This window comes from Poromitra crassiceps (assembly GCF_964638095.1).
Source record: "Poromitra crassiceps genome assembly, chromosome: 29".
Taxonomy (NCBI): domain Eukaryota; kingdom Metazoa; phylum Chordata; class Actinopteri; order Beryciformes; family Melamphaidae; genus Poromitra; species Poromitra crassiceps.
In genome coordinates, this window is record NC_139641.1 from 13,838,472 (window position 1) to 13,906,689 (window position 68,218).

The window sequence follows — 68,218 nt, forward strand, 5'->3', positions numbered from 1 at the left end:
AAAAAAAAAAAAAAAAGATTAAATAGATTAACGGCGATAATTTTTTTTATCGCGCGTTAAGAGTCTTGCGTTAACGCAGCCGTTAATGGCGTTAACTATCCCATCTCTAATATATATATATATATATATATATATATATATATATATATATATATATATATATTTTTTTTTTTTTTTTTATAATTTTGACATTTGTGAATCGATGCAGAATCGTGAACGTCCGCATCGCGATGCATCTTATAATCGATTCTTTTTGACACCCCTAGTATATGTATGCCTTTTTTTCCGTTTTTTGTTTTTTCCTGTCGGAATCTGTTCAATTTTGTTCTTTGTGTTAAAAAAAACGGTAAAATAAAATATATAAAAAAAAAGTCCACGCACAAATTGCGAGGCATAAAAGCGTTTAGTTTAGCGCGGGGCCCTGGCACATTCCCAGGCCCGCCATGTGAAAGATGTGTGCAAACATAATCCGGTGCACCCTCATTCAAAAGACATGTAACACGACTCCCCTTCCTTTTTTAACAGGCTCTGCTGAACAACACACAAGAAAAGAGGCTGCTGCTGCACACAGCGATCCATCTGTAACCCAAGTCGTTCTCTAAAATGACATAATAAACCACAGGACTTGGTGTGGCATATATTGAATGCGATTTGATCCGCTGGCGGTGTACGACCCCTGAGCTAGAAGGGGAAACGGGGGCGGGGTGGCGGGTGGGTGTAGGGTGGCAGAGGAGAGGAGAGGAGGAGGCAAGGGGGGCACGGTGGCTCAGTGGTAAGCGCTGTCGCCTCAAAGCTAGAAGGTCCTGGGTTCGATTCCCACCTGGGACGCTGTGTGCGCTGAAGGAATGCGTGCCCGGCGTCCGCATGTCCTCGAGTGCCCACCGCCCGGGTGGGGGTCGTCAAAAGGGCCTTTCTGTGTGGAGTTTGCATGTTCTCCCCATGCCCCCTGGGGGTTTCCTTCATATAGGAACCCCTTCACCAAAACATGCAATATCCTGGTTGCTAATGTGGTGCCTCCTCTGGTCGTTAGAGGCGCCTGTTTGGAGGGAGGGGAACTGGTTGGAATCTGGTTGGAACCTCCCACGTGCTATGTCCTACCGGTGAAGCTTCCCCTGTCAGGTGAAAAGAAGCGGCTGGCTAACTGCCCATGTCTCGGAGGAAGCATGGAGCCAGTTTCGGCTCTCCCCAGATCGGCAGAGGGTGGAGCAGCAACCAGGGTAAATACGTTAAATTAGCACTGATGGGGGATAAAAATGGGATAAAAAAAACATTAAAAAAAGGAGATGAGGAGGCAGCTAACGGGGCGGGGTGGGTGTAGGGTGGCAGAGGAGAGGAGAGGAGGAGGCAGCTAATTGCAATATAGAGAGAAAAAACAGGAATGTAGGGCTTTGTAGCCTGGTATGCCACTGGAAAGCAGAGAGGAGGTGAGAAAACGCCTGCAGCTGCATCAGGTACAATAGCGCGTTGAACACTGAGCCACCAGAGAATCAGGAACGATTGGGCCAGAGTAGTAATTATACCTGAATGAACGGGACAAATACAACTGGGGGGCTCTAATCAGTACAATCCACTCCTCTATCGTTATGAGGTACGCTACCGGTTATACATTTGGACACACCTGTGGAATGTACTGTGATTTGTCTTTATGATTTATATATGACTTATTTATATAGGATTGATGGTTTGTTTATGATTGATATTTTCAAGGCATTTTATGCTTCAATGCTTGAAATAGGTTTCTTCAACAAATATCAGTAGAGAAGTTGTTGCCTGTGATCCCCCCCCCCCCCCCCCCCCCCCCATCCAAAGCCTTTGCCTTTCTATCAAGGCAAAAGGTGGCTACTTTAAAGAAGCTAAAATAAAAGCTAGTTTTGATTTCTTTAACACTCTTTTTAGTCACTGCCTAATTCCACGAGTGTTATTTCATGGTTTTTATGTTGTTATTCTAATCTCAAATGTGGAAAAATGTCTGTCCAAACTTTTGACTGGAAGAGTTCTTTTTTTAAACCACAATACATGTACACAGAGACAACTGAGGCCATTTACACCTGGCGCTAACATGCGTTTTCTGTGATCAGATTGCAATCAGATTGTGTTTTATCACTTGAAAATGCCAGGTGTAAACACCCGCCCAAAACGCATTGAAGAAGGATTGCAATCTGATCGGCCAAACCACCTCCGGAGGTGGTCGGGGATGCATTGTGTACACATTGAACACAAGTGTAAACGCAATGTGTCCTCTCAATCTGGATACAGCAACTTTATGCGGATTGAGAGGACAACCGTTTCTGCAATCTGATTGCAATCAGATTGCAGAAAACGCATGTTAACGCCAGGTGTAAATGGAATCAGGCTGAAGTGATCAAATAAAATCTGATTGCAATCTGATGGCAGAAAACGCATGTTAACGCCAGGTGTAAATGGCCTCAGTTGTTTCCACCTGAAACTGTGCCGGAGTGGGAAATTCCCACTTCCTACTTACTTCTCCCACTGTAATGTCTCATCTTCCTCGCCAGTTCGTCTGACGACGTCTGCTCTGACACTTTCACCTCAGGCACTGCAGGGGACAAAGAGAGGAAGATCAGCACAAGCAGGCGGAGTCATCAACACAAAATATGACAGATCGACGCCACGATAAGCTAGCAGTCAAGTCCAAATTCAATAAAACTGGAACTCATATCTAATTTAATGCCTGTCTAACTGGGACTGTAAAATCATGTAAATTCCCTGCACATTAACGCCTATTTAACTTAGCCTGTACATTTCATGTACATTCAATGTAAACTCTTATCTAACTCTGACTGTAAATCTCATGTAAATCCAACGTAAATTCATATTTATCATCCACAGAACACTTCACACCACTGTCATGTACATATTGTATATATTGACTCGATTTGATTGCACTTGCAACTTTGTGATTGTCTTTAGTTATCTTCCTACTTCTTATCCCTGTATATTGATGTGACCGCTACGCTGCATACAGACGCTAAGACAAATTCCTCGTATGTAACTTGCATACTGTGGCAATAAAAGTGATTCTGATTCTAATTTGTTCAACGCATGTTTGTAGAATACTCTGTATATCTGGTTCCACCTGCCCCAGACAGTGGTTATCCTCACGACAATGCCTCTAAAATGCCTTGTGTATTGTGCCTTGTTATTGTGTGTGTGTGTGTGTGTGTGTGTGTGTGTGTGTGTGTGTGTGTGTGTGTGTGTGTGTGTGTGTGTGTGTGTGTGTCTTGTGTATTGGGGATTAAAACAGCGAAACAAACAAAACAGCTTCGGTGGCGTTCCAACAGACACCATGATGAGTCACTGGTCACATGACTGGGGTTATTTGGTATGTAGCAAGGAGGGGGGTGAAGTGTGTTGTCACTGGATATCTCGTATTGCATTATGAAAGTTACAGCCTAAATACCGCCCTAATTATTCACGTTGATCCATTTAACACATTCACTGCCAGCCGTTTTTTTTTTACTGTAGGTAGGTTCTGCCAGAGGGTTTTTTTGAGGATTCTGGCTCATCTTTCAAGACCCGAGGATTCTTTTCTGCTAAGATTTTGTGAACACACAATATCTCAAAAGAACTAATAGAATGTGTGCTTTCTCTGTCTAAAAGAGTTAGTTTGTAGAGTTAGTAGTTATGTAAGCATTAGCAGTTGAATACAGCATGGTTTCAGCGTCTGAAAAATTATTCTGAGATAAACGGCTTTTTGTGAAATTCGATAGAACAGTCACTTTAACCATTCATTTTTGGCATCAGTAAGACGTCAGACATCTAAACAATAGTTTTGAACAGTAATTTCCTCCATAACAGCAGGAAACCCCCCTCTGCTTCCAACTCCTCCCTCCGTGGGCGTTCTCCTCCGCCCTCCTTGGCTCTGCAGCGGGTCTGTGACAAACGAGTTGCTGCTGCCTGGCTGCTGCCTGGCAGTCTGGATGGGGCTCGCTGGATGGGTTTCGCTCGTTTCTTGGCGGTCCGGTTGAGAGCTCTGATGAAGCTCTTGCGATTCTGGGCTTATTTATGGTGCGTGTTTCAAAGTGTGCATCCAGTCTATTCTTGGAACCCCCCACCGTTGCCACCGCTGTGCGTCAGCGCGAAAGTGAAAGCGTTTTCGCCATCCATTTTACAGTATGAGAACGGCTTCCTCGCGCTTTTCCCTCCAGTTTTGGCTCGCCTCTTTCTACTGTGGAGAGACATGTCGCCACTCAGTGGGTCGGTAAAATAGATTATACACATTCAATACCTCCAATATTGGTATAGGAGACGTAAAAGGGTTAGATCAACGTCCCACCGTCAAAAAAAAAAAAAACTATTTTTTTTTTAACGTAAAAACACGTCATTGGCAGTCAACCGTTGGATTTTGTTTGACGTAAAAACACGTCATTGGCAGTGAACGTGTTAATAAACGGGTCTGATAGGGCAGGCAGAAAAATATTTGTCCCCCACTGTCTAAAAAGAAATTGGGGCATTTGTAACATTTTGGGGACAGTGTGCACAACAGCACTGTTTGTGTGAATGTATTCAACACAAGTTAATATCAAAGCATTGGGTTATGGGGGTAATATTGGAATGTATTATTAGGAATAAGTATTGATAGGGATATGTGGGTGGATTTATGATATTGTGTGTGTATGGGTAAGTTTGTATACGTATGTGTATATACATACGTATGTATGTATGTGTATACATGAGCGTGTGTGGAGGAGCGTGGGAGTTAGGATATGCATATATAGGGATGTATGAATTTGTTTATGAATGATTTGGGGGCAGGACTCGATAAGCCTAGGCTTCTTCCTGCCCCTTTTCAAACAGTTCGCCCCTTTTTTATGTTTTGAGTTTACGTATTTTCCTTTTGCTGAAGTCTATTTAGACTGTTATGTTTACTGGTTTTTTCACTTGATGTATTGTTTTAACTGTTTGAAATAAATCGTTTCAATCACGATCAATCAATTCTTCTTCATCTTCTGACCACCAGCTTGCAGGTGGCTAAATGGAAATTAAATGAATTGAATGAAAATCACGACATGACATGTCGGCGCGACATGATTAAAATCTTACTGTCACAGACACTGGGGGACAACTGTCGCCAAAAGACTCATCCGGAAGGAATGGAAGTCCTCCTCTTCACCTTCTTTTCAAGTATGGCTGATGGACATGGTTTCTGTTATACAGACGGAGAGACTCAGGTTCTTGAGAACCAACTCGCTTAGAAGGTTCTCAACTATTTGGGAGCCGTTTCTGGGCTACTTTGACGAGGTTAGAAATGATTAGTGAGCAGTGACTAAGGTTAGGGGTGATGGACAGCTTGCCCGGTCGGTTTCATGTGGACCTCTTTGGTGGGGTCCTATGTGTAATAATATCCCTCACAAGCACATAAGCACCTTTTGTGGCTGGTAGCACCACGTTACTGATGCCAAATGTCATTGATGTATGTATTTTATTTTTATTTTTATTTTCCTGTGTCTGAGCCTGTTTGTCTTGTTCGTTTATTGTAGTGTTGTCACGGTTTTCGGTACTTCGGTACCTGTTTTTGCATGGTACCGAGGGTATCGATTTTTCTTTCTTTTTTTTTTTCTTCAATAAACAATACTTGAGGGCTACATGCCACTGGTGTTGCACTGTCTGCACTCACTGCCATACAGAGTTGAATGTAAGAAGTAAGCAGAAGCACATTGTTTTGTTTTAAAGTTGAAGGCTACATGCCATTTGTTCATTGGAAATGGTTGCATACTTTAATAAAGGAGAATTTGTTGAAGAAATATCTGTCTGTTTTTTTTACCGTGGTACCGAAATTGGTACCGAGTACCGTGGAAATTCACTAGTACCGGTACCGACTACTGAATTATTGGTACCGTGACATCACTAGTTTATTGTTCTATTTAAAAAATTGAAAATAAAATATATACGGTATATATAAAAAAAAAAAAAATCTTACTGTCACTGCTCATGAAGGTGTTGGTCATGGTCTCGTTGCCGCTGTCCGGCAGCGTGCCGTCGCTCCGCCCGTTGGGCCGTAGCTGCTGCACGGCGGCCTGGTGGCTCTTGTTGCGCTTGCCCTTGCGCGTGCTGATGCGGATGACGCCGTGCACCAGCTTGCACTCGGCCTCCTGCTCCTCCAGGTTGTAGTCCTGCGCGATGCTGTAGATCAGCTCGCTGATCTCGTTGGTCTTGCGCGAGAACGAGGAGTCGGAGGTGCACTTGGCCAGCTGGTCGATCTGGTGCAGGGCGTAGAGCTCCAGCAGCTTCTTGGTGATCAGCGAGTCGATGTCGGTGCCCGTGTCGCTCAGGTCGTCCAGGTCGGGGTCGTCGCGCGAGTACAGGCTGGTGTTGCTGATCGGCCGCTGGCTGTTGTCGCCCTTGCCGGTGGTGCGCGTCCGCTTGGGGACAGAGTACGGATACTTTACCGTCTGGCCGGCGATGCGCACGTCCTGGTAGCGGAAGCTCTCGCTGGTGGGCAGCTTGGAGGGCTTGTTGGCGCCGGACTTGCCGGACTCCAACGCGACGCCGCAGGTGGGGTTGGACAGGGCCACGCCGTTGGGCAGGCGCGTGGTCTCGCTGCCTGCTTTGGACGGGTGGTCCGTGGAGCTCTCGTTGACGGGCAGGCAGGGCTCCCGGCTGCCGTAGAAGCCGCAGGTGAGCACGCAGCAGATCAGCGCCTTGCAGCCGCTCCAGCCCATGGAGGCGCAGGAGCCACAGGCGTGCCTGCTGCCGGCCGCGTTGTCCGCCGAGCCGGGGATGAAGCCGATCGTCTCTGAGCCGCGCGCGGTGCCGCCCGTGCCCGTGCCGGTGCCGTTGCGCGGCGGGCGGCCCTTGTTGCGGTCGTGCTTGTTATTGCCCTCAGAGTAACGGGAGTGCTGCTGCTCGTGCACGTGGGTCTCGTGCGTGTTGTGCTCCCCCCCGCCGTGGGCATCCTTGTAGTAGAACTCCTGGCTGGCGGTGCTCTCCCTGGAGATAGTCCGGCTCTGTCGGTAGCCCTCTGCCCTGGAGCCGGAGGAGGCGTGCGCCGTCTTGTGGTGGTTGCGGGACGCCTGGGGAGCCCCTGTGCTGTTGTGGCCAGGCATGGCTCCTCAGTGTGGACACCTGGTGTGTGGAAGAGGGACAATTTGGAAAACCAGGTGTTAAAACCTCCACTCCTGTAGCCACATAGGAACCAGTGATTCCCAACCAGGGGTACGTGTACCCCTAGGGGGTACTTGAGCAGCTTGCAGGGGGTACTTGGAATGATTGGGGAATACAATTTACCTCCAAAATGATAAATAAATATATATATATTCCAAGTCATTTCATAAGCCCATTGTTAAAATGTGATGTGTGTGCCACAACTAGTTCTGCTGGCAAGTGTCAACTGCTACACTGTTCTGCTACTGATAATGGCAAAAAACAACTATAAAGCCGAAAACACCGGCAGTTCAGTGAAACGTATATTTTGTATAGATTTACTTGTATGTAATCATCAACACGCATGAGTGAGGGGTACTATTGTCATGGAAAAACAGCCAATAAACACCCGGTGGCACTATAAAAAACTAACCTGTCTGAAAGCCATAATAACATGCAAACTGTCCCCCCCCTCTCTCAAGTCAGGGAATGTAAATACAGCAGTTAGTAACTGCATAAAGTAGCTACTGGCCTGATAATAATTTGGCCCACTCGTCGCGCCCAAAAAGGTGTTTGTCTGGCCTACTTCTGTAGGCACTCAGGTAAGCCATCAACATATCAACAACCTACTTTCAATGACGGTTAGGGTACAACGCGTTCACTTACCGCATATGAGGAAACAGTGTTTGGTGTTTGGTGTCCCAAATAAAGTCCTGCGATCAAACCGCGGAAGTCCCGCAGACAGACAGAGCGACAACGTTTCTCTAGCTTGTTGCGCTTGGAAGAGAGAAAGACAGACGGACAGACAAGCTTTTTCGATCGCGCAACTTCTTTCCAGGTGATTTCTTTCCGGTCTGCGGGGAACAGAACAAAAACAACACCTTTGCGCAAAACGTCAGGTGTGTCGCCGCGACGGAGCTACCGCCGATTCATCTCCTCGGCGTCGTCTTCTTTTGGGGGGGAATTTCACTGCGTTGAAATACCGACAGACAGGGCTTCCCAATGTTTGGCTATTTTACCTGCGGCTACAGCTAATCCCAGTCAGATCCGAGCCGAGCTACACCCGCCTGCCTGCCTGCACCCACCCACAGGTGAGGCGTGACGTCACGCGAGGCGGATATGAATGTGCAGAAGAAGAAAGATGAATGTCATATTTTTTCCCCATATAAAAATAAAGGTTCAAAAATAAACAAACAATTCAAAGTCGAATACACTATATTATTCGAACTTTATTTGGTCTGAAGAACAGTAAAAGCATAAACAAATTGATTTTAATATTTTTTTTATTTCATGCCTGTAGGCTATACGAGGGATCAGCCGAGCAGCATTTTTGGTAAACAAACCGCGTCACTGGGTGGCAGCGAGGCGTGAGTGTCTGCTCTAGCCGGCTATATCTGTTTACATTTTTTAAACTGCACAGTTCACGTAACTTGAACACGACATGCTTATATTATAGGCTGCAGTAGCAAACTCTCGTGCTAATTCTGCTCTCACTCAGAATGTGTGTTTAAGAGAAGAAGGAGAAAGTAGATAGGCTATCTGACACTCTCACACGCACGCACGCACGCACGCACGCACACACACACACACACACACACACACACAACACACACACACACACACACACACACACACACACACACACACACACACACACACACACACACACACACACACACACACACACACACACACACACACACACACACACACACACTACTAGATCTCACACACACTAGTAGATCTGAGAGACAGAAAGAGGTGCACACCTGCAGAGCCAGCAGGTGTTTTTTTCCCAACCACCATTTTTCATTCTGTCCTATTTTCCCCCTCTATGGAAAACACTTCATCACCCACACTTTGCACATTTGAAATAGGCACATTGAGAAATATGGGGGAAAAAACATTGAGAAATATGAGTTTGTGCAGCCTAGTAATAAGTTTTGGTTTCACTGTAATCAGAATGAAATAGAAGCAGTAGGAAAAGAAATAATTTTTTTTTAATTTAATATTGATCATATAAATATCTTAAATGTTTCATAATATTAATATCTAAATCTTTTAATATGACATTTTCCAGATTACATTATAAATTATACATTTCATAGTGAAGGTTAATTAATTTGTTTTCTGTGTACATAGTTATAGGTTACTGAACCATACACTCTCTAAGAAAGAGCTATATATATACCAAAATCTACTGGGTCTCTCAGGATTTATTTGAGGTCAACATGCACTAGCCATGCCATGAAGTGAACATTATTCTGAAGTATGTAGACATTTAAAGGCTTAATACCAAAGAGTAGGGAATCATAATTGACAAAAACTAGAGAGAGAAAAAGCAGTTCACTAGCTGGTATCCAGCCCCTATAAAAAAAAAAAAAAAAAAAAAAACTATATATATATATATATATATATATATATATATGGTATATATGGTATGGTATATATGGTATCCAGCCCCTATAAAAAAAAAATATATATATATATATATTTATATATATTTTTATATATATATATATATATATAAAGTTTTCAGTACTCTTTGAAGTTGCAGGGCGATGCACCAGGCAAGCAGTTCACATTATCAGGTTTCATTGTAGTCTATGTATCTTTATAATAATAATAATAATAAAAATAATAATAATAATAATAATAATAATGATAATTATGTTGAATAGACTCATGATATCAACACTCAAAAGAAAGACCCACATAAGGATGATTGCAATGCTGCAGTGCCTCAGAAACAAAAAGGCACTTATATGAGCTTAATAAGTTATTCCAGTTATGTACAAGGAGCCTAGAAGCTCAAACACATCAAACGAACAAGAATCGGCAAATCTTTAATGACAGCATCCACATTCACATCTCTTGTCATATCAGTCGGAGTACTGTATCGCTTCAGAGAGTGGTCATAAGTTCACAGGGGGCGAGGTAGTCGTCACCTGTTTGAGCTGGGTGTCTGTGGTGGGCATAGGAACCACACAGGCGTCGTCGGGCCGTGGCTGCGGTGAGGGAGCGACCCCGAAACTACTTCCTTGTTGCATCCTCCCCCCACCGCGGCCGCCGTCTCCTCCTTGCAGGTGGCCGAGCCGCGGGTCCGAGTCCATCTCGTAGCGGTAGTGGTACCCCTCCAGCACGTCCCGACAGGCGTCTCTCAGCTCGATGATCCACTTCTTCATACCTTTGCGATTGAGGTAGAGCACAAAGACGAACACCATGCCCACGAACCCGAGCACCAGCCCCAGGAGGACATAGGACGTCTGTAGGGTGAGCTCGGTGACCTCTCCTCCTTGGACGGGAACGTCGCACCCGAGGGCCTGCGCCCCGAGCCCTCGCAGCCCGGCGTTACTCAGCTCTCTCGGCGTGGCGCACCTCACGGTCTCCACGTCCGCCACCACCCGAGCCCTGGAGGTGTTCAGCCAGGCCACGAAGCTACGGATCTCACACGAGCAGGTGTAGGGGTTGTGGCCCAGAAGGATGCGCATCATCGTGTTCCCCGGACCCCCCATCAGCTCTCCCAACGCGTCGGCTCTGAACGTCCTGAACGCGTTGTGGGTCAGGTCCAGCACCTCCAGACGGTCCATGCTGGAAAACGTGCCGTTGTGGATCTCCGCCAGAGAGTTGTTGGGCAGGAAGAGCTGCTGCAGATTGGGGAGATGGGAGAACATGCCCGGGGGCAGGAGCGCCAGCCGGTTCCCGGAGAGGTCGAGGCGGAGGAGGCCCCGCAGGCCGCCCCAGCGCAGCGCGGTGCTCAGGTCCGTCCGGGAGGTGGCGTTGTAGAGCGAGCGGCTCAGGTTGAGCTCCTGAAGGGGGCTGCCGGGGATGCTGAGAGCCTCCGGGTGGATCAGCGCCAGCTGGTTGCCGCTGAGGTCCAGGAAGCGCAGGTGGGCCAGGGCAGAGAAGCTGTGGGACGACACCTCTGTAATCCTGCCAAAGACGGGCTACACACTGTCAATTTGATCCTTGAATTGTTTAATATTCACATTTGGGTGCATAAAAAATAACTCATGCATCTAATTGAGTGATTACATGCAAGGGAGCTGGAAGGCGGGTGCTGAGGGTGCTGCAGCACCCCCTGGTGGCAAGAGATGGGATTTTCGAAATTGTTGGATTTGGCTGTCTTGTGTAACGGCAACAAAATGCATTAAAAAACAGTTTGTGCTTCCCAGCTCTAATCTTATTTCATACGCTCTCTCTTCAAAAGTGTTTGATTTTCATCATAATCTGGTTTTCCATAATAATAATAATAAGTTCAGTGTTTATGCCTGTGTTGCTGTCTGTTGTAGTGTAAAACGACTAAAGGGAGAGCAGGTGGTTACATCAAAGTGAGTGAGAAAAGGAGAAGATACTGAATAATGACATATAACAGTATAATCCTAATGTTAATTTAAAATTAAATATTCCTCTAAATATGGCTAAAAGTCCAAAAAACGTCAAATTTTCTTCGGCACTGCCCTTGAGGGCAGCACAGAGACTCCCTTCCTTACAGCACCCCCTACCTAAAAGTACTTCCAGCGCCACTGATTGAGTGATTACATGCAGGTGAAACAGATGAAAGTAACCCACATCCACAGGAATACATTGATTTATTTAGACGCACATCAAAGGAAGTGAATTATCCCAATATTGTTGAAATCAGAATCAAGATATACTTTCAAGAGGTCAACAAAAAAAAACAGCGATGATGATATCCTCACCTATTATTGCTTAAGATGAGGTTAGTGACGTTCTCCATCTTTGTAAATGAATCGGGTCCGATCCGGCGTACGTTATTCCCCGTGACAATGACAGTCCTGGCGTAGCCTGGAATAGCAGGTGGCAACACGCGCAGGTCCTTAGAGACACACTTCACCGTGCGCGTCACAGCGAAACACTCGCAGCCAAGAGGACACTCCGAGCACTGGGACGGTGCACAAAGCAATACACCCAAAAGCATGCGGAGGGCAAAAATACACATCTCTATTTTGTAGCCCAATAACAAGGAGGATTTGTTTTAAGAGTTAAATAATAAGAATCCAGAAATGTATGAGGACAGGAACAAAAATCTTGATTCTAGGTCAAGAAAGAAGTAAAAATTTAAATATTATCAAAGCTGTTGTTCTCACCAACTCATATATTTACAGAGGTGGTAAAGAGCGCTTCTCCTCCATGAGTCCCTCCTCCTCATCTGCCCTACTCTGGCAAGAAAGGTTCCAGGAAATTGATGGTTAGTTCATATCATGCAGACTCTTGTGCAGAAAAAAAAGCATGTATAGATCTCTTAAAGGTACAGTAGCAGGGCGTCCACAGCCTGTGACCACATGTCACACGCTTTGCACAGGATACATCCAAACTTGAATCACGTTACAAAAAAACACAAGCAAATTGATACGACGGCTTTATAAAATAATAAATATTATTTTTGGAATACATAACGTCAAAAACAAGTTCATAAATAATATTGTAGTGTAGTATTTCTTGCAGTTTGTATTTCAGTAGAGTTAAAGTAACAACCCAGTGTAACATTTCAAAAGCATTGCATTTCTGTCCATTTATCACTGCAGTTCATGGCAAATACCTGACTAAACTCAACAGCGTTGCTACTCTTCTGAAAAGCTGATCCATTTCTGTTGTAATCCAGCATCAGGAAAGTTGTACTATTATGGCATAATTGAATAACTGTTTACATCATGTTTTCATTCATTGGACACCTTGTCAGAAAAATAACGTAATAATAAATAAATAAATAAAAAAGTAAAACAACACAGAACCCATCTGGCTGACAGACGGATTCGCACACCAGACTCAATGAAAAGTAAATAATACACTCTTTACGAAGGGAAGAGAATCACATTCAGAACTTAGTAAGACATCATTTGCTCAAGAATGCCTTTGACATTTACATTTTTAGTTTGTCTTTTTTCTCTCTCTCCAAACATCACATTTCGTGTGAAAAGGCATCCGTTTTCTCTTAAGATCGCTTTCTTTCAATGAGGAATGCTAACCAGCCGTTTTAGCAAATGCTGAAGGGCAAATGGCCTCAGTGTAATTAAATGCTCAGTCAGTGAAGAAAACGAATCCCGAAAATCTCAACTGTAAAACTATCCCTCGATTATCGATTTAAAAATGATCCACGAGCAGACGTTGCCCTGAAATACCCTCCTGCTCACTGGAGACGGTGAAGTCCTTCATTTGGTGTATTTCTGTACAAAGGAGAGTCCCAAACAGATCATTCAGTCCAACAGCCAATGAAACGATATAAAGTACAGGAAAAGTCTATGTGTCATCCTGATATAGCGCCCCCTCCTGTCCGTCAGCGTTACTGCAGGTTGAACGTGAGGACGAAGGTGACGAGGGCACCGGACAGCATCAGGAAGGGCAGCCAGGTCTTGAGGAACGCCGCGCAGCTGAAGGAGAGACAGTGGGGGGTGATTCATTACAAAAGTAATATATTACATGTAATATATTACTTTTAGCAGTAACTGAGTAATATAACTTATTACCAATAGGATTTCAGTCATATTATACCAGTTACTTTGTCAAGTAACACAAGTTACAAATTGAGTTCGATCTTTTTTTTAATCAAAGCACAAAGATACAATCATTTCCTAATCAAATTCTGTGTGTTTTTATGCAAATAACCACTATAGATGACAATAACAAAGGAAAAGGATAACATTTAGAATTTTGGATTGTTTACACTGACTTCAAGACGGTTTAAATTGTCTTTCGGGATGGTTCTGGGGCGGCGATGTCATTCTGCTACTGCAGTTATTTTGGTGAAAGTAATGCAAAAGTAGTGTAATAAGTAACAAGTTACTCTACACGGACAGTAATATTGTTAAGTAACGTATTACTTTCAAATGAAAGTAACTAGTAATATGTAGGATATTACATTTTGAAAGTAACTTGCTCAACACTGGCAGTTGATGTGTGTCAAGCTGTGTTCACACCGAGATATTTATTTTTCTCTCTGTCGCGCGATTCAACCCTCTGTCGCTGTGTTTAAAACGCTCATCAACAGGCACAATAATTGACAGACATCTGGGGGCTATAACGTTACGCAATGTCATGATATTTGTCCACTACGAGCCACCGTAGTTGTTTACAAGCTAAGCCTATCAGCGTGCTCCTAACGCGAGCTCTCTACCGGTAGTACAGACTTCACTTCATGTCAGCTGTCAGCCTGTCAATCAGCTGTCAATGCGGTTTGTTGCCACACAATAAACCAGCGGTTTGTTCCAAGCCAGTGTGATCCTTGACTCACTCTCACACGGCAGCCAATCAGCGTTGAGCAGCGAGCGACTGATGCCAGCGTAATTTCGCTCGAGTTGGGATGTTTCATCTCGGGCGACGAGCGAATTTTCTCCCTATCGTTCTGTCTCTGTCGCTCGGACGCCCAGCGATTTTACCCCCGGGCGAATATACGCTCAATCGCTCGTTTGCATTGACTTTGTACGTAAACTCGATGCCAGCGAAAAACTTTAATAGGTCGGTGTGAACGCGGCTTCAGAGCAAATCATGAAAAGCGAGACTTTGTGTATGTGGGCATTAAAAACACATTCTCCTATACACTTTCGGACAGAGAAGGACACGTGAGGGGTGTTGTTGAGTTATCATCACACGGTCATATATCTTCTGCTCCCAGAGGTGCAGCGCTCCCCTCTCCTCTCCTCTCCCCCACGGCCGAGCCCCAGCCTGTGTGTCCTGATGTCCTCCCCTCCCCGTTCTCCTCATAGCCTCCCAGCACAGGGAGCCCCGGTGGAGAGGTCACCTCCAACGGTGATGAATTGGGCGACTCTCCCCTGTTTAAAGACTCCGTGCCCCGCGAGCGTAATGCAGAGGCAGCACAAACTGTCGCCCCCTCTATGTGGGTCAGCCGAGAATAATGAGGGGGTTTCTCTCGGCCATATGTCTTGCAATGTTCAGTACCAACGTCCAATAAAGGTTCGCGATGGAGATGCTTTATCAGTGGCTTCGGGGGTGTGTGTTGTTTGACCCCAAGATTGTTAGCATCCATATTCTACCCTGTGATAACAACACAAAGATATGATCCACGGCACGCACCTTGTGCCACTATCACAACAAGAAAGAAAACTCAGCGGAAAGTAGGGCTGGGTTAAAAAAAACAACGATATATCGATATTGAATCGATATTCATGTGAAGGAACAAGTATCCATACATAAATCCCAGTATCGATATTTTACACACACACACTAGGGATGCACGATATATCGGCAATCATATCGGTATCGGCCGATGTTAGTCATTTTTTAACATATCGGTCATATCGGTATCGGTCAGATGTTGCAATGTCAATATCGGTTATCATTATCAGCCAAATTCTTCACATTGATATGAAATAATGCAGTAAATCTATGATTTATGGGCTTTTCCAAAGGCTTTGCAAATAAAGAAATGCATAACTTTTTCAAATTCAGTGTTAACATGTGTTTTTCAGTATGTACAAAATGTGATGATCATAAAAATGTGGTTTTATACAGATCATATCGACATCGGTAAATATCGGTTATCGGCCATAACAGCAATGTTAACACATTGACTGCCAGCCGTTTTTTTCTTGCTGTAGGTAGCTTCTGCCAAGCCGTTTTTTGAGGATTGTGGCTCATTTTACAAGCGCCGAGGATTATTTTCTGCTTGGAGTTTGTGAACATACAATATCTCAAAAGTACTAATAGAATGTGTACTTTCTCTGTCTAAAAGAGTTAGTTTGTAGAGTTAGTAGTTATGTAAGCATTAGCAGTTGAATACAGCATGGTTTTAGCATTAGAAAAAATATTCAGAGATAAACGGCTTTTTGTGAAATTCGATAGAGCTGTCACTTTAACCATTCATTTTTGGCTCTCTCTCTCTCTCTCTCTCCCTCCCCCTCTCGCTCTCTCTCTCTCTCTCTCTCTCTCCCTTCCCCTCGCTCTCCCTCCCTCTCTCTCTCTCTCTCTCTCTCTCTCCCTCCCTCTCGCTCTCCCTCCCTCTCTCTCTCTCTCCCTCCCTCTCGGGAGGGAGACGCACTAGGTTTAATCCTAGTGAGAGGGGGAGAGGGAGAGAGAGAGAGAGAGAGAGAGAGAGGGAGGGAGGGAGAGAGAGAGAGCGAGAGAGAGAGAGAGAGAGAGAGGGAGAGAGCGAGAGGCAGAGTTGCTTCAACTCCTCCCTCTTCTTGGCTGGAGCGGCCGTCACAGTCTCAGTGCTTTTGCTGCTCCTGTGCCTGTCTGCAGGCTGCTGTTTGAGGAAGTCGGCATGGACTCGCTCGCTTCTTGGGAGTTTTGGTTGAGAGAAGCTTTTGCGATTCTGGTCATATTTATGCTGCGTGTTTCAAAGTGTGTTCCACCTGTAATGTATTATGTAAATTTGCAATCCCGCATCGCCAGCAATCAGCGCGAAAACGAGAGCGTTTTCCCCCAACCATTTTCATGAGAATGTAATACTGTAAAATCGCCTCGCCATTTCCTTGAATGGCTTGCTCCCTTTTTCTTTGATTTCGCTCGTCTGGGGGAGCACTGTCAACACTTAGTGGGTCGGTAAAATAGATTATACACATTCAATACCTCCAATAATTGTATAGGAGACGTAAAAGGGATTGATCAACGCCCCACCGTCAAAAAAAAAAAAACGATTTTTTTGACGTATCCATACGTCGCTGGCAGTCAAGCGCTGGATTTTTTTTGACGTATGCATACGTCGCTGGCAGTTAACGTGTTAATATCGGTTATCGGCATCGGCCAAAATTTTCATATCGGTGCATCCCTAACACACACACACATTTTTTTTTTATAAACATAGGCTATAATATTATAGGCTGTGTGTAGGGGTGTCACGATACACTCAGTTCACGATACGATACGATACGATACACGATATTGGGTTCACGATAACGATACGATATTTTAACAATATTTTTTGCGATCGATTTGTAAATTGAGGGGGCATCCTCCACGCTAATTTGAGTAATTTCACCATTTTCATCCTCCGTGTCTGTAACGTCCCTCGTCTGTTCAAACAAAGCAATGAAAAGGAGAGCGAGCATGCAATCAGATGCAGATCAGTGCCACCATGTTCAGCTTCTTTTTCTCGCGATATGAGATTTCATCTCAACGATACATATTGTCACGTTTTGATATCGCGATATATTGTGGGACGATATATTGTGACATCCCTAGCTGTGTGTGGTAGTTAAAACAGTTTCAAGTTGGCGTTTATTCATGTTTGTAGTTGAAACAAAAACATAAATACTGTAGGCTACATGTGCATTGTGCATGCACCACCAGATGTACAGACCTCAAATCTGTTTGCACTATAATGTTTGTGAACTGGAAATGTTCATGAGCTGTATTTAATTTAATTTCATTTAATTTACAAAGCATTTATACTTTATGAAACACTGTTTACAACATGCTGCTGTTCAATGATTCTGTTGTATAGTGGAAATCTAAATGTGTTTGGCTTCTCACAGAAGACTGTAAAGAAAGAGACAGAAGACTGTAAAGAAAGATAAGATGTTGAATGACTATGTTGGTCATGTTTAAATAAAAAAGAATTACATGATGTAACTGCTTGCTTTATGGTCAATTCTTAATGTAAATATTAATATTTTTTAATAATGCACCAGGTTAGAGGGTTCCTTGTACAATTTACAGCATTGGTTCTTTGAGAATCTCTTCCATTATCAAAGCAAAACTGGTATTGTAACTAAAATATCGATATCGAATCGTATCGTAAATCGTATCGACTTGGGACCTTGTGTATCGGAATCGTATCGTATCGGGAAGTCCAATGCTTACCTCACGTGTTTTCCGTGGATGAGACACAGCAGACAGAGGTGAAGCATGTTCCAGGACGTGCTGTTGTCGTAGCGCATAAGGTTGAGCGCCATGGCGACATGGGAATGGCAGTTATCACAGCACAGGTTGTGCTAAAATAAACAAGAAATAGTACTCAGTATATATGAATACCGGCGTAGGCCTACACTTGCACACATTTGCAAATATAAATGGATCAATATAAAAGTAAAGATCAAGACAGAATTAGAAGTCATTTTTCTAAATAATGTGCCAACAAGAGACTGGGCTCTATCTTCCGACAGGCGCTATCCCCTAATAGCGTTTGCGCACCTGTTTGCGCGTGCCTTATGGCACGGGAGATAGCCCTCCGCCTTGCGCCGTCCGCCAGGTGTTCTGCAGAGTTTTGCTTCCCCGCCCAGCATAAAAAAAAAAGCATCCCCACCTCACAGTAGCATACTTGTAATGATTTATACAGAAATGTAACCGTTTAAAAGTGATATAATTGTCAGCCCCGAAATATGTTGGGGATGCAATTCTCGGCCGGGATGCGGAAACGTTCACGGCGCGTGTTGCAAGCGCAAATTAGAGCCGTGCCAAAATCATCTGCGCCCCAAAATGCCTGCGCAAACGGGATTTGGGCCGGTCTTAACTACCAGAATTATTCACAGGCGTGACCAGGCAAGGCTGGGCATTACGTCAATCAAAACCAATCAGATTCCCGTCTTGCAATGGTTGTTTGCGCGAGGCATGCAATATGCTGTAATTCTCTCCATGCGTAATAAAGTGTACTCACTCGTGCGAGGACAGAGGGAGCTTATTGACAGATCGTCTGTGGTGCCAACGACCCTTCGGGTTATAGCCTAGCCTATGTCCATTGTCCAACAAGTTTTCTCAACTCATTTCCCTCTTTGCGATGTGATAAAAGTTTCTCAGTGAGTTATAGTTGATTGCCTCACTGAATTATCTGCTAATACCCAATTTTAGCAGCATAATCTGATGTCTTGGCGTGGCAAGGCTGTGCGTAATGACACATCCAAAAGGAACTCCACTTTCCACTGCGCAAATACCTCTCTGCGCTGGGAGCGCAGCCGTAATCTACGTGCAGCGCACCCAGCACAGTGAGGTGTTTGCGCGTAAGAGGTCCTTTTCAAAGCTCTTAGCGCAACGTAATTGCGCGCTGCTGACGATAGCATAATGCCATCTATCACCACATTTTAGCGCTGAAACGGCTGCTTTGGCTTGTGGCAGCCAATGCCCAGTACAATTATCACAGGCATGCGCTTGTGTCCGCCCCCAATTTGCATTGCACACGGCGCTAAATTAGCGCCTTTGGGAAGATAGAGCCCATTGTTGTCTTGTCTGTATATCAGATATATATTATGGTCAGCATACCGGCCTACATTTGTATTCCTCAGATGCATCATGGACTGCCTTGTCCCATGTTGCAGGATCATTGCCACAGACTTTGTCCACATCAAGTTTCCAATACCTGTGCAAAAGAATATTTCATCATATTTTAACAATATTTCATTGTATTATATATCCACCTTATTTTTGAATGCCCCACTGTAAAAAAGAATTGTGCGTACAAGGTCCGGTTTAACGTGACTTATTGTTAGGGATGCACCGATCCACTTTTTTCACTTCCGATCCGATTCCGATACCTGAATTTGGATATCTGCCGATACCGATATTATGCCGATACCAATATTTTTCTTGAATATACAGTATAGGCAAAGATTTGGCCAATTAAAGTTTTTTTTTTTAAATATACCTTGCAAAAAGCAGACAAAATTAAGAAAATATACAAGGCAAAGAAGGATACTATTATACATTATTACACAAATTATGGCCAGCTGTGTGCTGGAATTGCAACCAAAAAAAAAAAAAATCCAATTCCGATCCGATCCGTGAATTAGTGCCATATCGGCACCCGATACCGATATTGGATCGGATCGGCCCCATCCCTACTTATTGTTGCAGCTTGCCATTTCCTAAATGGTATTCTACTTGATTTGAAAAGATGGCCGCCTACACTACACTCAGTCACTTGTACCCTGGCTGAATTGAACATAACTTGGCCAATAAGTATTTAACATACAAAATAAAACAACCCGTAATATCTTAATTTTATGTAGAATGCAGAGGACATGTAACTGTTTAGTTAAACTTGCATTCCAGGAATATTGTGCTCTAAAGATGACGATAGTGGCTCGAGACTGTTTCGTCCTGAAACCCACACGCTTTGCGGTGGTGGTTTTAGCGTAACCTATGTGGGATTCGAGGCGTAACCTATGTGCGTTTTAGCGTAACTTATGTGGGATTCGAGGCGTAACCTATGTGGGGTTTGGCGTAACCTATGTGGGATTCGAAATAACGCATCCGAGATATAAAACGAAAACGTTATGAATATAGCCACGATATAAACAACAAACTAACGCTGGTGATCCGTATGGAAACAGTGTTACTCGAAATGGTTAAAAGTTCTATCAATTTTGTCATTTAGTGGCGTTTTACTAGCCTGGGTAAACCCAGCCCCCAGTGACCTGCTCTCAGGCTCACCCTGCTTACAGTCACCTAGTGACTGGGAACTGAGAGAGCAGGTCACGTGGGGGCTGGGTTTACCTAGGCTAGCGTTTTACTGCCATGTAACATAACTAACTAGCGGCTAATATTAGCCACAGCAGGCGATTACCCATGAATGCACTGCGGTCTTAAAGGGATATTTATCGACGAGATTTTTGCCAAGCTGGACCTGATTAGTGATTTGCTCCGTTCGCCCAGACGGGTGTCAAGCTGTCAGCAACAAGGATGGGAGGATCACACCGGAAGAAGCACCCATCAGCAGATCAGGCAAAAATGGCGAAAAGTGTGATCTGGTTTGACCCACCTCTTGAAACACTATTATTATTATTATTATTATTCAACTTACTTTGTCGGTCTACCAAAGCCCATGTTGTCCTCCTGAAAAATAAAATTGGAAAACATTTAACAAGGTATAGTAGTGAATTTATGTTTTCAATGTGTTGTGGAATATGTTTTGCCTGCGTGGTTTAACACTGGCACATTGAAAGGACAAAAGAAACAGATGAAGGATTAATTGAAGGTAAATGAAGGTTTTAAATCCTCTGTTAACACATTGAGTGCCACAGCGCTTCAGTAAAATTGTCTGGAGCCTGTGCCAGATTCACTTCCATTCAGTTGAAAACAGCTATAGAATTTTTTCTATTATGGCTATATTAACGGGGCTGGACTTTAATGAAACAGTGAACACTCCTGCTTCTTCCAAAGAAGAAATTTTGTTTCTAGACAGTTCCATTATGAAATGACAGCCTCTCAAAAAAGTGCACTTTCAAGGGTTTTCTGTCGTTTTTTTTTAACTTTCCAAGATATAGTCCCTTTTATGAATACCTTTTGCACTCTAATTTCGAGCACATTCACTGACTCTGGCTGGTGTTTTCTGATGTGGTGGCGTGTGGTGTGGTTTCTGTGCAGCCTGTGTGCCACACACCCCTCCCCCCCCCCCCCCCCCCCCCCCCCCTCTCCCCCCCTGAGCTGCGGGCTCCTCCCACACGCACAGAGTTTGTTTTCTCGACTCCGTTTTTGCCCCGGACAGATCCCAGCGCCCATCAAGGAAATGATGCGCGCTGGCAAACGCGACTGAACGAAAAGGCTTGGCCGTTCGGCTTCGGATGCTGGCTTTCTAGGAAATCGTGTGGAGATAGATAGAAGCATAAGAGCTCAGTTGTGAGCGCGGATGCAGCCGAGCCCACTCTCCGCTGTAGACAGAGCAATATATACGGCTCTGGCAGAAAGCATGCATCGGTTTCCACTTTGATCACGGCTTTCTCCGCTGTCTCCTGTACAAAGTAAAGGATCTGAGGTGGGTGGAGCAGCTCCTGTGACGATGTTTAAGGTGGCGCCGTGTGATCCCTTGAAGGGATTCATGCTCACTGGCTAGGTACGACCTTAAACAGCAGAATTATGGAATAATATGAATTATGATTTTAGGACGTCCACAGACGTCCTTGGCACTCCTCGTTACTTTTTTTTAGGACGTCCACAGACGTCCTTGGCACTCAATGTGTTAAGAAGTGGCTGAGAGAGGGTCAGTCTTGTGGCCACCTATAGTCATTAGTGTGGTCTCATATCCTATACCAGCTCAGTGGCCTTGTGGTTTGAGTGTCCGCCCTGAGACTGGGAGGTCATTGAGTTCGATCCCCGGCCGAGTCATACCAAAGACTATAAAAATGGGACCCATTTGCCTGCCTGCTTGGCACTCAGCATCAAAGCGTTGGAATTGGGGGGTTAGATCACCATATGATTCCCGAGCGCGGCGCACGCTGCCGCTCACCGCTCCCCCAGGGGATGGGTCAAATGCAGAGAACAAATTTCACACACTCAGGTGTGTGACAATCAGTGGGACTTTACCTTTCATTTCTTTCTGTGTTCTGACATTATTTATTTTTTACCATCACCTCATTTGCTACTGAGATTTTTAATGGATTGCTATCTACCTCTATGTGTTCTATTTCACTGTTGTGCGCATTGTATGTGTATTACCTTGCTAATAGTAAGTTTCATTGATTTTATTATGTATCTTGACTGTTAGACATTTAGGATTTTCTTTTATTTCTGTATTTGATATGTACTGTGTGCGCACAGGACTCTGTGCGCCCAGGGACTACAGATGCAAATGAGCTTTTAGCTATTTCTGGTGCAATATATTTATTGTGTACTGTCCCTGCTCAAATAAACAATAAAGATAAAGATTAAACACAGAGTCGAATAAGTTAATGCAGGTTGCAAGAGCTGGAGTTCACAACCCATGCCCCATGATGATCATTCTAAATGCAGCAGCTCTAGTCTGACTCTGTACCTGCATGGCTGATGTTAGCTTCTGTTATCTGGTTTCAATCACACTGGACCCTCCTACAGTACCTACACAGGCTAGCTTAGCTGTACCTACACATGCTAGCTAGCTGTACCTACACAGGCTAGCTAGCTGCATTCTCCTGCAAAAAACAACACTCACCGAGACAAAGTATGATCCTGCAAAATCCCGTATGACTCCAGAAGAGGTGCATATACCCATATGACCAACGAAGGGCAGCAGCCACCTGTAAAATAAAATAAAATAAAACTAATTCCGATGGTTTCGCTGAGTGAATGAGATGCGCCAGACAGGCAGTGTCTACTTTGCAAGAGAGGCTAAAATGTATTATCCAGCATTCCAGCTACGGCTAAATCTACACATTTCGCTAGCAAGCAAGCTGCCACCAGAAACAAAAGCTACTTACGATAATAGTGGAATAGGTGTCCACACAATGCAGTAGGGGTAGCGGCTGTTTTTCCTGTCGTTTTTCTCAAATCGCCCGTAGTTCATCATTATGTCGATGTCGTCTGCCTCCGCCATCACTGTGTGTGGACACTGTTTTGACAGCCCGTGACGTAGGGACGTACAGCGTCAAACCGGAACAGGAAACGCGTATGATGACGATGATGTAATAATAATAATAATAATAGTAACAGTAACAACAACAACAACAATAATAATTATAATTAGGCTATAATAATTATAATAAAAATTATGGCAATGGGTCGTGGCCGGGCACTGACAGAGATTTTTTGCAAGTCCAAGTCAAGGCTCAAGTCTTTGAGCTAGAGTCCAAGTCAAGTCTCAAGTCTTTTAGCTTTAGTCCAAGTCACGTCTCAAGTTTAGTCACAAGTCCAAGTCAAGTCTCAAGTCTCTTATGGATGAGCTTTCTATCATGCTGCATATGCAATCCAGTCTGCTTAGAACACTGCCCGTTCATGACAGGGCTGGGGCAGAAGTGAGGCAGCAGGTTAAGTATGTCGTGGCAGTTGAACATAGAAGCGGAGAGAGAGAGTAGGGACAGTGGAGCTAGTGGGCAGAGAGATAGACTGAACAATTGCTTATTTATACTTTGGCATGTATAACATCACAGCAACAACTATGACATCACCCACCCAGTCTGCTCAGCCAGGAAGGATGACATCATCACTGATGACATCATTGCTCAAGTAACATTACATCATTAGGTAATTAGGGCAATTACGATGCTCTTTAGGCTATAGGCCTACATGAGGGCAGAATTAAAAAATTTTTTTATTACTGTGTGCCTACATAAAAAGTTTGAGGATGAGTTAATGCATGAGCAGGACAGGTGTGGCTTATTATTAATATGAAAATGTTACTGCGAGACACAACATTTCATCTCTGATCTCTTGGGTTTTCATAATGAGCTGTTCTCCATCTGTTGCTGCTGCAGCTTGTTTCTTCAGGTGGTGGTGAACCTGCTGCTGGGACCTCATACTGATGAGAAAGAAGCCTTAGCTGAGGCCCATTAGCCACAGATAGCTTTATAGTCTCTGACCTAATTAACCTAGCATGGACAACAATTTCATCTTTTCTGGTGGCAGTTGTACTTATTTGTAACCCTTTCTTGTGGCTGTATGGTTTTCTGTCCCTGATGATGTGACAGAGTTGCTTCTCTTGCAGAAAAGAGAGGCCAGGCTGGGCTAAACCATTCTGAACTGGGCCATGGGGGGGGGGGGGGGGGGGGGGGTGCACAGATGTCAAACACTTGGCACTAGTCCATTATTTTCCACACACCAGAAAGGCCGCGGCCCCCGCCACCACGGGGGACAGTGTTGTTTACATACCAGGTGTTAGAACTTGTGTATATTTTTAGGCACGGAGATATATGATAATTTCACTGTATAAATGGTTGTTTATTTTGAAGGACATTTGTTTAAATCAACACAACAGAAACACTATTTTAGCAAATATTTATCCAGCAGCTATATCTATAGATCATGGCCTCTTTTGGCTCTTGGAACCTTCTAAACGTTTCACCCCTATGTTGCACCCGTGCTAGACAGGCTCAGTCAGCCATGTGCTTTATCATCAAAACTAGGGATGCGCGATATATCGGTAAATAATATCGGTATCGGCAGATGTTAGTCATTTTTTAGCATATCGGCACCGGCCCGATCTGCAATGTTAATATCGGTTATCGGTATGAGCCAAAATTTCCACATTGAGAGGAAACATTGCGGTAAATCTATGATTTCTGGGCTTTTCCAAATGTTTTGGAAATAAAGAAAGACATAAATTTTTCAAATTAACAGTGTCTAATCGGGGGGTACGGTGGTGCAGTGGTAAGCGCCGTCGCCTCACAGCTCGAAGGTCCTGGGTTCGATACCCACCTGGATCGCTGTGAACGCTGAAGGAATGCGTGCCCGTCCGGATGTCGTCAAAAGGGCCTTTCTGTGTGGAGTTTACATGTTCTCCCCGTGCCTCCCGGGGGTTTTCCTTCATATAGGAACCCCCTTCACCAAAAACATGCAATATCCTAGTTGCTGATGTGGTGCCTCCTCTAACGTTAAGGGCGCCTGTTCAGAGGGAGGGGAACTCGTTGGAATAGCGTGAACCTCCCACGTGCTATGTCCTACCGGTGAAGCTTCCCCTGTCAGGTGAAAAGAAGCGGCTGGCTAACTGCCCATGTCTCGGAGGAAGCATGGAGCCAGCCTTCAGCTCTCCCCAGATCGGCAGAGGGTGGAGCAGCAACCAGGATAAATAAAACAAAAAAAACAGTCTAATCAAAAGCCCTATTTCTCCTCAAGCTGGGTCACCTCATTAGTGTATGGGCTGTGCGATATCCCCTTACTATACTCACACTTGTGATGTACTGCACTCATATTTAAAGCCTGGCTGATAGTCAGCAAAAACAGAGTTAAGAAGAAGACATTGATTAATGGGAAAGGATACCAGAGCCCCGCCCGGGACGTCCTCGGTTGCACTGTGCCAACCTAGTTAGCATAGCATAGCATCGGAATAGACTGCTGTAGGCAGTGTTGGGGGTAACTGATTACAAAGGTAACACATTACATGTAACATATTACTTTTAGTAGTAACTCAGTAATATAACTTATTACTTATAGGATTTCAGTAATATTATACCAGTTACTTTGTCAAGTAACTCAAGTTACAAATTTAGTTACATTTTTAAAAATCAAAGCACATATTTAAATAAAGATAGAATCATTTCCTAATCAAACTGTCTGTTTTCATGCAAATTACCACTATAGATGACAATAACAAAGGAAAAGAAGAACATTTAGAATTTTGGATTGTTTACACTGACTTCAAAGTGGTTTGAAATTATTTTTCGGGATGGTTCCCGGCGCAGCGATGTCATTCTGCTGCTGCTGTTGTTTTGGTGAAAGTAATGCAAAAGTAGTGTAATAAGTAACGAGTTACTCTACACAGACAGAAACATTGTAAAGTAACTTATTACTTTTAAATTAAAGTAACTAGTAATATGTAGTGTATTACATTTTGAAAGTAACTTGCCCAACACTGATAGGAATAGACTGCTGTAGGTGTGATGCAAGTTGTACACCCATGGGAGAAAGACATCAACAATGCAGTGTTTCCCATACATAAAGGAATTTGTGGCGGGTCGCCACAATAAGATGTTGACCAAAACCCCCCCCCCTTTTTTTTTTACAGTGCACCTGAACGCAACATACAAGATATCCGCTGAATAAGTGTCCAATAAATGTTCATGTCATTCTGGCCAATACTTCTGTTATAGCATTTCAGTCTGGAATATGGAATATCTTTCAATAATCTATGATTTAGCTGCTAAATTGTCAAATACCGCCATCTGCTCGCTACCCAGGCACTTATGTATGTACTTAACCTAACTAACTTAACCTAACTATCCGGTGTGCACAACACTGTCAGCCTAAACTCCGGCTGACACCCCAAAAACCTACAATCCGCTACAGAAAAATGTATATTGTTTGTTTATTAACTGGCCCCTCGCCTTCTATCATTTCACGAAAGTGGCAAAGCAAGTTGAGTATCCCTGACCTATAGGGAGAAATTTAGTTTGTCATTGTAAACCCACAGCACAGTAATGATGACATGTTCTTCATAGATCTAGCCTTTTAATTTTGCTCTTAAAGGAACACTCTGCCCATTTTCAACCAGCTTTGTATCATTAGAACATCAGTAGTATATCAGAAAACTGTAAACGGTTTTGAAGTCTGTCATTTAATTTGACAGTTATTGAGTGTTAAAGTGTGGACCAGTGACATCACTGGTCCACACTAACTCAAATGAATAACTCATTAACTCATTCTCTGCCAGGGTCATTTCGGTCTGTGTGCTCCCAGTGCCAGGATTTTGAGCATATTTCCTGATCTTCCAGGACCCACAGAATATTCTGTGCTAGGAATAAAATTACACAACATATCTCACAATAAAGCAGAGACTCTCTTCTTACCCCTTGTAAAAAACTGAAACTCGACCATGTTTCCTTGTTTAGTTACAAGCAGTGGAAGTTAGCTTGTTTTCACTGAAAATGCCCTCCTTTGTAACAGAAATAGGAGAAAAATAGGTTTTTAGTGAACGACACCGTTTCAAGCAGAATTCTCTTTTGAGCCTTTTATTTTTTGCCTCAGTGACACATCAGACATATACAGTAATTGTTTTCCCCAAAAAATAAAAAATAAAATAAAAAAAAGTTTTTACTGACTTTTACTTCCTCAAACTTATTTACCAGATAGTCCAAGACTGGACGGATCTATCTCTCTCTCTCTCTCTCTCTCTCTCTCTCTCTCTCTCTCTCTCTCTCTCTCTCTCTCTCTCTCTCTCTCTCTCTCTCTCTCTCTCTCTCTCTCTCTCTCTCTCTCTCTCTCTCTCTCTCTCTCTCTCTCTCTCACAAATCGTCACTCACTAACGGACTCTGTTTACTGCTAAATGGGTGACTATACTATAAATACTAAACGTGATTTAGCGCTTCCTTTCATCAGTTTGACTTGAAACAATGTCACAGGCTGGGAAAGGGTCTGATCTAATGTAAACAAGCAAAACATGAAAGTACGTCCGAGTACGTCCTTGGCACAGAACGCCATTGTAAAAAGTACGTCCGAGTACGTCTTTGGCAGAGAATGAGTTAACTCAAATCAACTCTCAATAACTGTCAAACTAGATGAATGAGACAGTTGACAGTTAATGAGAGTTGATTTGAGTTAATGAGTTATTCATTTGAGTTAGTGTGGACCAGTGATGTCACTGGTCCACACTTTAACACTCAATAACTGTCAAATTAAATGACAGACTTCAAAACCGTTTAGTTTTCTGATATACTACTGATGTTCTAATGATACAAAGCTGGTTGAAAATGGGCGGAGTGTTCCTTTAAGCTTTCTCAAAGTACACCAAATTCATGCATTTTACTTTAAAATGTTTAAAAAAATCTCGCGCGGGGGCATGCCCCCGCAACCCCCTAGGGGGTCTGCGGTCCTCCACCACAAATACTCAAAATCCTGTGGGAAACACTGCAATGTCACCATGACACAATCAAAGGGCGGGGGGGACACACACACAGAAAACAATATTCAACAATATTATTCTTTATTTTTCTGCAGCAAATGTTATTACAGGATTTTCCTCAAAGAAAAATAAAGGGAACATCTCAAATGATTTAACAAAGAAAAACACGTGGAAGCCTAGTGTTGCATGTTGCTGCTGAGGACTCCTGACATTGACTCTATTTGGGACCAAGAAAAGACCCAATGAGCGACTCCTCTGGGGCAAAAGGATGGAAGGTGAATCCTGATCCAGTTTGCCCAGAACTATGATCCGAGAAGCCTCGTAACGAGCCGGCCTCCTCCAGCGCCTGACTGCAGCAGAGGAACTATAAGTGCTGTTAGGAAGGAACCCTCTCATCTCCACCAAATACTTCAGATTTGCTTCATGAAGAAAGCTGAAAACGCTCCCGGTTGTCATAAACTGTCAATTGAGCATCTACGCCCCCATTGGACATTTCAATGCGATATTAACCGTGCGTTCACACACCAAGGTGTGGGGGAAAAAAAAAAGCTTCACTTCGCATGTGCAAAATATTCGCCAAAGTCGAAAAATTTCAACTCGAGCGAACGAGCGATGAGGCGGAAAATCGGGTCGTTTCGCGCCGCGAAAATTCGCGTCGCTCGCGCCCGCCCACCCCCGAGGCGAAATCGCAGGTGCTCGCGCGTTTGCATTGACTTTGTACGTAATCTCGTTGCACGGATTTTGAGAAAATCGCCCCGGGGCGGGGGAGCGAGCGCCCGGTAAGACTCAAGCGACTCCCTCTGTTGCCAAACAAACGTTTCCGATGAATTTGCGATGAACAGTGTACTTAAACCAAAAAAACCTGTAATAGAAAGTTACCCATCTACGAATGTTTCCTCGTCAATTATACTGTCGATCTTGTCAACACACTATTGTAGGTAGTAGAACTTAACCCTCTTAACAATAAAAGAAGTAAAGACAGCCAAAAGTATGTTTCGGTAAAACAAACGCAACATTAATCCTTGGCCACTCAAATCACAGAAGATGACAGAACATTTTGACAAAGAGAAAGCGCTTGTTTTGTCAGACAAACAAAGCCGCATTCTTATAAACACACCGTTCGTTTGAGCAACACTTTGCAACGTTCAAGACTTGGAGAGTGATGCTTAATCCTAGGCTTCCTGTGAACACTTCCTGCGTCCGTCATTTCCAAAAACGAAAACATGATCGAAGTCTAACTCAGAATCGACGACTCGGGCCGCAGCCTTTCTGAGACGAAGCGGGGGCGATGATTCGTGAGCTCCGATCCGTGGAGCGGACAGGAGGGCGCGACAAAGGTCTGTGATCCGATCCTCCGTGGGGATAGGGGGCGCTGTGACCGTGGGGTGGGGCCACAATTGGGGACCTGAAAAGAGGTGAGCCGACGACCCGCGGGCTCCTCTCCGTCGTCTCCGTTTAAGCGTGTCTCTCCAACACAAACCCTGAGGAGCTGGCTGAAGTGCTCCACATCCATCCTTTGTCACAAATTGGGGTCGTGACGTCGTGGAAGGTTGCTCTCCTCAAAAGGTCCTATACCTCCAACCACACGGGGGGGAGGCGGAGGGAGAGGCTGAGGTGTTGCCTGACTGTGTTTTTGAAAGGGGTGGGAGGGGCGTCTCCTTCACCCACCCCCCCAACCCAAAGGGTTCCTCTCCCCCAAAGTGGTCTCTCCTCCGCCCATCCTCTCTCAGGGACAGGTGAGGGTGGTGCATAGTGCAGAGATGTGACATGAACATTCACTCCATCAATGCTTCTTTCAGCCAGGGGGGGGGATAAACATTGAAACAGAATATCTATGGTGGGTTCCCCTCCATGCGCACACACACACACACACACACACACACACACACACACACACGCGCGCACACACACACACACATAAACACACATGGGGAGTTGTGGGAGAGTGCTTCCTGCTTCCTCTACCTCCATTCTATCTGAACGTTTTGAGGGTTTTATTTTAGCTGGGCCGACACTGCACTTGTCCCTCTGAGCTGTCGTCGTCGTCGGAACCCTCGGGCCCCACGCCCCGCAGGCCCGTGATGCGGTAGCCCATGTTGAGCAGCATGACCTCCAGCGGGTCGGCGTTCATGCGCCGCTGGTTGGCCTGCGCGGCGCCCTCCATGTCCTCCACCACGCGGCCGTTCTCCATCTCCGTCTGTTTTGTTAAGGTGGATATTAGAAGAATGAGATAGAATTAGCTGTAAGGGTATCCACCTTATTTTTGAATGCCCCACTGTAAAAAATAATTGTGCGTACAAGGTCCGGTTTAACGTGACTTATTGTTGCAGCTTGCCATTTCCTAAATGGTATTCTACTTGATTTGAAAAGATGGCCACCTACACTCAGTCTCTTGTACCCTGGCTGAATGGAACATAACTTGGCCAATAAGTATTTAACATACAAAATAAAACAACCCGTAATATCTTAATTTTATGTAGAATGCAGAGGACATGTAACTGTTTAGTTAAACTTGCATTCCAGGAATATTGTGCTCTTAAGATGACGTTAGTGGCTCGAGTCTGTTTCGTCCTGAAACCCACCCGCTTTGCGGTGGTGGTTTTAGCGTAACCTATGTGGGATTCGAGGCGTAAAGTATGTGCGTTTTAGCGTAACTTATGTGGGATTCGAGGCGTAACCTATGTGGGGTTTGGCGTAACCTATGTGCGATTCGAAATAACGCATCCGAGATAGAAAACGTTATGAATATAGCCACGTTATAAACAACAAACTAATGCTGGTGATCCGTATGGAAACAGTGTTACTCGAAATGGTTAAAAGTTATATCAATTTGGTCATTCAGTGGTGTTTTACTGCCATGTAACATAACTAACTAGTGGCTAATATTAGCCACAGCAGGCGATTACCCATGAATGCACTGCGCTCTTAAAGGGATATTTATCGACGAGATTTTTGCCAAGCTGGACCTGATTAGTGATTTGCTCCGTTCGCCCAGACGGGTGTCAAGCTGTCAGCAACAAGGCTGGGAGGATCACACCGGAAGAAGCACCCATCATGCAGATCAGGCAAAAATGGCCGCCAAAAATAAGGTGGATAGGATGTTCTGCCAGTGTAAACCTTTTTTTTTCACTGGCAAACTGTGCATATAGGGAGGGGCCAGTAGGTTCGCCTTTTTTGTTTTTTAACAGACAACCATGAGAACTAACCATAAGAATGCATCTGGACTAGAGATGTAACGGTAACGGCATCACGATTATCGTGACCAAAATGATCACGGTTATCGTATTATCACGGTATTCATAAAAAAATTATGAAAATGTTCAAAAAGCACTGAGAGACTCACCGAAATAATTTGTATATTTATAGTTTTACATTGAAAACGCAGACCCAAATAGTATTGATACACTCACTGAAATCATTTCTCCAAGGCTGCACGTTTGCATCTGGGAGACTGTTGCCAACTTTGGTTGATGATGCAACAGTATTTACCATGTTTTTCAAAGAACTGTAATCACGGTACCACGGTAATCACGGTTTTAATGATCATGAAAATTTGAAACGGTACGGTTATCGTAAGGAATTTTATCACGGTTATCATTCAAACTGGTTATCGTTACATCCCTAATCTGGACTGTGTGCATTTATTGTCTAGAAATGTGCCTCGAACGTCTGTTTTGTTTGTATCATTTCCTTGATTCATTCTCTTTGTTCTACTTATCCGACACCGGATCTCCCTGTTGATTGTGTCGTTCCTGACGCGTTATTTTGCAGGGAGAAGGCAGAACCGTCCACAAGAGGGAGCCACAGAGTATATCACACGGCCCACATACTGTACAAATATTTCATACTGTACAAATATTTGACAAGTGACATAATCTGGAAGCCTATTTCATTTGGCCTTGGAAATGTACAGACTGCCAGTCTGATATTATTCATGGACATTCCTCTATTTCCTACCTGCGTTATATTTTATTACTCTGATTTAATTTACAGGGCTGCACATGTAAAGCTGCGTTCACACCGACCTATTAAAGTTTTTCGCTGGCATCGAGTTTACATACAAAGTCAATGCAAACGAGCGATTGAGCGTATATTAGCCCGGGAGAAAAATCGCTGGGCGTCCGAGCGGCAGAGACAGAGCGATAGGGAGAAAATTCGCTCGTCGCCCGAGATGAAATATCCCAACTCGAGCTAAATTACGCTGGCATCAGTCGCTCGCTGTTCAACGCTGATTGGCTGCCGTGTGAGAGTGAGTCAAGGATCACACTGGCTTGGAACAAACCGCTGGTTTATTGTGTGGCAACAAACCGCATTGACAGCTGATTGACAGGCTGACAGCTGACATGAAGTGAAGTCTGTACTAATGGGATAGAGCTTGCGTTAGGAGCACGCTGATAGGCTTAGCTTGTAAACAACTACGGTGGCTCGTAGTGGACAAATATCATGACATTGCATAACGTTATAGCCCCCAGATGTCCGTCAATTATTGTGCCTGTTGACGAGCGATTTAAACAGAGGGACAGAGCGATTCCAAAGGGTTGAATCGAGCGACAGAGAGAAAAATAAATATCTCGGTGTGAACACAGCTTAACCGCAATGAAGCAGCTGCTTGTGTTAAATATTATTTTTTGACTTGACTGTTTCGGCCATCTTGGCCCTTTATCAATTCTATTACTCTGAGAGGTTAAGTGTGTAGAGTTCGGCAATATTTTCAGTTGTAAATATTATTAATAAAACAAATGCTAAAATAAAAAAGCAGGGTCTGATTATATTCTAATTTCCTGCTTTTATGGCCACAATTCTAATCTAATGTATCCAGCTGTGTCAGGTTAGTGGTAGAACCTTGCATTGGGGAGAGAACAGAGAATTCCAGTATATCTAACACACTGTTTACTAGGGCTGTGGCGATTCACTTATCTCCCGATTCGATACTATCACGATTCTTGGGTGCCGATTCGATTTATATTGCAATTCTTAAGTATTGCGATTCTACGATTATTGCGATTCGATATTACGATTTATTGCGATTTTTGTTTATTTTTTTCTTTTATTTTTTCAGTTTGTTTGCTTTTTTACACTAGATTAGAACATGGGAAAAGTTGAATCATACACTAGAGACTGTATATTATATATCATGAGTAGGGCTGGGCGACATAGTTAAAAACAGGGGCGGACTGGGATCATAATTCAGGCCGGGCATTAGATACCAAGCAGGCCAGGCCGATATGGGCCGACGCGCGTGAAATTTGGGCCGTTTGAAGGCCAATTTGGGCTGTTTGAAGCCAGATTTGGGCCGTTTGAAGTCCAATTTTACAATGAGATGCACCCACTTTAACCCTGAAGTGTAATTATTACTTCAGACTAACTAATAAAGTAATAAAACCACTAGTAAACCAGTAGACGGCGCCTGGCCTGCTGTTCAGTGAGTGGCCTGACTGCAAGCACCCCAATTTTTTTTTTTTTTGCGATTATCGATTCTGGAATAAAATATTGATTAAAAAAATCGTGACATTAAAAATCGCGATACTTAGGTGAATCGATTTTTTCCCCCACCCCTACTGTTTATTATTGATTGATTGATTGATTTGTTCATGTGAGTGAAGATTGTTTTGTAGTGTTATATAAAATGTGGAACTCAAAGCCAATCTGTGTACAAAGTCCCCAAACCTGTACTGTACTGATAATGACAATAGAGCCATAGGACTACTATAGGTTGAGGCCACGTCTCGTCATAGACAGTCCGCATGTCTGGGAACGCCCACAAAATGTTAAACGGCTGGCGCGCGAGTGGGGTAAAACCCCCCCCTATATCTCATGGGCTGACTCACCAAAAGACGGTGCTGCGGCTCTAAACTACAGGTTTGGGGGTTCTAGAGCAGAACACAAGACGTCTGCTCAGATGTGCGTTTACTGCGGTGGTTAAATCCCCGATCGTGTCTGCCTGGGCTGGGCTATCAGCAAAATTATAACTTTGCTGAATGGATAGAACGGGGGAATTTACCCCACCCTGACCACGCCCCCAGCAAGGCTGAGCCAGCTAAACCAGCGTCTATTGTGGGCGTTCCTAGAGCCTGTATGGGCGTTCCCAGACATGACATCCCAGTCTCTATAGACCAGAACTGTGCCGCGTCTTAAAGCGTCCAGCGCCAAGGCCGCGCCCCTTTTTAGGGGAAACCCACCATAGTAAAAGACGGTACAAGAAGCCAAAACCACTTCAAACAAACTATTTAAAAAGGTTTAATTTGATAGAGATGTGCCAAAGAGTTGCTGTGTTGTTATAGTTTCACTAACAATAAAAAAAAAAACAGGTCTGCGATAGAGTAGGGGTGACACCGTCAATGTGGACGATGCATGTACCCTGGTGGAAACTGGATACAGCGTTCATATAAGGCAAGTACCTCGTGTCGATGTATCTTGCGCATTCTATGGCCGGCCGAGTTGAAATATATCGTCATGTCATGGTGTCTTTGAGTCATATATAAACAAAATTAATTCTGTTCTTTTTCTATAGATTTTTTTGGTACTGCTATTTTACATTGAAGTCAACGCGAGTGGCTTGTGTTGTCCCCTAAAAAGGGGCGCGGCCTTCATGTTTTTCAAATTACCCGGATGTGCTGGTCTGGTCTAGGGATGTTCATCAATTGTCGAAAATCGATAATTGATCGTTAAGGATTGGAATCGATCCTGTGGCATTTGGATCGATTTTGTTATTATTAAAAAAAAAAAAAAATTGGACTAGGTTTGGGTGGAATTGGTTCCTCCTCGCCCCACTCCATTGCACAGCCGACTAACGTGAGGTGGAGCTTCATATAGTCTCTAGTTTTCTGGCTGGGCACGGGCCTTTGTGCCAACAAAACTGTTTTAAACATGGGGAATTCACACCGGCATGCGCCGGGGACAGCAGAGTGTTGGAGAGGAGACACATTGAAATAAAGAGTTCATTGAGGAGAACACGTTGTCTTTCGTATTTTCTGCCATAGGCATTCATTTTGTAAAATATATATATATATATATATATATATATATATATATTAAAAAATATATAAGTATTAATATGATCGATAATCGATAATTGATCGTTAACACGTTCACTGCCATTGGCGAGTCAACTCGTCAAGCAGAAACCAACGGTTGACTGCCAATGGCGAGTCAACTCGTAAAAAAAAAAAAAAAAAAAAATTTGACGGTGGGACGGGGTTGATCTAACCCTTTTACATCTCCTATATAAATATGGGAGCCACCGAACGTGTACAACCCATTCCACCGACCCACTAAGTGGCGACAGTGCTCTCCAGACTAGAAAAAGCCGAGCCAAAACTGCAGGGGAACGCGCGAGGAAACCATTCTCATACTGTAAAATGGATTGGCGAAAACGCTTTCGCTTTCGCGCTGGGGGATAATTTTCACCGATTATCGATTTTGGAAAATTTTCAAAATGAACATCCCTAGTCTATAGACTCTTGAAAATAAAAGAGGACAAGACTGAGTAATAGGCTCAGCAGCATCAGAGGGATCTTTCCAGCTGGCTGCAGTTTGTAAAGGAGTCTCAAACAGTGTGGCAGATAGAGAGGGAATAGCAAAAAGGACAAACACAAAACAACACAAACAGCTGTTCTGGCACAGGGGTAACTGTGGTGATTTTCCCAACCCTGTGCCGAGCCGTTTACCTCTGGCCTGGGGTTCCATAGTCGGACCACGGGGTCGATGCCGCTCGTGGCCAGGAAGCAGTAGCTGGGATGGGGCTGCAGGCAGTTGACGATGGACTCGTCCCCCTGCAGGATCTTCACCAGATTCGTCGTCTCCTTCTCCCAGATGAAGAAGGAGCCGTCGTCTGAGCCGCTCACTATGTACTGGCCTTTGCTGTGGAGCAGAGGAACATGCAGATGTTCAGACCTGGGTCATAACTCTTCTCTGCGTGAAAGACCTGACATTTTAAGGAAAACATATTCACAAGATTTAAGGGTGTTTTGTGCAGCCTATTTTATGGACACCTTAAAGCCCCAATCAGTAAGTTTTCCACTGCGCCCTCTGCGTGCATTAGTATCGATAACGATATCGCCGTTCAAAGTCAACAAAACACAGCGCCAGAAGCTCTATGTACATGTTGTGACATTGGGTACTCAGCACGTGATGAAATAATAATCCATAGTTCCGTGAAACGTCATTTTCGTAGCAAATCTGAATCGAGTTACTTCCTCGTTTTCATGAACACAGCGCTTCCGCTGTACAGCGCATGCGCGCATGCTTTTCTTTTTTCTTTTTTCTTGCTACGGGACGTGACAGACAAACTGCTTAGTCCCAGGGCTGGCCAATGGAGGGCGGTGTGGGATAAATAAAGACGAGGGTCTCCCTATTAACACGTTCACTGCCAATGGCGAGTTGACTCGTCAAAAAAAAATCCAACGGTTGACTGCCAATGACGAGTTGAGACGTCAAAAAAAAAAAAAAAAAAAAATTTGACGGTGCTACGTGGATCAATGCCCCCCACGTCTCCTATAAAAATATTGGAGCCACCGAACGTGTACAACCCATTCCACCGACCCACTAAGTGGCGACAGTGCTCTCCATTCTAGAGGAAGGCAAGCAAAAAGCAGTGTGAGGAAGCCATTCTCATGAAAATGGATTGGCGAAAACGCTTTCGCGCTTGGGAGCTGGCGGTGGGGTTTTGCAAATTTGCATAATAGATTACGGGTGGAACACACTTTGAAACACGCAGCATAAATAAGACCAGAATCGCAAAAGCTTCATCAAAGCTCTCAGAACCCCGCCACGGGGTTTCTTACTAATTTCTTTAGTTTTTCACACTTTTTCACATCAAAAGTTCAGTACTAACAGTAATCTACAGTTTGCTGACGTCACCCAGTACTATCAAATTTCTACCCCATTTCAACCAATCATATCACGACATGGCAGCTGTCAATCAAATCTTCATTTCAGGATAATTTTCTCCTCCAAATGAAGGAGAAAATGGCGCCTAGTGCCTGTCATCTGGCAGAATTCCTATCCCATAAACTAACTACTAACTTGGCCAATTGTATGAAACATGAACAAAAAACTAAAACTATAATGTCTAAGAATGCAAAGAAATGTAACTGGCTCGTTAAAACACGCATTCCAGGAATATCGTATTTACAGGAATAGCGTAAAAGGCGCGCGCTTGAGAGCGTGGTTGTCAGGGGTCGACCCTCGGAGATTCCAGGCGGGCGGGCAGCACCCATGCGTCGGATTGTCCGCTCGCTCCGCACGAAGCAGGTGGCTGCCTGGTACTCCGCGGATCCCACTCGCGTAGCACGACAACACGCTGAATCCCACTCGATTTGGGGGTGGAACACGCCATGATTGGCCAACGCCAAAGCCAGTCGACAGAATTGTCAAATCAAATCATCGACACCCGGCATTGTGCGGCTTGTGGTCCGCCTCTCAACCCTGTCATCTCAGACAAGATTTTTTTTCGAGCCCCCGACGCTCGCGCATTTGCATTCGCCTCCGGTTCACTTCGACTTTAAAGCCCCAATCAGTAACTTTTTCACCTTAATATAACAGCTTTTTAGTCATTGAGGATGGTAGAGTGACTTGTAACAGGGAGAATGTCACCTCTATTGGTCACACACCGCCCTCCAAAGGCCTCTCCTGGGACTAAGCAGTTTGGTGCCTGCGTCCCGGAGCCAAGATGTGTGCATGCGCTGTCTTCATGAAAACAAGGAAGTAACTCGGTGCGGATTTGCTACGAAAATGACGTTTCACGTAACTATGGATTGTTATTTCATCACGTGGTGAGTACCCGATGTCACAACATGTACATAGAGCTTTCTGCCGCTGTGTTTTGTTGACTTTGAACGGCGATAACGATATCGATACTATTGCACGCAGAGGGCGCAGTTTCCCCAATAGCAAAACTTGGAAAAGTTGCTGAATGGGGCTTTAAGGAAATCTGACACTAGACACTATAACAACATTAGCTTTCATGCCAAGTCACTGGGAATCTCCCCCCCCCCCATTTTTTTATTTAACTGTATAGAACTGTATGGTGTCAGTGGCATTAAGGTGGATTTCATATTTTTAAACATAGTAAAATATTTAAAAAATTCCACCATTCACAAAACCTTGCAAATACCTAGAGTATTTATATACAGGGTATTTTCCAATCTACCGTATTCACCTTATTCACCACGCCCACTTTTTCTCTCTTCCGCGTTCGACGCAACGTATTTGTTCTTCCGGGTCAGCGCTAGTTGGCGGCCATTTTCAAAATAAAACGTCAGTATGAATGAAGTTTGGCAACATTCAGAATTAAGCTACACTGCGGCCAACTTCAGTTACATGTTCATAACGTTATTGCTGCGAGGAGCCGATGGCTGTACCCGGTCGGCATTTAACGTTAGTTACAAAAGCACGTCGACAGTGTTTTCTCACTGCGAGTAGCCCAACTACAGGGGGGTTTGACAGATAGCTAGTCCGACCGGTGTCAGCACAGCCAGCGCTCCCGGTCCTCGCTGCTCGTTAAAGATTTCCAATAGGCGTTATTCTGATAAACTGGTCACATATATGTTACGTTCTCACCCGACAAATATTAAAACTTTAAAACAGTTTGGGGTTTTTTAGCTTGAAAACAGCTTTTTGGCAAGTCTAAATGACTGCGGTAGGCGTACTCTACTTCCGTGTTTAAAACCGGAAAGACGATTACGAAATGACGTCATGCAGAAGCGTCCTTGTATGGGCAAAGAATATGGTGAATATTTGTGATCTGCTTATGCATACTGGTACCGGTGTGTGTAATCTCAAGATGAATCTCCTCCAGAGTCACAGCGCTCCTGACTGCCCCCCTAGTGAGGCAGCAGACCACTGGGATCTACTCACCTTCCAAAGAAGTTGGCCTCCTTGATGTCTGTGGTGGTGTTGCAGTGGCCACAGTAGCGATGCTTGTAGTCGAAGCTACGCTCTCTCAACACAATCTCATCTTCAGGGATGGACTCTTTCCTGCTGAACGAATGGAACCGAATGGAGCTGTTTGCCTTTTTATCTTCTGCTGGAGATAACAAAACAAAGCAGTACGTTGTTAGTAGAGCCTGACCGATATATCAGTCCACCGATATTATCGGCCGATAACCGATATATCGGTATCGGCCGATATGTTGGCCGATATGCCGATATTTTTTTATTTTGTATTTTTTAAGTCATAGACAACATGTGTATATTTGATCTTTTTTCTTAATTCAAGTTATATTTTATATTTGTTATATTTGTGTTTTTGTATTTCTAGTTATTTATAATTATTAAATCCCCAGTTAAGTTTACTGGACAATAAAGTTTATTGATAAGCTGTAAAATATCCTGCCTACATTACATATCTCAAGTCATGTCAAGTCATATCTTTGTCAAGTGTTTGATATTTGAGGGATCATTGCAAAAACATTGTGTAATATAATGTGTATATTTAATATAAGAATATCGGCCGATATATCGATATCAGATTTTTTTTACTCCCTAATATCGGTATCGGCCTCAAAAATCGAGTATCGGTCGGGCTCTAGTTGTTAGCATGGGTTCATTCGTAAATATGTACAATTTCACAAAGGGTGCTTGAGATAGTAAAATGGTAAATGGACTGCATTTATATAGCGCTTTTATCCAAAGCGCTTTACAATGTGCCTACATTCACCCATTCACACACTGAAGGCAGCCAGCTGCCACGCAGGGTGCTGGCACAGCCATCGGGAGCAATTCGGGGTTCAGTGTCTTGCCCAAGGACACTTCGACATGCGGAGTGGAGGAGCCTGGGGATCGAACCACCGACCTTCCGATTAGTGGACGACCCGCTCTACCTCCTGAGCCACAGCCGCCCCCCCAGTAGGTCTGGTAATCCTTAAGTCTCGCTGGCCAGCCTCCCCTCCCTACCGTGAGAAGAGTCTGGCGGCGCAGGTCTCCATAGTGGGATTGCGATGGGCGGCGCTTAGCGGCAGTGCCCTTGGAAAATAGTTTCCAACAATCCAACTTGCCATTTTCAGCGTGTAGGTTTCTGCCGTTAGCTTGCTAGCTAGTTAGCGTTGTTGTTTTCACTGAGGCGGCAGGGCACTGTTTACAGCGACACACAGGGAGGGGAGGGAGGGGAAGCCGCTCTGATTGACATGGTCGGAGCCAATGACAGAGCTTGTAGTAAGCGCGGGGAGCAGACATCTGGCAGCGACTGAAACAGTCGCTCCAATGGGAGAGCAGCTGTAGAGCAGGGGAGGGTTTATCCCAGTAGCCTGTTTCCGTGCTCTCACGGAAGGGAGGGGAGGCTGGCCAGTGAGACTAGGTCATCCTGAATAGCAGAAGTGAATATGCTTATTTATCATACCATCGTTGAAACCAATGTTAAAATTTGAGCACTGAAACAGTCCTGTGACAATTGTGTACACATGCATTATATTTCAAAAACCCAATGTAAGCTTTGGCTTTGTGAGCACACCTCTAATAACACAGACAGATTTGACATTTGCCATTTAGTGAGATCCACAGGACGCCATGGCTTCAACTTAATGGAAGTCAAGTGCAAGTCTCCCAAACATTTGTAGAGTTTTGTGTTTTTGTGTGTTTGGATTAAACTGCCTGCTATATTTGTGAAATACTGGACCAGATGTTTCTAGACCTAATGAAGCTTTGGTTTAGGCCGGCAATTCCCAACCTGTGGGCCGGGGGGGGGGGCCCACTGGTGGGCCGCAAAGTTATTGCAAGTAGGCCCGCCAAATCATTGGCAAAACATTATGATCTTTGTAGGGGGAAAAAGTAATTATTATTATTATTATACGAGAATACATTTCTCTATTGTTGAATGATACCGTTCTTTAATTTGTAATCAATAGAGAGCCCCAGGAACGAGTCCAGAAATCATCGATGCTAACAGTCCTGGTTCTTCACAGTTTTCGCCTATGGGATTTTTGAATGGGTTTTTGGCGCGATGCTTCTAATAAGGTCTCTGGGCAACGCTGGCTTAATCAAACGCGAACCAGTGTTTAGTAACATCATCTTCACACACGAGGACCACTTTTATGAGTTTTGAAGCTTTTATGTGCCGTTAAAAGGGTGGCTAGCTAGCAAACGGCTAAATGAGACTACACTTTTGAGTCGATGGTAATCAGTGCACACATCAACAACAGTCCAGGTTGAGTGGAAGCCTATGCGACAGTGTGTAGTTCTGGATTAGCTTAGCTCGAGCTTTTTACTTCTAGGGCTCGCATTTACGCTACAAAACTCATGAAAGTGGTCCTCATGTGTGAAGATTATCCCGCTGAACCTTGGTTCGCGTTTGATTAATCTTGCGTTGCCCACAGACATTATTTGAAGCATCGTGCCAAAAACCCATTCAAAAATCCCATAGACAGAAACAGTGAAGAACCAGGAAGTTCGGGACTTCCGCATTCAGCCTACAAAAATACGTCATCCCTGGGGCTCTCTATTATTTGTTAATTAGCCTATTGCAGACAGCCCCTCGCTTTTGGTTTCTGAGTTCTATGTGGTGCTGATGGACAGCTCCTTGTATCATTAATGCATTATTTGGCCTCTTTACTGTTCACGGTTGGATGTGGGCCGCAAACCTTTCGAGATTTTCAAGCGGGCCATGAGGCGGAAAAGGTTGGGAATCGCGGGTTTGGGTATTTCATACACACAGAAAAGTACACCGACTTTGAGTAGCCTTGAGTTCAAAATGAGTTCCGTCAAAGGGTGGCAGTTGCGGTGTGTGCTAGAGCTGTCACTTTTTCCCAAAATAAAGTTCGAACAAACTTTAATTGCCCGCAAAATGTTGGAATATATTAGAACATTGGTTAATTAAAAAAATAAATAATTGCAGGACAGGCCAGGCCACCGGGCATCGGCCCGACGTGCCCGATTGTGCAGTCCGCGCCTGCCGGTTACATCGTATAAATATATATAATATAATATTAAATATTAAAAGAATATAAAAAAACAAAATCCTCAGCTGTCCTCATGGTCCAGTCAGTCAGCTCCTCTCCGCTGCTGTGTTAGCTTGGACGCTCACAGTCACAACACTGCCTCACAAACTTGGCTGCATCCAACTCGAGACAACTTTTCAGACCCTCCTGGAGACAATCTTTCTCAGAAGAGACTAACGCGACAAATCTGGAGACTTTTTCTGACATGGGATTAACATTACCAGCAAGCAGCACTAAGCAGGCAATGATGATAGCTAGGTAAGTCCCGCTAGCATCGATGCTTATGCTGCCTACACACTAGAGGATTTTCAAATCTTAACCGATTTTAAAAACATGAGAGACCACAGACATAAGGACAATTTCATCAGATTTTAACATTAAAATCGCACACACTAGACGATTGGGTCAGACTGCGAGACCACACACCAGCCGTTTGAAGTACCAACTCACAGCGATTCCAGCAACTAGATTGTTGTTCATATCCCACAAAACCGCAATATTTTCCCACAGACAACAGCAGATGGCTCTCGAAACATGCACCAAGCGGCGGGTCCACTTCAAGCAGGCGGACACGCTCGCAAAATCAGCTAAAACAACGTCCTGTCTGAGAGCTCATATTACAGCATATCCACTCCCTTGAAGCAAACAAACCGCTCCGCTCGGCACATGTTTGGAGAGCCATCCGCCGCTGTCCACCCTGTTTTAAGCTGTGAGGATGCTGCGGAGAGAGGAGCTACATGGCACTACTGTTGCTCGTTTGTTGTGAGCGCTGCAGTAACATCCGGGTATGACGCGTCGACGCGTCTCTCGTCTGCTCGCTCTCTCATTGGCTATTGCGGGTTCCGTCGGGAGACAGCCATCGTAAATATCAAACATGTTTGATATGCCCGATTCGAGATCGGGCCGGCTCCGATTCAATCAATAATTTATTGACACCAGACACTTGACAATTATTTTGACAAGAAATCGGTTGAGACTAGCCTCGAATCGGGCCACGCCCCCCCCCCCCCCCCCCCCCAATCGGGCATTACATCGGGCCTTTTATCCTCTAGTGTGTGGGAAGCATTAGTTAGAAAACAATGTTGTTGTTTTGTTTTTTAATTAAAAAATAATAATATTATATTATAATTATTAATTCGAACGTGTCAATTACATTCGAACATGCCACAAGTTAAATTCGAATTTCGAATCAAAAGTGACAGCTCTAGTGTGTGCGCATGTTTATGTCAAGATCAACCTGTGTTGAACAGAATGAGGGGGCCACACTGCCTGTCAAACCAAGCACTGTTTCACCATCACCCACCCGATTCGGTCTTGGAGAAGAGAGCCGCCTTGATGTCTTTATCCAGGGAGTCGCAGGCGCTGCTGTGCGCCTGCTCCGGGAACTTCCCTTTGAAGTCGTCCAGACACTCCAGCGCTTCAGACACGTACTTCAGCTCAAACAAGCAGCGCGCCAGACGGAAGTGCGCCTTCAGATGCGCGGGGTTGAGGGTCAGCGCCTTCAGGCAGTCCCTGAGGGCGTCGTAATGGTCCCCGTCCCTAGTAGGGATCACAGACAAACACAAGCACTTTGAGAGCTCCACGGGTAGCAGGGGTGGGCAATTATTTTTCATGGGGGGGGCCACATGAGAAACCCAGATTGTTGTCGGGGGCCGAACAAATATTGTCATGCCGCAACCCAGGAACTTTGATGATAGAGAGGACCACAAGAAAATGTCTTTGCTACCAGAGGGCCAGATTTTGCTGAGGGTTGGGGGCCGAACAGCGCCGGCGCAGAAGAATTTGGGGCATTTGAAGCCAGGTTTAGAGGAATAACTAATTTTAAATGAACAGTTGTGATGTCATCATTCAGTCTTAAACACCAATATTTGATCCTTTTCTCACTCACTCCTATGTCACCACCTGCTCTCCCTGCAGGGCTTGAAATTAACTTTTTTGACCACCTGCCAACAATATGGCTGCTAGATTTTAAAGTTACCAGCCAATTAGAATTTCCACAAGCCGAAATGTTTTTCTTGAAATAAACCAGAATATGAGTGGGTTCATTTAAGCATAAGTATCAGTAAGTGGCCCGGGATTCTCAAAGCCTGTGTTGAGGGTCACACGAACAAAAATGCACTCTTGAAGCTAAAAAAAATCCAAAACCAACAAGTTAATTATTTTTTACTTCAATGTAGAACAGTAATTTCTTACACATGAGATTACTTTTAGCCTTTTAGTCATGAAGATTATTGAAAGATATTCCATATTCCAGACTGAAATGTTATAACAGACCAGAATGGCATGAACATTTGGACACTTATTCAGCGGTATCTTGCATGTTGCATGTGGCCCGCAGGTCTGATGTATAGCCTTGGAGAGCATTATGAAACAGGCAAATCTCTGCTGTGGTCAAAACGTTCGGAGTGGAGATGAGGCCTACCACTTTCGCTTCATGTAGGCCGCGGCCCGGTTCCCGTACAGCATGGCGTTGCGGCCGGCCTGATGGATGCTGAGACTATAGAGCTGGATGGCTTGAGTCCACTGCTGGCGTGCAAACGCATCGTTAGCCTGCTGCTTGATCCTCTCCAGGTGAGGGGGGAGCTCCGCAGCAGAACTACAAGAAAGAGAAGAGAGCGGAGGAACGGACGGATGGATCACTCCGTCTATGCCAGCGGAAACCTCGCTACAGTCAGTTTGTGGGTAAAAGCAGGGTGAAAAAAGACAGTTATTACCTAGAGAAGATCTTGCTTTCGGCTAACCGAAGGTGGCTGGCTGGCAGGTGGATTCCATTTGATACTCCGTTGGTTGTCTTTCCATTCTGCACATCTTTTGGCACATCAAAGTTCCAGAAACCATCAAGAGATATACACATGCATCATTCATCCTCTATGTACGTATGTCAAAGTGGGGTGCCATAGAGACACTGCATGAAATAGGCCACGCCCATCATGGGGGAAAAGCTCCGTTCGTTGCCACACCAGCATCATTTTCCTTGAATTAAACGTAGCTAAAAGCTGTTGTGTGGTGGGGCTGCGCAGACAACAAATCGTCGCTGTTGTGCCAGGACCTCGAGTGTCACTTTTTTACTTTTTGTCATAAATCAGTGCCATTGGTCACCCTTCACGTCTCTGTGTGGTTTTTTACCAAATGCAACCAATGGAAAAGCATTAAAACGAGCTTGTGAGTAAATCTCGTAACGCCATTCGCCCTCAATCTGTCAGTCAAACCTCGAAATTTGTCCCCTACCTCCGTCTGTACCCCCCCCCCCCCCACGCAGGACAGTAAACCCGGAAAAGTCACACGGCAGACGTGCTGTGTATGTGTATTTCTCTTATCGTTTTGAGTAATCCTGACTTCCTCTGACGTTAACAGATCAATACAATGTTTTCCAGTTATTCCTAGGCTGCAAACTTGTTTTAACATGCAAATCGGAGTGGTTTCTGAAGAGAATAAAGTAACGTTAACGCTACGTTATGTCACACTGTTCTCATCCCAATGCCCAGCCCCAAGCCCCCACCTCGGCCATGAGAGGCGAGGAGGGCTGCTGTTGCTCCTGCGCGCGCCCCCGCGGCCCGGAGCTTGGGGGCTCGTGCATGAGCATACGACTCTCTCCCGCCTGACTGGCCGGGAGAGAGTGCTTCCAAGTCGGACTGATAATATAAACAACATCATTTGAGCTTATCCAGGTAAGATATTAATAAAGTAATGACACATTCAGCGGGAAACTAACTATAATTATGACACAGTTGACAGGTGCCAACTTTGACGACGTTTGGTTCAGTATTTTAAGAGCAAACAGGTTTTTTTTAACTTCCTGAAAAGTTGCTGTTTTGGAGATTCGAGGTCCTGGCGCGACAGCGACGAAATGTTAAAAAAATCGCCAGTTAAAAGTTTTTTTGTACTCCTGAGCAAAACAAGGAAGCCATTGAGGATTGGCGAGAAGAAAAATGTGGATCTAGCTGTCAAGGGAGTAAGTTGGAGTAGTCATCTTCCGTATATACGATCTTTTTGTGCAACACGCAACCATGCACGTGACATAGGAGAACGCCAGGATTGGAGGGGGGGGGGGTTTCTGTTTTCCCCCCGTCTTGGGCGTGGCTTCTGAATGATGACGCGTTACGCAGTGTCTCTATGCAAGTAAGCTGTGTTTATGTAGATGGAACATTCCTACCTGCTGGTGATTGGCACTTCTTTGGAAGCAAGAAGGTATATGGCCTCTGTTTGAAAGTCAAGTCAAATAGATACACCTGGAGGACAGAGATGAGCAAACACACCAGCACAACGTTGGACCAGATGTTAAGCGAGAATTCCATTGTGTTCCTATTGTTTAAAGAAGCATTATTACTAGGGCTGGGTTCAAAAAATCGATTCTCCGATTTTTAATTGATTTTCATTTTAATCCTCGATTATCGATTCATATGTCCAGAGATCGATTTTTTTTATTATTATTATTATTTATTTTTTTAATAAACAGGCTAAAATATTATGCGGTAGTTGAAACAGTTTCAAGTTGACGTTTATTTATGTTTGTAGTTGAAACAAAAACATAAATACTGTAGGCACATGCATGGAAATGTTTGATCATTAATATCTACTTTTAGAAATTATATAGGCTGAAATCAAATCACTGTGCATAATTGTGAAAGTGTCTTTATTGACAGATGAAAAGGCTGTTATTTACCTTTTGTCACCACCTGGTGAGTAAATATATGTGTAACTAAAACCATTAAAATTAACAACAGGCCTGCAACTTTTTTCCCATGTATCTACTTGGCTGGTTGGGAACCCCTGTGTTACATAACTGGACAGTCATGTAATTCAGGGTACAGCTCAAAAAACACATTTTGGTATCACTAACCAAACCAATATTGAAATTGATCGAATCGAATCGAATCGAATCGAAATTAATTGATTCGCAACCTTGTGAATCGGAATCGAATCGATTCTTGAAATTTAAACCAATACCCAGCTCTAATTATTACCTGTTCTCCACCCATGTTGACGAGCAGCTCGGTGCCGTCAGGGCTGAAGGTGACGTAGGTGGCCACCAGGACCCTCAGGCGGTTATTGTAGTCTGGGAGTTTCACTGGCAGATGCCCTGAAAGTAGAGGGGACCAAACAAAAGGGTGATATTCCAACCAAATCCACGAGTCACTTTCCTGAAAACGGTACATTTCACGATGCTGCGTACAATAGACCTTATTCGATGACCCCGGACGGCGGCATATTGTTGACAAACCGCAGCCGTAACGTAGTCTGGCCGAGCGTATACAGCAACAGTTATGGCTTCGTCAATGCGAAGTGGTGAAAAAATAAGTTTGGTCGGAGGTGCGGACCCCTATAAAAAACTGACTTAAGTGTCCACCTAGCGTCTTTTCCTCAGGTCCAGCGTCTTTTTTCAGTTGTTTCCAATGGGGGGAGAGCGTATGCGAGCGCACACGGACGTGTAGAGAAAGTGCGCAGCGCCCAGCGTCTATTTTCGGCGTTTTTGTGTGCCCGACTCCCAGCGCTCCCAGCGCTTCAAGCTGAAAATATTTTAACTTTTCAGAAAGACGCTGGTGTCGGCTGCTCCTTTTCTGGTAACTAATCATATGGAAAAACTATCGCAACAGAGACAGAACGGCTCAATTGTGGGAGCAGATCGGCTAGACACTTAATATTTCTGGTGAGTGTTGTGCTTACTGCTTTTAATTGCGTAGCCTACCTGTGTTATTAGCTTGCTAGCTGTCAGCTATCAAGCTGAACTAATGTTACTTGCAGACTGCTTCCTTGTATATTGTGCGCTGGGATCAGCGTTCCCCAGCGCACTCCCAGCGTTTAACGTCGGAAAAAGACGCTAGGTGGACACAGGCCCTTATAGAGTAAATATAACTCATTATATTGCCAGGTATAACGTACTGGACATTGTGAATACAGTATTGGCATAGCTAGGCTACACGTCTCAGGAGCTGAAGGCTTTCAAATCCCTTGAGACCTACCGTTATAACTATTTCATCTGTGGCAATTGGTCTGACATTTTTACTTTTGTGCCACCAACGACATCATCATCATCAAACATTGTCGTGACAGCAAAGGTAAATAACCGTAACGTTAAATGTTTGTTTGATGTGACGCTTGCTTGCAGGAGCCCAGTGTTTGCTACTAACGTTAGCCTCTAGTCTCTTTCCCTTCACGTTTGTGGACAGTAGCTAACACCCGGGCTTTTATTGCTGCTGTTACTACAGCCGTGTATTATTACACAGCACACTATCGCTGTTGTGAAATAGCTCCTGACGCAGTAAAAACGGCATTAAATAGGCTAGTAAGTAACGTTAGCTAGCGTCCTAAGTCACTTTTAAACAGCGCGCTGCGGAATGTCAACAACATGGCGGCGGTGGGCGTGCCCGCACGTGAGTGACGTCAATCAAATAAGGTCTATACAGTTAGATGGAGTACATTTCAGACAATACAGCCACATATATGTACCTGCAACATAATACTGCCCAGCTCCATCTGGGATGGGCTTCTGCCGGTCACAGAAGGTGTGCACCGCTGCAGACGTGCTCTGACTCAGAGACTTCCTGCATGAGGTGTAAGGAGGAAAACATGTACCATCATTAAAGTCCAGCTGAACCCAAAAATGACTTTTTCTTTCCTTTTAGTTCAAATACCTGGGTATGCAGTCACAAAAATCACAAAAATATAATTTCTTTCGTTTTTCACACTTTTTCACATCAAAAGTTCATTTTTCAAGATTTCATTGATAACGGTAATCTACGGTTTGCTGACGGCACCTGGTGCTATCAGATTTCTACCCCATTTCAACCAATCATATCACGACATGGCAGCTGTCAATCAAATCTTCATTTCAGGATATTTTTCTCTTCCAAATGAAGTAGAAAAAATGGCGCCTAGTGCCTGTCATCTGGCAGAATTCCTATCCCATAAACTAACTACCGTAAATTCCGGACTATAAGACGCACCGGTGTATAAGCCGCGGGACCAAAATTGACTATTTTTTTCTTCTATAAGCCGCACCGGACTATAAGCCGCGGGTGTTTTGATGTTTAATTACCATATGAAAGGGTTCGTGCACAGAGAGGAATGTCGGGAAAGAGATCGCTGTTTGGGGAAGCTCCCATTTATTAACATTTCAACAAAACAAAACAAAAGTCAGGTCACTAATCCCCAGACAAAATCACACAACAATAGGCTACCGTATATGTGCAGCAAACCTGTAACCAGAGAAGTCAAGTCACTAATCCTCGTCTTCCTCTTCTTCCTGCGTACTGAAACCACCAAAGTCCTCATCTTCAGTGTCGGAAACGAACAGGTTCAGGGTGGCTTCGTCAACCACTCTCCTCTCTCCTTCAGGTGCCATGGCACGAGTCCGATACCTCACGAGTCCGACACCTCACGAGTCCGAAAAAAGAGGCTAACTTCCCCCAGACCCTAACCCAAAACCTAACCTCTCCCACCCCCACGCCTAAACCTAACATCCCCCAGACCCTAACCCAAAACCTAACCTCTCCCACCCCCACGCCTAAACCTAACCTCCCCCAGACCCTAACCCAAAACCATGAGGTGTCGGACTCGTGAGGTATCGGACTCGTGAGGTATCGGACTAGGGGGCAGTCCCCGTGGCGTCATCCTCTTCATCCCGCAGCAGTCCAGCGTTTTGGAACCCGTTGGTAATTGTGGATGTTTTCACACTCCTATAATATTCCGTGATCTTCCTTTGTGTGAATTCGCCGAAGTTTGTGATTTTCTCCTGATAGTCGGGAGGGAGTTGTTCAGTAGTTCTCCCCCGGACGGACAGTCCCTTTTGCCCAGGTTACGCGCGGCTGCTCTGTTTGATCGGCGGCTGCTCTCTTTTAATGCGAGATTGACTGCTTTCAACTTGAAAGCTGCCTCGTGTGAATTTCTGCGTACCTTCCCCATGGTAAGTGAGAGTGTTGCTTCTACTGCTCGTCTTGTTGTGAATATTCCTTGATCTTCCTTTGTGTGAATTCGCCGAAGTTTGTGATTTTCTCCTGGTAGTCGGGGGAGGGAGTTGTTGCCCGAGTGGCCGTTTGCTTACCGTAATTACCATATGTAAGTGGTCACGCACAGAGGGGATTGTCGGGAAGAGATGGCTGTTTGAGGAAGCTCCCATTTACCGTATTACAACATTTCAACAAAACAACATAACACAACACCACCGTTGTTTATTTTTACAGTGCACACAGTGTCCGCGGTGTGGTGAAAAGAGGGCAAGAGAGGAAATTAAAACAGAAGTGGATTTATAGTTAGAAAGAGTGCTAAAAAAGAGAGATTTTTTTTTTTTTTTTTTTTTTTTTCTGAAAAAATCCATAGATAAGACGCACCGTTATATAAGCCGCAGGGGCCAAAAAACGGGAAAAAAGCCGCGGCTTATAGTCCGGAATTTACGGTACTAACTTGGCCAATTGTTAGAAACATGAACAAAAACCAAAAACTATAATCTCTAAGAATGCAAAGAAATGTAACTGGCTCGTTAAAACGCGCCTTCCAGGAATATCGTATTTACAGAAATAGCGTTAAATGGCGCGCGCTTGAGTGTGCGTGGTAGTCAGGGGTCGCCCGTCGGAGATTTCAGGCGAGGGCGGGCAGCACCCATGCATCGGATTGTCCGCTCGCTCCGCACGAAGCAAGGTGGCTGCCTGGCACTCCGCGGATCCCACTCGCGTAGCACGACAACACGCTGAATCCCACTGGATTTGGGGGTGGTGGAACACGCCATGATTGACCAATGCCAAAGCCAGTCGACAGAATTGTCAAATCAAATCATCGACACCGTATATGGTCCGCCGCCTCTCAATTTGTTTTCAGTCTCCGACGCTCGCGCTGGTGCATTCGTCTCCGGTTCACTTCGACTTTAAACTCAGCTACGTGTATGGCAAAACCTGGATAGGAGGATGCAGAATATTCAAGTGAACCCCCATAAGCTGCTAGACGAAAATTAGACATGACTTTTGGTCAAGCACTTCAATGTTCTCATATTAAAATAAGCAGCAAGGACCGACCTGTAGTTGTGGATCATCCGGATGTCGTAGAGGCGCACAAAGGGCCCGTTGGCCCCAACTGCCAGGTAGTTGTTGTCTCGTGGGTTGACGGCGAGACACTTGGCCTCGACCAGCTGACCGCAGAACTCAGTCAGGTCGATCAGCACCTCAGAGCGTTTGCTGCTCTCCCTCAAGTCATACTGCCTGTAGGGGACCAAGACGGAGGTGAAGGTATTACGCTACGTTCACACAGACACAGGGAACCTACGCCTCGCCTTGCCTCAACCCACGCCTACGCCTGCAGACCTTGAGCTGGGCGTGAACCGATCACACCGCACGCCTTTGCACGCTGAACCTGGAGCCGAGTCACAAGCGCCTCTCCTCTCTCCCGGCTGTATTTTTTCACCTGTGGTCCCGAATTATCATGTGTAGGTAAAATAAATCGGATATATTTAATGTTCTATTGATGCTGGATATGTATAACCAGGTCTGACTATAGTCAGACTTTTTAGAGAGGTAATCTTGCAAGAATATGTGCTGGCACAACAACATTGTCCATCTTGCTTCTTCGGTCGCTATTCTCCCTCCGGAAGATTTGTTTGCAGACATGGAGAAAGCCCCACGTGATAGCCACCCGTCAATCTCTCTCTCTCTCTCTCTGCTCAACACTGTTGTAGTAACTCCATTTTATTTTGAAATTCAGTTGACTTTGCCATTTCCCACGGATATTGTCGCGTTTTTCTTTCATGGCTCGACAGAAGAAGCCTGCCTGCACGCCTAGTCGGCTTGAAAATAGAACTCACGCCTAAACGATAAAATCGGCAAGGCACAGGCAAGGCGTGGGTACACGCAGGGTTCACGCTCAGGCGCCCGGTGTACACAGCCTCGTTGACTAAAACGGACGCCTATTTAAAAGCGTGGGTAAAGGCAAGGCGTAGGCAAGGCTTGGGTGCCGTGTGTGAACGAAGCCTAAGGTGGGAAATGGCGAAGTCAACTGAATTTCAAAATAAAATGGTGTTACTACAACAGTGTTGAGCAGAGAGAGAGAGAGAGAGTGATTGACGGGTGGCTATCACGTGGGGCTTTCTCCCCGTCGGTAAACAAATATTCAGGAGAGAGAATAGCGACCGAAGAAGCAAGATGGACAATGAAAAGTTAATCCACTTAGCGTTAGTACAACAGCATCCAGTTCTCTATGACAACAGTGACCCAAGAAGGAGACCTGGTTATACATATCCAGCATCAATAGCACATTAAATATATCAGATTTATTTGACCTACCCATGATAATTCGGGACCACACGTGACAAAAAAAAACACTCGGGAGAGGAGAGGCGCTTGTGACTCGGCTCAGGTTCAGCGTGGAATAGGCGTCCAGCAGTGTGATCGCAAAAGCGTGTGATAGGTTCACGCCCAGCTCAAGGTCTTTAGGCGTAGGTGTGGGTTAAGGCGTGGCGTAGGTGCCCTGTGTGAACCAAGCGTTAAGAGTGGACTACTACCACACAGACGCATGACATGTTTCGGGCTTCTAAGCCAGTGGTTCTCAAATGGGGGTCCGTGGCACTTTGCCAGGGGGTCCGCGAAAAGTTTTCAGGTAAAAAAATAATAATAATAATTAATTTATTAAAAAATAAAATGCTACATGTTACTTATTCCTTCTCAAACTACTTCCTACATGGTGCTAGTCTATCAAAATATCTTGGCTGTCATTGATTGTGTTGCATAGTGGTTTTCTGTACTGTTGACAAATTGTGATATTGTAAGTCGCTTTGGACAAAACAAAAGCGTCTGCTAAATGACGTAATGTAAATGTAATGTAATAAAAAAAGATATATATATTTTTTGCAAAATCTTCATAGTTCAACGAAAATAGTTTATGCTTTCAATCTAAAATGGTTCATGGATTACATTCCAATAACAAACCTATCAAATTAAAAGTCAAGCACGTTACCGTGGAAACAATTAAGCTTAGCCCAAAATCACAAATCAGAATGAGGGGGGTCCCGGGATATATTTTCTATCTTGTAAGGGGTCCTTGGCTGAAAAACATTTGAGAACCTCTGTTCTAAGCGATACAAAACAAGGTAACGCCATTTTTGATCCCCCCGCCCGAGTTCGGACCTGATGATGCCATCCTCCGCAGCGCTCCAGAAGGTGTTGGGCCACATGGGCGCCGTCGCGATGCGTTTGACTCTGTTGGTGTGATCGGAGAACATGTGGATGGTTTCCTTGACCGTCAGGTCGTGCACGTGGACCTTTGTGTCCGCCGCGCCCGTCACCAGAATTCTGTCGCCGGAGTGCGGGAGGAACTGTATGGATCAGACACATGCACGAGGATAAAGGGACGAGTAGAAAGTGCACTTATTTTCTATTTGAGAAGATTCCAGAGGGCTTTGCTGCCGACCACTCAGCCGGCGTCTTACCTTCACAGAGAAGATGTTCGCTGCATGCCCCGTGTGCATAGTGGTAAGCTTCTTGTGTTTGAATGGATCCCAGATGATGGCGTGTTGATCATCAGAGCCCGAGGCCAGTAGGCTGAATATAAATACAATGACCAGGATCAGTAAAGAGGCTCTTTAAAGCAGCGACGAGCAAGGTTTTCGATTGTTATTAAACAGTATAATTATAATATTGATGCATCACATCTTACCTATAATCGTAGCTGAGACCAAAGCCGTGTGAATCGGAGATTGCTCTCTTGATGATTATAGAGTCTGTGTCCGTCTACCGGCGGGCCGGATAGACCAGGAAGTGAAACAAAACGGTTTACGGCAGCTGCCTGCCTTCAACCGTTTCGCTCTGCCTAGCAACAGACCATAAACACGGAGAACGCCATGCAGGGGCTTGCTACTCTCGCGAACATCTCTCGTTATATTCTAACAGTTTGTTTGGAAGTCATTTTGCTATTTTGTGGTTATGGCCGAAGTGGCTGCCGCAAACCGTTTCATTTCACTTCCTGATCTGCCCCGGCCGCAGACAGACTAACACTGGCCGATTCACTCGGGGTTCAAGCGAGACTACTCGGCGTTGGTCTCGTCTACTATTAGAGGTAAGATGTGATGCATCGATATTAAATTTAGACTGTTTAATAACAATCGAAAATCTTGCTCGTAGCTGCTTTAATGTTTAATAGTGTAACATTATGTAAAGATGTGCAATAGTCAACTCATTGAATGCACTTGCTTCATCATTTTATTTTATAAATTGCAGTAATAACCTATGGACCTCGAATAGGATTTCTTATCCAAGAGCATTTTTTCTTCTTCTTTTCCCATTAATGTTATCTGGTCAGATATAACCCAACTAGTGATATCAGATCAGAAATGCAATTTTTATATAAGGTTTATCCATATGAATAACCATAACCACCAAGACGTTCAATAAAGAATGAGACTTACTCTCCTCGTTCATTCCATTCCAGGCAATTCACACAGCCAGTATGGCCCTGTTAACACAAGCAATAGAAATTGTCAGAAAACATATGTTGAGATAATACACAGAGGGAAGTATCCTCTCATTCATTCTCTCTCTCCACATTCATACACACATTAAAGGAACACAATTTTCAACCAGCTTTATATCATTACAAAATAAGTAGTACATCAGAAAACGGTAAACAGTTTTGCAGACATTCATTTAGTTTAACAGTTATTGAGAGTTGATTTGAGTGAAGTTGTGGACCAGTGATGTCATTCATGCACAAATGAAATCACTGGTCCACATCTTTAATAATCAAATATATTATATATATATATATATATATATATATATATATATATATATATATATATATATATATATATATATATATATATATATATAATTTATTAAAATAAAATCAACTGTCAATAACTGTCAAACTAAACAAATACCTGCCAAACTGTTGACAGTTTTCTGATATACTAGTGATTTTGTAATGATACAAAGCTGGTTGAAAATCGGCGGAGTGTCCCTTTAAGTTGTCGATGATCACCTGAAGCTCAGCCTCCAGTCCAAGTCTCTTGATGAAGGGATCGGTCACATGATGGAACCTTTGGAAGCTCAACGCTCTCTTGTCCTGATGATGACATGAATCAAAACCTCTTATCAACTCTGCACCAAAACACCTCACTCACATGGCATCACTGAGATTGATTATGTTTGCCTGTTTCTTTAGCTAGTTAATATCTGTATTAGGGGTGGGAATCGTGGAGTAACTCACGATACGATATGGTCACGATACTTGGCCCTCGATAACGATATTATCACGATACAGCGATTCTGCGATAATCGATATATTGGAAGAAATTTAACCTACGATACATCACGATATCTGTGTAACTGAAGAGAAAAAAATACCTCTAAAAGGCAAGAAGCAGGTATTATGTATTTATTAGCAGAAATGACATGAACTCTCTCAGAGTTCACTCACTCACTCATACCATTTTCGATACCACGGAGGAAAAGTTACACATTAAGTCTTTTTTTATTATTATTATTAAAACAAGAAAACCTATATAACCTACCTACCTATATAATTTCTAAAAGTAGATATTAATGATCAAACATTTCCATTCATGTAGCCTACAGTATTTATGTTTTTGTTTCAACTACAAACATAAATAAACGTCAACTTGAAACTATGTTTCAACTACCACACACAGCATAATATTTTAGCCTGTTTATTAAAAAAAGAAAAAAGAAAAAGAAAAAACATATCGATACTTGGTGCCAGTGTATCGATAACGTATCGCAAGTCGAAATACCGCGATACCGTGAGTATCGATATTTTGTCCCACCCCTAATCTGTATCCTTACTAATGTGTCTGTAAAATGACGTGTAAAATGTAAAAATGTCTTTCTGAACACATATCAGAATAATACAGAATACAGAAGTGTTGGCAGTCTTGCTTGAATTAATTTCCATCATACTTATTTGACTTGTCCAAATTGGAATGACAGGGTATTGGAGTTTTGGATGGAAGTAAAAAGATTTAGATTTATTTTCTGTGCAAAGGCAACAGTCCCCTCTTAGGGCCGGTGTCCACCTAGCGTCTTTTTTCAGTTGTTTCCAATGGGGGGAGAGCGTATGCGGGCGCACAGTCGCACACGGACGTCTAGAGAAAGTGCGCTGCGCCCAGCGTCTATTTTCACAGCGCTCCGGCGTTTTTGTGCGCCCGACTCCCAGCGCTTCCAGCTGAAAATATTTTAACTTTTCAGAAAGACGCTGGTGTCGGGTGCTCCTTTTCTGGCAACTTTAATCATGGAGAAACTATCGCAACAGAGACAGAAAGGCTCAATTGTGGGAGCAGATTGGCTAGACACTTAATATTTCTGGTGGGTGTTGAGCTAAATCACTGTATGTGTGTTGTTTGCTAATGTTAGCTGTCAGCTATCAAGCTACTACCGCACTGAACTAATGTTAGTTTCACACTGCTTCCTTGTATATTGCGCGCTGAGATCAGCGCTCCCCAGCGCACTCCCAGCGGTTAACAGTCGGAAAAAGACGCTAGGTGGACACAGGCCCTTATTCAGTATTTACTACATTTGTTCTTAAATAAATGCATTGTATAGAGAGATAGGAGGAGAGGTGTAACAAGGGATGTTATGATAACCGGTTTTAATGATAACCGTGATCAAATCCCTTACGATAACCGTACCGTTTTAATTTTTCATTATCATTAAAACTGTGGTACCGTGATTACAGTGCTTTGGAAAAAAACATGGTAAAGACTGTCCATCATCAACCAAAGTTAGCAACAGTCTCCCAGATGCAAACGTGTGCAGCCTTGGAGGAATTATTTCACTGAGTGTATCAATCCTTTTTGGGTCTGAGTTTTCAATATAAAACGTTGTAAAATGATTTCAGCGAGTCTCTCAGTACTTTTTCGAACATTTTCAGCAATTCTTTACGAATACCGTGATAATACGATAACCGTGATCATTTTGGTCACGATAATCGTGATGTGAAATGTTCATACCGTTACATCTCTAGGTGTGACCCTGTAGCATGAGTCTGTCACTTTCACTGCACTGGCAGATCCAGCTACCCTGATCTGTCTGTGCAGGATGTCTCTGGTGATTGTGAGGCCATTTACACCTTCCGCTAACATGCGTTTTCTGTGATCAGATTGCAATCAGATTGTGTTTTATCACTTGAAATGCCAGGTGTAAACACCCCCAAAACGCATTGAAGAAGGATTGTAATCTGATCGGCCAAACCCCCTCCGGAGGTGGTCAGGGATGCATTGTGTACACATTGAACACAAGTGTAAATGCAATGTGTCCTCTCAATCTGGATACAGCAACTTTATGCGGATTGAGAGGACAACCATTTCTGCCATCTGATTGCAATCAGATTGCAGAAAATACATGTTAACGCCAGGTGTAAATGGAATCAGGCTGAAGTGATAAAATACGATCTGATGGCAGAAAACGCATGTTAACGCCAGGTGTAAATGGCCTTAATGACAGCAGACATGTTTACTCACCCTGATCTGTCGGTGCAGGATATCTCTGGTGATATTGACAGCAGACATGGCCTCACCACAAATCATACAGTATAGTAGTCTAGGGTGGAGGGGTCCAGGGGTCAGAGCTCAGATGACATTTAGACTCTTCTCGGAGGATCTAGGCTGCAATGAACACAGTTGAAAACATGAAAAGCAGAGTAAAGAGGCACCGTGTACAAAACACGGTGGACGCTGACATTTCTCTCTCTCTATGACAACGGCAGTAACGATTAACGCATCGTTACGTGATTCACGAGATGTTGTTGAAAGAAACCAGCTGTTTTGATACTAGAAGCCTGCTACTATAGCGTTAACTAACCTAGCTGGACCACTGACTTTACTCGCCAAACGACTGAAATGACTAGCTAGCTCACGTTAGCTAAAAACAAGCATTTCTTTTTTTTGTATCTTGCTGATATGGGCAGCTCTGTCAGTGTCACCCGCAACTAGTAACTGATCCAAAAGACAACCTACATTTAAACATTCACAACGCTATGGATGCTATGTTAGAAACCCTTCGCCACCTATGTAATCGGGCCTTTTAGTACGATGTCGTTTGTCAAGTAGCTGCTGGCGGTAGCGCATTAGCGTTAGCTTGCTAGCTAAACAAAACAGCCAGCTTCAGGTAGACTCGCGTAATTATGATTTAGGAATGCGTGCGACTACTCACCACTGTCCTTGAGTTCGAAAGGCTTCTGTCAAGAAAAGCCCATTGAATGAACGTGATATAATCACACACTAATGTGAGTTTGTTGACATCTGATTCTCGGTTAATACCTTATCTGTTGAGTTGAACCCTCCCACAGAGTTTGCGTGAAAAGTGTCACGCAATGGGTTTGGAGAATCACTTACGTAGGAAACGAGCGTACAGCTCTCTGTGAATGTCAACCCTGCGTTCGTTTAGTCGTAACAGTGGTCGTAACCTGCGGGTTTTTATGATGATGAAGATAGCATTGCAAAATACATGTAGGCCTATGTATGTAGCGTTATGTATGTATGTATGTACTGATGACATCATGATGACATGAGACCATCAGTGATGTCATCAGTGACATCATTATTGACCAGAATCCTCTTATGACATAGGCACTGATGATGCATGGGCATTGTGACATCAGTGGGACAAAGATTGAAACAGACAAGTATGTTATGTATGTACAGTATGTATGTATGTATGTATGTATGTATGTATGTATGTATGTAGGCCTACATACCCAGTCATCACCATGTCTTGAGATGTCTTAAGACGTGTCTTAAGACACATTTTTCAAGACATCTTAAGACGTCTTGAAAATTGAAGACATGTCTATAAGACGTGTCTATAGACATGCGTCTTAAGATGTCTCGAGATGTCTTAAGATGTCTCGAGATGTCTTAAGATGTCTCGAGATGTCTTAAGATGTCTTGGAAATATCAACGTCCCTAGATGTCTTGAGACACATTTTTCAAGACATCTTAAGACATCTTGAAAATTGAAGACATGTCTATAAGACGTGTCTATAGACATGCGTCTTAAGATGTCTCGAGATGTCTTAAGATGTCTTGGAAATATCAACGTCCCAAGATGTCTTGTTTTTCCCTTTTTAATCCCTTAGTTTTGATGCCATATATTTACTAATGTGCTTTATTTAGCACATTAGTAATATATGGGATGAAGAAGGATACAAAAATGAAAAACAAAACAATGTGATCTCAAGACATCTTCCAACATTATCTCTTCCAACAGACACTGTTGGAAAGACACACAGATGTAAAGTACTTTTCAACACAAGATGCAACACATTTCCCACTTAGGGAGGAGGGTATTAAGAATAAATGGGGGGGAAGAAAGATGTACACTGTTGAACCGAATTGATATTGTAAATGTTATTAATGTATTCTTGCAATTCCCTTATGGGAAAATTATTGATAAAAATATATATATGCAACACATTTCAACACATCTTGTTGAAAGTAAATGTTAGTAAATATACAGTAGTAAAATGACATGAAAAAGAAATATAGCATAATAATGAAAACCAATAGTTTGTAAGTTATAAAGTTGAATGTTGTAACAAAAAGTGCACAATGTAGTCATGACCTAGTCAGCATTTTATTATAAAAAGGTATTTAGTAAATGCATATACATTATATTTACAAGGAAAAAAGAAGTAGGCTTATGCTCAAACAATGTTGACATAGTAGGTAAAATTAACGGATATAATAATAAGCTTCAGAGGACGTATAGCTGTCTGTGGCGAGTTGGTCTGAGGATATTCCCTCTGGAAACCGGGTCCAGAACTGCAATCTGTCTAGCTAGCGTTCCCTTACAAAAACTAACGTAGTCATGTGCATTTATAGCCTATACTATTCCCCCGGCGAACGTTATGCAGACTGCAACTGTTTAACATGCGGGCGTCGTCTTTCAGAACGGACACTAAGGGGCACTTTACACGAGGACGGTTTCCTATGGAAACGGGGAATTATTTTATCGTTAGTGCCTCCCGTTAAGACGGCGACGGCGAATTCGCGCTTAGGAAACTACACATTTTGAAACCACCCTCTAGGGTGGAATTGTTGGTGACGCTTCCCGCTGAGCGCTCCATGTAATCGGTTAGAAACGATAGTCTTCCCAGAAACTCTGACGTGCCTGCACACGCGACACACGCTTGGCAACATTCAGAAGCTACACTGCGGCCGACTTCAGTTACATGTTCATAACGAGCGTTACTGCTGCTGCGAGGAGCCGATGGCTGTACCCGGTCGGTCGGCATTTAACGTTAGGCAAGCACATCGACAGTGTTTTCTCACTGCAGCCTACACAGTAGACAGTGTCAGCACAGCCAGCGCTCCCGATCCTCGCTGCTCGTTAAAGATTTCCAAATAGGCTTATTCTGATAAACTGGTAACATCTATGTAACGTTCTCACCCGAAGAATATTACAACTTTAAAACAGTTTGTTTTTTTTAGCTTGAAAACAGCTTTTTGGCAAGTCTAAAAATTACTACGGTAGCCGTAATCTACTTCCGTGTCTAAAACCCAGAAAGACGATTACGAAATGACGTCATGTAGAAGCGTCCGTGGAGTGACGAGCAACGCCCCGTTGACCATCACAATGCCATCTAGCGACCTGGCATGTACATTACGGCGTTTTAAAAATTCAACAGGGCTCATGTAAACGGGGAGAAGGTGTGAAGGAAAAGGTGTGAAGGAAACGCTATTGTGTCGTTTTCTTCCAGAGACTGTCCTCGTGTAAAGGGCCCCTAATTAGGCTACTTCATGGGAATAATTTGCTTTACAAAAAATTGGAACCAAAAGATAAGAATTAGCCTTGTACCTAATAGGCTACATGATGGTGCATCTGTGATCCATAAAGTCGATCAGATGAATATTGAAAGCCTTGTTACCATGCTGCATGTGGACAACACTTTCGTGTTTTATTACTTTGATCCTTAACAACCGCAGTACGTTGGCTGGCGTACATCTGCGATGTTTGGTTGTTGAATTAATCTGGGAGGGGTGGATGTCACCTGAAAGCACACCCCAGGACGGAAATGTGATGGTGCTGCTTGGCTCTGTGTGAAAGCAATTTCTGTGGCGAGGCTGCCGGCTTTGCGGGCCTTCTGAACTGCAATACAGCTACTCCGAGTGGGAGTGAAGAAATCTATTTCTAAGGTAACTTTTGTTGTTGATGTTGTGGTGAATGGTCCTGTTCTCAGCAAATTCACAGTAATGTCCATTGGTACCTGATGATTTTGTCCCTATGCCAGTAAGTTGTTGGGGTTGCCAAAAGCATTTGTGGTGGAGGAACACAAGGGTTTCGGTGATGGCTGAGGGTGTGAAGTGAAGCGTTGTGCCCTCTTTGAATTCCACACATCCTGTGAGGGGATCTTCCCTACGTAGTGGCTGGAACACTGTCCCTTCAAACAGCAGCTCTGGATTCTCTGAAAACAAAGACACCATCATAGACTATAAAATATTAGTCTCTCCCCAGACTCAAATATTAGGTTTAATCACTGCACTCCGCATATATACGTAAATGAGTCTGTGCCCCTTCACAGCCACTGCTTGTGTTTGAGGGCGGGTCTGGGGGGGGGGGGGGGGGGGGGCAGGGGGTTGAGATTGAATGAGCCGATCAAAAAATGGACTGTGCCAGGCAGAACCATGAGGGCTGCTTCTGGCCCCCGGGCGTATAATGCCCAGGTCTGCAATATATCCCCATCAACATTTTTTTTACAAGATCTTTAGTAAGGGCATCTTACCTGACATGGTAGCCCATATGCCAGTGACTTTCACTGGTTGGTTCCTGTGTTCATGAAGTTGGGTGTTTGTCTCCACATATGACCCAACTTTGATTGTCTTGATATCAAATCTGAGAATAAAATTCAGTTTTCATAAAAGTTTAAAAGCATATTTTTATGAATCCCACTGAGGTTTATTGACATATCAGTATTTGTACATACCTGTATCTTTCAGGAGACAATGTTGCACTCTGGTACTGGATGTACCTCTGTGGTTGCCCAGAACGAGGGTTTTCAATAGTCTGGATGACAGGCTTTCCCCTTATCCAAACCTAGGAGATAAATCACCATACATAAGATTTAAACAAGGCTCACTAACAAGCTATCTCTCGGTTTGATTCATTGGGTGCGTTTGATTCATCCTTGTCATGTTTGAGTGGATGATTGGTTGAGGCCTGACTTGAAGAAGATGGAAGTGCGAGAATGATTGTTAAGCGTGTTGGATTGTCTGGAGGGAACGCCATGTAAACCACCAATACGAACTGGACTCCAAACCAAAGTTAAGTTAGGAAGTAGGTAGGGCCTAGTTTTTAAATAAACAATTAGGGGTCAGGTAGGGCTTGATTGTCTCGGGCATTTAGCCCCCGTTCACACAGTACGCCGAAGCAACGCTCAACTTGTCAGCGTCCTTGTTAACACACCGTTCACACCACCCACACGGGTGTCACGCTGAAGCCTCGCCGAAGCCACGCTCACGCCTTGCTCAAGCGATCGCTCAGGATTCACGCCGATTTTCTAAGCGTGACTCGTGAAGCCAGGCATGAAGTCAATGGGAGTTGTGGGCGGGTTTAAGGCGCGAGAGTAGGCGCTGAGAGGAAAAGAGAAGGCGTCGTATGTGAACGGTAAGGCATATGTTCAGCGTGTGCCTGCTTCAAGCTTCAGTTCTGCTTACGTTCGGCGTCCTGTGTGAACAAGGGCTTAGACCCATGCAGGGCTGTATTGTCCGGCTAACCCGCTGGTGGCCTTATGAGATCTAGATGACACTTAGTTTAATAATACGTTAACTGTCCACTAGCCGTGACAGCTAATACTAGTAGTTTGATAATAGCATGTTCAAACCCACCCTACCGTACCTTTGCTCCAAGGAACACCTTTTCCTCCGTCAGGACTCTGCTCTCCATCCTTTCCATCAGATCAGGCTGCCTCATCTTCTTTGACACCTGTAGTCTTGACACCTCTGGCAGCACCTCGTTGACATGCTGCCTTAAACCTGTTTTGGAATGAAATACCTATGGGTAATAGCATTCTAAATATCTTTTGTATAATTGACATTGGGGATGGGTGATAATTCAATAGTATCGTTTATCGTCTTTGAGTTGAATCATATTGTGATGATCTGATAATATTGTGACAAATTACTGCTGTCTAAATTGATAACATGCCAATTTTACTTGAAAACTGATTAAATTGAGGTAGGGTAGGAGTATTATTTGAATATTTATGTTGTTTCATGACAGCACACCTAACATTACCACTGTTCAATTCGATGAGAACATTAATTTGATTAACCCGATTTTGCATACATGAACCATAACGTGATTTTGATAGATAAATCCTCATGATTATGATGATATTGATTTCAACCATATCACCCAGGCCCAATTGACATGGCAACAATAGTTCCTAAAGTAAACAAACACATTTTCAAGCAGAACAGTAGATTTTCCTACCAAGCCCTTGTCTGTGTCGGAGTTCAGTGGCTGATACTAGCGCTACAGAACCAGACGCTCTGTATAGAGCGGCATACATACCCAGTCATCACCATGTCTTGAGATGTCTTAAGACGTGTCTTAAGACACATTTTTCAAGACATCTTAAGACGTCTTGAAAATTGAAGACATGTCTATAAGACGCGTCTATAGACATGCGTCTTAAGATGTCTCGAGATGTCTTAAGATGTCTTGGAAATATCAACGTCCCAAGATGTCTTGAGATGTCTTAAGACACATTTTTCAAGACATCTTAAGACGTCTTGAAAATTGAAGACATGTCTATAAGACGTGTCTATAGACATGCGTCTTAAGATGTCTCGAGATGTCTTAAGATGTCTTGAGATGTCTTAAGACACATTTTTCAAGACATCTTAAGACGTCTTGAAAATTGAAGACATGTCTATAAGACGTGTCTATAGACATGCGTCTTAAGATGTCTCGAGATGTCTTAAGATGTCTTGGAAATATCAACGTCCCAAGATGTCTTGAGATCACATTATTGCTTTGTTTTTCCCTTTTAAATCCCTTAGTTTTTCATGCCATATATTTACTAATGTGCTTTATTTAGCACATTAGTAATATATGGGATGAAGAAGGATTAAAAAATGAAAAACAAAACAATGTGATCTCAAGACATCTTCCAACATTATGTCTTCCAACAGACACCGTTGAAAAGACACTGATGTAAAGTACTTTTCAACACAAGATATGCAACACATTTCCCACTTAGGGGGGAGGGTATTAAGAATAAATGGGGGGAAGAACTGAACTGTTGAACTGAATTGATATTGTAAATGTTATTAATGTATTCTTGCACTTCTCTTCTTATGGGAAAATAATTGATAACAAAAAAAGGATATGCAACACATTTCAACACATCTAAATGTTAGTAAATATACAGTACATTATATTATTATTATAACAAAATAATAACAAGACATGTACAATGTAGTCATGAGTATGTCAGCATTTTATTATTAAAAATGTATATAAAAAGCCTACATAGATACAACTCTGTAGATAAATGTACATTGTTCTGTAGTACAAAAAATAGCTACTGTATTGAGTGTGAGTGGAGAACGTACAGTTCTTACATGCTATAGTATCTGGAGAAGTTGTCCTATTTTCAGCAGCTTCACATTATTGGTCATTGGTACCAGTTGATTTTAGTCCCTATTCCAGCATGTTGTCTGGGTTGCCAAAAGTGGGAAACAAAGCGTTGCTCCCTCTTTGAATTCCTCACAGTCTGCAAGGGGTTCTTCTCTCTACTGGCTACAACACCCTTCACACAGAAGCTGTGGATTATCTTAAAACAAAAGACTTCCATATCCAAATCCTAATAGTCAACAGCAACATAGTGCATAAGAATATACATACTTGCGGATCAAGTTATTGTGCAGGTGAGGGGGTGGGTGGGACAGGTGAGGGGAAGGGGTGGGGCAGGGGCTGGTGGGCACAGTAGTCTGAACAGTGATGGCTGCTGACAAAGAGGGGCGCCTGCGCCACTCCACCGCAGCGTTGGGTGGTGGTGATCTTTCCTCTCAGCTTCCTCTTCTCTGCAACACAGAGCCAGCCTCCCTCATGCTTGTAGGGGTCCCCTCCTTCAGAACAACAAAAAGGAAACTCACTAACAGTAATAATAATAATAATAATAATAACCGCCTAGTAATGTATATGATGAACAAACTAGTAGAGATGCATTATTAATTTCACTCCAAATCAGTTTATAAATTCATACAATTTGATCACTTTCAGTTGCAGCACAAAATGCTGTCAAACAGACAGCAGACATACTAGCCAGGTGTCTTAAGACACTGTTGACAGACACTTACAAGTTACAACCATAAAACTATGTTTTAAGTTAAAATAACTGAACAACACAAAACAAATATTGCCAAACAAAAGTGCATGCAGTTGCAGTCAACCCACCTTCATGACTACAAAATGTCATTCAAAATACAAACGTCACTGTTAAATAGCACTCAATCGCTAGCCGTTAGCGTACAGTGCTAACCTAGCTTATTCAGCTAAACGGACCATTGAAACACAGAAATGGCACACTAGAACATGAATAATGGTTTGGTTAGCTTACCTACATTACCATGGATAGATGTAGCTGCTCGGTGACACTTGACTCATCTTGAAAATAATAATATTATGTAGAAGTAAGAGCTCAGACCCAGCCGAGACAGCTTTCTGCATTCTTCTTCTTTGGAGTTTCATGGCGGTTGGCAACATTAAAGTTGCATTACCGCCACCTACTGGATTGTAGCAGTTTCACAGTACAAACGCTTCCAAAAGGCTGTTGTAAAACACACACACACACACACACACACACACACACACACACACACACACACACACACACACACACACACACACACACACACACACACACACACACACACACACACACACACACACACACACACACACACACACACACACACACACACCCTTTTCACAACAACCATTTTGAGGTGGTAAAGCAGGAAGTAAAGCAGGTGTAACCATACCATTAATGATGGTTCCATTCCATTCAGGTGTCCCAGTGCCAGTAGCCCTCATCAATGTTATTGGTTACACCTGTTTTACTTCCTACTTTACCACCTCAAAACGGTTGCTGTGGAAAGGGCCTATGGGTCATGGTATGCATATATTTGGAATGTGTTACATATCAATATAAATTAGTCCAATTTAAAAAAGGCAAAGTTATGTCTTAAGATATGCAGTGTCTTAAGACACAGGAAATGTCTTAAGATATTCAGTCTTGAAGACACAGAAAATCGTATGTCTCAAGACATGCACTTTCATGTCTTAAGACATAGAAAATGTCTTAAGATATTCAGTCTTGAAGACACAGAAAATCGTATGTCTCAAGACGTGCACTTTCATGTCTTAAGATATTCAGTCTTGAAGACACGGAAAATCGTATGTCTCAAGACGTGCACTTTCATGTCTTAAGACATAGAAAATGTGTCTTAAGATGTTCAATGTCTTCAAGACACAGAAAATCTCAATCTTATGTCTCAAGACGTGCACTTTCATGTCTTAAGACACGACTGCATGTCTTCAGTTTAAGTCTCAAGGTGTCTTGAGACATCTTGACCATACAAAATGTCTCAAGACATCTTGGTTTTGGTCACTAAGACATCTTAAGACGTCTCAAGACGATGGTGATGACTGGGTATGTAGCCTGGCAGCCCGTGTACAGATCCACTGTCTGCTACATCATCGGTTGTTGAAACTGAGGCGATGGCATCCAAGATTCCAATTCTGCTCAGCATGTTCTTCTCCATGCTCACGCCATTCTTGTGAGCGATGACTGAAGTAGATTAACATTTATATTAGAACAGTCAACTTTAAGCAATGATGGCCCTGCAAATGAACTACTGTATGTGAAGTAACATTTACCCATGTCCTTGACCCTGTGGTGATATCTTTCAAATCTGTTGCAGTCTCCAATCATTGGGTGGCCCAGGACATCAATTTGCTCTCCAGTGTGGTAGCCACAGTGAATATTAGCACGGTTTGCAACCTCTGCTTTCCATATCTTCAAGAAAATAGGACAGAGATATACTTTGCTAAATCTTGCATTGGAGTTGATATGGCAGTTATCTAATCAAACCACACTTGATACAAAATCCTGTAAAAGACAGATAACTCACCCTCTCAAACAGTTTGTGGTGGTCACATATTTTGACTTGGAGTTGCTTTGCTTCATCGCTGGTTAGACTAGCTGAGCGGATCATAGATATGTATTCACTCAGCAGGATGTTGGCTTTGTTAATTTGTCGGCAAGTGTTGCGGCCAATGTAGTCAACAGAGGCTACTGTAAATGCTTCAGGGCAACACATGACATCTCTGGTAATGATGGGTAACATCTGAATAAGATGGAGCACTTCACAGCCAGTGGCACATGCCAAGTGATGCAGGTCTGGGAGCTGAAAATATAAATGCAGTGTCTAATGTAATTTATCATGTCTGAATAGCACAAAAGGCTTTAATATTATAAACACCTGTGTCTAAATGTGTTACTTACCTGCTTGAGCCAGTGTGGCCTGTCGATGGCCACAGTGAGTTTGGAGAAGAATTGTTGCACTGGTGCCTTGATGTTGCCCCAAATAAGACTAGTTTGAAGTCTTCCAACACCAAGAGCGTCTAAGTGGAAGTGATCAATTCTTGTCTGTAACAGAATACAAATAACTGTTGTATTACAGTAATTACTCTCTCCCTGTCTCAGATCCTGTCTGTCTGATACACCTTACCATACATACATACATACATACATACATAGTATGTATGTATGTATGTATGTATGTATGTATGTATGTTCATTTGCAAAAACAGGTATCTCCGTTTGGATTTCTTATCATTTTATTTTATATATTGATGTATTTATACTGTAATTAATTCATTTTTGGGAATTTTCTATTATCAATCATAACTAAAACATATTCATCTGATAATTTTCACATAAATCACCTCAATAATGTTTTCTATGTGCACTCCAGGCAGTAGCCTATCAAACAGATGTTGTTTGTTCATTTTAAGAATGGCGT

General features: G+C 43.7%; 4 protein-coding genes across 5 annotated transcripts in view; all 4 read right to left on the minus strand.

Annotated features, from left to right (window-relative positions):
* kdf1a (keratinocyte differentiation factor 1a) overlaps positions 1–8,130 on the minus strand; it is a 13,106-nt gene extending 4,976 nt beyond the window's left edge. Inside the window, exons 1-3 of the mRNA XM_083662585.1 lie at positions 7,771–8,130; positions 5,942–7,086; positions 2,483–2,557 (exon numbers count right to left, since the gene is read on the minus strand). Of these exons, the coding sequence (XP_083518711.1) occupies positions 2,483–2,557; positions 5,942–7,067 (1,201 nt within the window). The 5' untranslated portion in view covers positions 7,068–7,086; positions 7,771–8,130. The remainder of the gene's footprint in view (positions 1–2,482; positions 2,558–5,941; positions 7,087–7,770) is intronic.
* Positions 8,131–10,019: 1,889 nt separating this feature from the next.
* On the minus strand, positions 10,020–12,067 carry LOC310800069 (trophoblast glycoprotein-like; the record flags this gene model as incomplete). Its single annotated transcript, XM_083662655.1, has 2 exons — positions 10,020–11,037; positions 11,808–12,067. 2 exons carry the CDS (start codon positions 12,065–12,067, stop codon positions 10,020–10,022), a joined length of 1,278 nt encoding a protein of 425 aa, XP_083518781.1.
* A 1,031-nt stretch (positions 12,068–13,098) lies between these two features.
* Positions 13,099–23,305, minus strand: LOC310799934 (transmembrane protein 222-like). The gene is made up of 6 exons (XM_083662542.1): positions 23,187–23,305; positions 22,922–23,006; positions 20,819–20,850; positions 19,279–19,375; positions 17,887–18,017; positions 13,099–13,496 (listed from the first exon to the last, which is right to left on the minus strand). Exons 1-6 carry the CDS (start codon positions 23,300–23,302, stop codon positions 13,409–13,411), a joined length of 549 nt encoding a protein of 182 aa, XP_083518668.1. The 5' UTR covers positions 23,303–23,305; the 3' UTR covers positions 13,099–13,408.
* A 5,052-nt stretch (positions 23,306–28,357) lies between these two features.
* wdtc1 (WD and tetratricopeptide repeats 1) lies at positions 28,358–58,464 on the minus strand. Of its 2 annotated transcripts, none has more exons than XM_083662584.1 (16): positions 58,335–58,464; positions 57,644–57,787; positions 55,147–55,230; positions 54,572–54,618; positions 53,597–53,708; positions 53,295–53,482; positions 51,195–51,377; positions 48,637–48,731; positions 47,154–47,269; positions 46,343–46,418; positions 44,904–44,997; positions 44,612–44,785; positions 43,493–43,728; positions 39,116–39,281; positions 35,926–36,118; positions 28,358–30,455 (listed from the first exon to the last, which is right to left on the minus strand). In XM_083662584.1, the coding sequence occupies exons 2-16, from the start codon at positions 57,707–57,709 to the stop codon at positions 30,258–30,260; spliced, it is 2,028 nt and encodes a 675-aa protein (XP_083518710.1). In that variant the 5' UTR covers positions 57,710–57,787; positions 58,335–58,464; the 3' UTR covers positions 28,358–30,257. The 2 variants fall into 2 exon arrangements, with proteins under 2 accessions (XP_083518710.1, XP_083518709.1); XM_083662583.1 differs by having other exon boundaries at positions 39,116–39,284.
* Positions 58,465–68,218: the final 9,754 nt, after the last annotated feature.

Coding starts and splice junctions, on each gene's coding strand:
- LOC310799934 (XM_083662542.1), bottom strand. CDS start 23,302: ATGGCGGAGGCAGACGACATCGACATAATGATGAACTACGGGCGATTT. Junction 23,007..23,186: donor ACACCTATTCCACTATTATC/GTAAGTAGCTTT, acceptor TTTATTTTACAG/GTGGCTGCTGCCCTTCGTTG. Junction 18,018..19,278: donor AGGAATACAAATGTAGGCCG/GTATGCTGACCA, acceptor TGTTTATTTTAG/CACAACCTGTGCTGTGATAA.
- wdtc1 (XM_083662583.1), bottom strand. CDS start 57,709: ATGATTTGTGGTGAGGCCATGTCTGCTGTCAATATCACCAGAGATATC. Junction 44,998..46,342: donor GAAGTGCCAATCACCAGCAG/GTAGGAATGTTC, acceptor ATGTGCCAAAAG/ATGTGCAGAATGGAAAGACA. Junction 30,456..35,925: donor TATGGAACCCCAGGCCAGAG/GTAAACGGCTCG, acceptor TTAACAAAACAG/ACGGAGATGGAGAACGGCCG.